Source organism: Calonectris borealis, chromosome 7, assembly GCF_964195595.1.
Source record: "Calonectris borealis chromosome 7, bCalBor7.hap1.2, whole genome shotgun sequence".
NCBI lineage: Eukaryota > Metazoa > Chordata > Aves > Procellariiformes > Procellariidae > Calonectris > Calonectris borealis.
This window is the reverse complement of record NC_134318.1, coordinates 38,073,566-38,145,654: the sequence shown is the minus strand read 5'-3', so window position 1 is coordinate 38,145,654 and position 72,089 is coordinate 38,073,566. Positions and strand designations below refer to the sequence as shown.

The 72,089-nt window shown below is 39.6% G+C and overlaps 2 protein-coding genes across 2 annotated transcripts; one reads left to right on the top strand and one right to left on the bottom strand.

The window, feature by feature from the left end:
• Nucleotides 1-27,539: 27,539 nt before the first annotated feature.
• SEC23IP (SEC23 interacting protein) lies at nt 27,540-53,456 on the bottom strand. Its single transcript, XM_075155186.1, has 19 exons — nt 52,962-53,456; nt 48,746-49,275; nt 47,198-47,393; nt 46,484-46,677; nt 46,050-46,139; nt 44,634-44,754; nt 44,224-44,313; nt 43,436-43,577; nt 41,869-42,077; nt 41,072-41,190; nt 40,301-40,471; nt 39,847-39,942; nt 39,462-39,668; nt 38,652-38,807; nt 37,858-37,960; nt 36,346-36,531; nt 35,294-35,456; nt 32,060-32,160; nt 27,540-28,698 (listed from the first exon to the last, which is right to left on the bottom strand). The coding sequence occupies exons 1-18, from the start codon at nt 53,443-53,445 to the stop codon at nt 32,079-32,081; spliced, it is 3,339 nt and encodes a 1,112-aa protein (XP_075011287.1). The 5' UTR covers nt 53,446-53,456; the 3' UTR covers nt 27,540-28,698; nt 32,060-32,078.
• Nucleotides 53,457-56,166: 2,710 nt separating this feature from the next.
• MCMBP (minichromosome maintenance complex binding protein) lies at nt 56,167-70,821 on the top strand. The gene is made up of 14 exons (XM_075155392.1): nt 56,167-56,241; nt 56,551-56,592; nt 57,060-57,201; nt 58,577-58,729; nt 60,146-60,297; nt 61,048-61,148; nt 62,990-63,159; nt 65,372-65,453; nt 65,828-65,945; nt 66,607-66,772; nt 68,966-69,099; nt 69,748-69,912; nt 70,302-70,390; nt 70,695-70,821. The coding sequence occupies exons 1-14, from the start codon at nt 56,167-56,169 to the stop codon at nt 70,819-70,821; spliced, it is 1,716 nt and encodes a 571-aa protein (XP_075011493.1).
• Nucleotides 70,822-72,089: the final 1,268 nt, after the last annotated feature.

The window sequence follows — 72,089 nt, the reverse complement described above, 5'->3', positions numbered from 1 at the left end:
TGCATGTAAATACATATACACATACACACACGTACACACAGTATCTCCGTGCCTACAAATGTTTCTGGGATGGAAGAAATTCTCCCTTCTCCCGGCAGTCTATTCTCCTGACTGAATTTTCAGACAGCACAATTTTTTCTAAACTCAGTATCAAACTCACTATATTTTACAGAGCAAATAAAACCCCTACCAGATGGCTAGCCAAGGCCATTACAGGCTGTCATTACTTTCCACACCCACCTGTCCCTCCAGATTAGGAAATACGACTGAAGAGTCGGTTTTCCTCGTGCGCTTTTTCGTCGCGGCGTTGCCAGTGAACAGATGATGCCTCGCAGTTATCTTCAGCTCTCCCAGAGCACTCAGCTGCCATTCAGCGGGGTTGCTTTGCTCTCCTTTTGCCTTCCTCAGAGAAGGAAAATATAAGTTACGAAGAAGTATGCCTGCTCAGAGCAAAATGCCATCTGATGGAGAGTGTAATATTTAGTGTGACTAAAATCTGGATGTGACAGAACTTGAAGAAATATCAGCTTTGTGTCCAAAACTAGACATGTGCCATCGGTATCACAGTTCTACAGCCAACTGGAGGCTCCATCATATCTGACTTACGCTGCACAGAATTCATTTACAAAATGGACGCATATGTAGTTGTAACGAGATTATTGATAATTTCTTATAAACCAGGCATTTGCTTCCTCATTTCCAGTTCCTTCCTTCTCCCCCCATTGCCTTGCAGGACATTGAAGCACACCAGCATGTGCACTTCCAACACGTGGAGAAAAGCTCTCAGACTCGATGGGAACAGACGTGACCCTCCAAGCTCTGACCAGCAGCTCTCAACTCTTCATTTTGTCTCCCAGTCTGATCAGCAAGCTGATCGGCTAATCTGTGTTAATGTAGAGTGTATGCCACTACCCTAAGGCAAATGGCAGCTGATTTGAGTTAGCATGTCTTGTCATCAATAAAAGAGATCGATTTCAAATTATGTCATATTTGCTAGGGCTGTGTTCCCAGGCAGTTACTGCAGATGCTGTCACCTTCTAACTCGGCTTTTCATCTGAGAGCTTAGGGACTTGCTTCATCTGGCTTTTTTTCTTTATTCGCACAGATGTATACATAAAACATAATGTAGTCCCTCTTTTGTAAAGTGCTCCAAATGCTCTTCATTAATTTTAGCACACACAGCAGGGCTGTAAGTCCTGGGAATGTTACAACGGCTTCAACTTAAATCCTGCTGCACAGAAAATGCAAACGCTCTTAAGTGCAAACAAACATCAGCTGAGCAGCAAACAGCAATTCAGGAGAGTTTCTAAAGATGAATCTGAAGGAATATTGTGGACGTGAGTGCTAAAGGGAGTTTTAATGCACACGGTGGGTGAATATCTGTTGCTCTTGTCATGAGGGTGCCCAGACCTGGGCAGGACGGGGCTTCTGCCCCGCTCAGGGAGAGACAGAGCAGCTCCTGAACCGCCGAGCCCATGGGCGATGGTGGCCTGGGCTCCTGCCTGCGCACAGGGACGGGCTCCGGAGGGACCCCTTCACCCAGCCTGGGGCAGAGGTGAGGAAATAACCCGTCCTTTCTGGCTGCTAGAGGCTGCTGTCCTTGGAAGCTTTTAATAACTCTACTATGCGTGTGACAAACTAATAAATCCTTTCTTTCCTACCCAAACTTATTGCTTTGCCCAGGGATGCTGAAATTCCCTTTCCTGGCTCTGTGAGGGGGAGCCCCTCTCCGGCGGCGGGAAGCAGTCCGGATTAAAAGAGGTGATTAATCCCTGTCGTCCCCAGTTTGCCTTCTCGCTCCTGCACCGCCACTCGGTAATTTAATGTTTTATTGGTAGCTGCCAAATTGCCCTCAGGTTCTTTCTTCTCTTTGTATTTATCTTTTTTTCATTCAGCTAGTCAGTTTTAAACTGCAAGTTACTGTGTCACTGTGGAGGGACGGTGAATGAGAGGGTCCCTAAATTTTTTAAATGAACGTTTTTACTATGTAATTCCAGCAGCCCTGAAGTGATCCTGAAAAATGTTGTGGTGACATGGGGAGAGTTTCACTGCAGGGAATGGCAAAGGCAGCTGTCAGCAAAAAACTGTGCTCTAGAGGACTCAGATGTGTATATTCAGATGTGTGATGGATAATTAAAATAATTTCAAATATTTGTTATGTCTTTCTGTACATTGCAACAATTTTCCTGCTGTTGAGCTCATATAAATGGAGGATTAACAAGCTTAAATTTGGCCTAAAACTTAGATTTTTGCTTTAAAGAACTGCCTTTGATCCAAAGAAATACAACAGTGTATTTAAGTGCAACTTATTTCACAGTAATTAATCCATTTTTCACTCTTCACTGCCTTCCCAACTTTGCTGTGCATCTGCGGGATGCGGGTGAGAGCAGCGGCGGTGCGGGTTACAGCACAGGCATTCAGCACATACTGCACGTTCATAAACTCCCTGTGGATTCTGGCTACAGACTCTGGTTGAAATTATCCATTGATAATTTTCATTTTCATCATTGCCATCCCTTTGGTAACTCTCCTAGCCGCAATACGACAGCAGAGGTATTGTGTAAATACCTACTTCTGTTCAACCTATGGACCGGTCCCTGATGATTTTGTTTTCATTTTTATTGATTAAAGACCTAATAACTAACCCCTGCAGAACATACTACAAATGCATCCACCTGGTGACATCTCCTTGCTTCTGGTGATGTTTTGCGACCTTTTTGTCAGCCAGATTTTAGCAGGTCTGAGCTCAGACCGTCCGTGCGGGTGCTTGTGCACGCAGCAGCTTCGGGACCCGGGGCAGAAGCTTTCAGCGGGCGAGGTGAAGTCACGCACGCTGTACGGCTGCTTTGGCCACATTTGTGTTCCTCAGCCAGCATGTAAGATTAGCAAATGTCAGCTGGGTAACCAGGTGAAATGTGAGATACATACCATGTCAGAATTTAGAAGGATTTCCCCCCCCACACACACAACATCGGTTCTACAGTTCAAGTTGACAAAATCAGTGGAAAATGAGAGAGTTGGCATAATCAGACTAGATGGGGCTTCCACTTGTTGACAGTGAAATTTTCAGCATGAGGATTAAGTACATGTATAAACACTTTCAGAATTAGCTCCCAAACACCAGATGGAAAGGTAATTGAAGTCAGTGTAGAAAGCTGCATTCCAAATCACAGATATATCTTTAATTCAGGGTTACAACAGGTACTTTGCATTTGCATTTTTGATCTCAGCTATGATCTCTCCGGGCTTTACCATGGTCAGTGACGATGAATCATAAGCAGTGAAGGACATGGCTTAAATTTCATTTCAAATATGCCATTTACGGGGCGAGCGATAAGGCAGAAGAAATGCTTTTTTGCTTATGAACGGAGCAGACTCGTCTGGGAAGAGTAAAGCCATCAGTAAATATGCCATTTCCCAGTGCCACTCTTAGAGTGACTTTCCAGAGCAGAACCATACTTTAACTTAAAAGCAAAAAATATCTCTGCCAAGTAATACATATTAAACAATGTGATTTTAATTATAGCTCCTTAGTTTTTGTTTACTATGTCTAGCTAGCTTAGAAAGCGCCTAGGAGACAACGGCCTGGCCTGACATTCATCAAAGCTGTTGGATGGATTGCCATTGATTTTAATGGGCTAAAAACGGTCCCTTGAAAGACAGGTTTTTAAAAAATTTAAGGTGTGCTTTTTAATTCCTTTGGTATCAAAAGATTTCTTGCATGTTTTTGTGGACCCAAAAATCCTGAGAACAATCATAATGGAGCCACTGCTAGCTGAGTTTAGTGACAGGTACTGCAGAAGCAATTAAAAACTTGAAGTCTTGAGTAGCTGAGAGAAAAGCCTGACTTCCTTTCACGTTCAGAAGGTCACTAAAGTGAATTTGAAGCTGGTGTGACAGAACTGAATGGCTTCTAAGTGAGAACCTGACCTAGAGTTAGTAGAGTTTGACAGGGAGTGTCAAATAATTTCTGTAGAGCTCGAAACACTCACTTCTGATTATTTATGAAGAAAAGTATCATAAGAATATGGAAGTGCCTTTTCAAAGTTAGACAGTGAAATAAGCTTTAATATTTTAAGCTCATCCGTGCAATAAATACCAAGTAACTTCTAATTTGGAATTTCTAGCCCAGAAAAGGAGGCCAACACTAGCTCAGCAGAAGATAAAATGAGTTGAGGAAAATGCTTTTGATAATAGTAGTGACCTTTAAAGCTCTAAGGACACTCAAAAAGATAACATCATCTTTAGAAACTGTTTGAATTCAGAGAAATTGCTGTCACACAAAACTGAGAATTGGTGCTACCATTTCTCTATATCTTACCCAACCAGGTAGTTTAGAGCTGCTATTGCCATAAAGGGATCATCACTCCATAAAATCATAAAGTAATATTCACAGTAATATTTAGAATAAGGAGTTGCGTTTTGATTCTATTTTTCCTTATTAAGTATATACTGCATTGCTGAGCTATACTAATGATCCGGTGGGTTTAATCCCTGTATTATCTAAGAAGTTAGTAGAAAAGTTCTGCTTAAGTTTAATCACTGTTTGTGTTCCCTTAGGTGAAATATTTTACCCCTGGATTTTTTATTGGGCTCTAAATTAAGTGGCACGTAATAACAACCTCTCTTTTCCCTTCAAAATCCTATAGACCTTAATGAAGTTGTTCTTCTCAGTACCAAATAACTTTTCCCCACGCTAATGAGAACTGGATGTGACCTACACTGCAGAGATTCAAAGTCAAAGAATCAAAAATCTCACAACAAATGCTGAAGACAACATTTTTCCTCACTGATGTTAGATTTTTGGCCTGTGAATGATTTATGTCCCTGCAAATTGTGTAATTTCTGTGTGCTTACCTTTTGAAGAGGGGGGTGCACAGTGTACATGATGTCCCACGTGGCCGTGGTGTCCCAAGTCAATATTAACGCATGCACAGAAAGAGTGGTTTGGCACGTTATTGGTATTATGAGCAGCACAACAGAAAATAGATAAACTAATATGAAGATGAAAGAGCAAAAGTCTGTGGGGAATACTATCGTGATACCTCACTGAGGGATTTAAGAGTCAAATTTTATTTCCTATTGGCCTTTATTTTTGTAATTGTTTTCAGTTTCAACAGTAGGATTTTAATTTGGCTTTATTCATTTTACTGTTATTAAATGTACCTAGTTTTGATATTAATGATAAAAGCAGATTGTTTCTTAGTTTTGGTTCATTGTCTTGATAGTGAAAATGGCAGCAAGTTTTGGATGAAGGCTTTGACTTACAAAAACTAATGACTACCCTGTGATCAGATCACTTACCGTTATGTAGTGCCTCCCAACGCCTACAGTAACTTGCATATTCTAATATGTTCATACTCTGGCCTTAAAACGGTATCATATCATAGCAGTGACAGCAAGAAATATTAAAGCTTTTATAGGCAGTTCTCTATGTGTGATTTGAAAATAACAATAGAAGTTGAACTTTTGACTGATCTCCCTGAAAAAAAATCTCTATTGCTTGGAAATATAACAGTATTCAGCTTTAGAACTATGCATTTAGATAACGATACAAAACCAATTTTTTTAATCTTTAGAGGGGAAACAGAACAGAAAATACTATATTTTTCAAGATAAACTCATTAAAGCCAGGATTTAGAACCTGGACATCTAACCTTTTTTGTTATAGTGATGTCATAGTGATATATATAAATATTTCAGTTTGCTCCACTTTCTGTTTTTGTCCTTTTTCTGTAAGCTATGTAGACTGCACCATCTTAGAGACTGTGTTTTATATATGGGTAATACAGGAAAGAGGTTTATACATATTTATATCTTTGGCCCTTAATCATCTGTCCTAGAAAAACAATGACCAGGAATTTCTATGAACAAACATGTATCTTGCATTTAAAAATAAACCAAATTATATTAGCTGCCTTCAGGTATTAACAATTACTCCTTTTAATAGCTAAATATGCCAGATGGGCATTTTCCATTCTGAGAATGGAGACTATTACAGGTAACATGCTAAGCCAAACTCAGTGGCCTGGTAAACACTGATGCTTTAATGAAGTATGCTTTCTGATTTTCTAATGGCTAGTACGGAAATGCTGATGTTTGAAATGAAAAGCTGTCATCAAACAGCTGAACATTGTACCGTATACCCGCTATTCTGCTTAGAAATGTTTAGTTTTGCTGTTGTCTTCCAAGGTCACTTCTTGCCCGAGTACGCTGGGTCCATGGTTAAATGGGGTGCAGATCTCCCCGATGCTCCTGAGCAGTCCTCTGTTCTTGTTTTAGTCACAGCAGGGCTGGACACAGGCTTCTTTGTTTCCTTTTTTCTTTCTTCAGTTGCTCGCTATAGCTGTTTAGATCTTTTGTGCTGTCGGTGGGAGGGTATGAGAAATGAAGCTCAACATTGGTGGTAGGATTGCTATTGGCAGCCGATTTATTATCGTTAGCTAGTAGAAGGAAAACGGTGTTCAAATAAAAAAAATTTAAAAATATAGCAACTGATGGGAGTCTAATTTCTGTACTTGGCATGATTCTTTGTTTAAACGAAGCCTCACAGTAACTATTCATCAAATTCTTGGCTTGAAGAAAATTTTCTCTGTATACATTCAGAGGATAAAATGTGTAGCTCAAAGTTTGCAAAAATTGTACTGATTTGGTATCTATTTAGAACAAAAAGAGAGAGTATGACTCCTTCATTCATTCCAGAGTAAATCAAGAGGAATGCAATGATTCCCACTGACTTACATCAGGCTGAGATTAAAGACATACAATAAACAGTGCTGAAATCAGCCTGGTAGGAATTTTACTGATGTTAACAAAAGATACTGGACCCCTTGGAAATATTATATCACAGGCAAGCCCTAGACCCAAAAAATGCGTATTTAACCAGTCTTCTAGGACAGTTTTTTATATTCTGAGTAAATCAATGTTTGGGTAAAACAGTAAAGGAAAAGCCTAGCTTTAGCTGTCTTACAGATTTGTAAAAAGAATAAAATCTACATAAAGCAATGCATACATAAGCATTATAACAAAATTAAGTAGCTGCTGCCATTGGAGGAAATAGGAATGTTGTATTTTGCCATTTCAGACACTTCAGATTGTATAAAAAGGTATCTTTTACCAACAAAAAACAAAACACACAAAACCCCTAAAAAACATAAGACCCATTAGACAGAATCTTGCCTTTATTTTCCTTCTGTTTTTAAACCTAGTATTTGCAAACAAGCAAATATACTTCACGTTCAAGGAAGACAATGTGAGGCTCATATTTAGCCACATTGAACTCCCAGTAGCGATAATGACATTGAAACGACCTCAGAGGCCTTTGCAAAGTGCGGGGTGAATATATGCCAAGTATACAGGAGGGTAGGAGGGGCACTCTTCTTTGGGCAAATCAAGACGATTTCCTTCTCAGGGGCATTGTGTTCCCTCAAGTCCCTTGGGGAAGGGCAGAGATTTCTTGCCTCCCCCATGGAGCAAGGCTCCATGTCCCTCCAGCAGCTCCCCAGGGGATCAAGCTGCATCCCCCCAGGAGGGAGCCCAGAGCTCGCGGGGGTGGTTCAGCAGAAAGCAGCCCCCGTGCACAGCCCTCACCTTGCCGTAACGGAGTCATTCGCACGCTGCATTTAACGAGTGCAGCCAGAGGTAAACTGTGTGCAGTCTGTGGCCGCTAAGGAATACCAGATCTGCTTTAGATAGCTACTTGTTGTAAATAACGTATGTTGCCTTTGTGATACTGTAAGAAGAAAATGCAGAACCCAGACTGGCACATACATGAGGGACAGCTTATCGATTCACATACACAGGATTGCCTGTAAATAAACCACAGTAACAAGAAGCTGGAGCTAACTGAAGATTAAGAAGCTAGTATGTAGTCATCTTGCTGTACTGACTTCAGAGGGATAAGCTAAAGACTGATTCCTGATGAGACGCCATCCCTGTCTGTTTTAATTGAGTGTTGTTTCTATAATAATCCATGCAATTCCCGTAAAGCGGGCAGTGGAAGAAAGCAACTCAAAATGATTTTGGAAACGAGCCATTACTCTGTAATTCTCCAACTGAATCCCAAACCCTCGATGCCACTATGCAAATTGCCAAAGTCACCTATGAATCCAGGTTGGAGAAGCAGCAGGCTATTAATTCAGTGGTGTTTTTCTTGCTAAGTTCACTGCAGCTGCAAATCCACTACTGAAAACTTCTCCCTGCTCCTGGATTCATTAGTATGCTGCTCTGGTTTAAATGTCAGCAGCAGAACATGTAGTATATGATGAGTTTAGAAAGAATTTCAGAGAGTGAACTAAAATGAGCCATCACAAGTGGCATGTGCATTGCTCTGTCACAAACATTCATTACAGCAATTCACTAGTTCCTTAAATATCTCCCCCCAAGCTTTAATGACACAGGGGTACATCAGCATAATTATCCAGGATATTTTGCTGCAACTGCTTCATTTTAATCTCTTCTTATATCATATTGTCTGGGTTTGGGGGCAGCTTCCCACTTTTTGATGTTTTGGGGCTATAGAATGCTTTCTTTAATATTGAAAATTTGACCAAAAGTCATAGCACCTCATAACTGACCTGCCCAAAATTATTCCTGAATGAGGAATTCTCATACTTCATTCACACTAACCTCATTGACAGCCTTGCCACTGACTTCCCCAGGAGTAGGTATTGGCTGCTGTAGCCTAAAGAATCAACTGGGTACAGTTATTGGGTCAATGTACAACCTTGGAGGCAACCGTGCAACAGACACATAAGCCAAAAAGACCGCCAAAAAGACCACCAAAAAGCTTATTTTGCAGAATATGAGCCTCAAAACATCTGGACCTTCTGTAACGTTACAATGCCCCAATGAAACAAGCATTAAGCATTGGAGTGGGGGTTTTCTTGCAAGGATTTCTTCATATTTTCTTGCAGTGAAGAGAATGAAACACAGCTGACTTTGGAGAACTAAACAAACATTTCTGGGACAGATTCTGGTTGTCATCTGGGCAGCCACCAGGCAAAGCAAAAGAGGTCCCCATACGGACGGATCCATTTTACTATCAACAGATGCCTAAAATTAGGGGGGCTGTTCATGGAATAAATGAGCTGCTTATGACCAGCAAAAGCAGCCTGGCATATGGTGATTGGTGAAGATGCATGATAGTTACGGGAGCTCTGGTTAGCCTTGGGATTTGTGGAGCCACGGACTATAAAGCCAGAAAGGATTATCATCACTGTGGTGCAGGCCACAGGACTCCTCTTGTTTTAACTAAACCTTGCCTTTAAGGGATGACATCTGATCTTTACTTTTAAGCTGCCCTTGGTGGAAAATCTCCACCAATCATAGAATCATTAAGGTCGGAAAAGACCTCCAAGATCATCGAGTCCAACCATCAACCCAACACCACCATACCCACTAACCCATGTCCCTAAGCGCCTCATCTACACGTCTTTTAAATACCTCCAGGGAGGTATTGGTGACTCAATGGTGTCACTAAATGGTGACTCCACCACTTCCCTGGGCAGCCTGTTCGAAGGCTTGAGCACTCTTTCAGTAAAGAAATTTTTCCTAATATCCAGTCTAAACCTCCCTTGGCGCAACTTGAGGCCATTTCCTCTTGTCCTGCCGCTTGTTACTTGGGAGAAGAGACCAACCCCCACCTCGCTCCATCCGGCCCCATAGACTTGTGAGCATCCAGGTGGTGTAGAAGGCCATTAACTGCTTCCTCTTGGATTAAGGGGGGTTTATCCTGCTCGCCATCCCTGCCTTCCAGCTCAGGGGGGTGAGTACCCTGAGGATAACTGCTCTGACTATTAAAGACAAAAGCAAAGAAGGCGTTGAGTACCTCAGCCTTATCCTCATCCTTGGTGGCAATGTTCCCCCCCGCATCCAATAAAGGATGGAGATTCTCCTTGGCTCTCCTTTTGTCATTAATATATTTGTAAAAACATTTTTTGTTGTCTCTTATGACAGTGGCCAGGTTGAGTTCTAGCTGGGCTTTTGCCTTTCTAATTTCCCCTCTGCACGACCTAACGAGATCCCTGTACTCTTCAGGCAGGGTTGCCTGCCCCTTCTTCCACAAGTGATAAACTCTCCCTTTTTTCCTGAGTCCCAGCAAGAGCTCCCCGTTCAGCCAGGCCGGTCGTCTTCCCTGCCCGTTCTTCTTAATACATCATTCCAGTCTTCAGAAATAACCTGGTAACTGTATACCGCTTACTTCAGCCTGGCTTTGGCTCCAACAGGCCAAACACTCTTCAGCAGGTGTCAGCGTTCTCCTCCTCCCTTCACTGTTAAGTTTTGAGATGTAGTATTAGATTCAGCTTACAGGATTTTTCCTGTGCGGGGAGCAGATAGAAACAAACTACTTGTTCAATGGATTTTTGCAACTCAGACACTTCATTCTCCTTAGGAGCAGTGGTGGCAGGTGAGCTTCAAGTGGCTGGATGAGGTTCTTCCTACATAACCAGCAAACTCCTAAACTTCACTCACTGGGAGGAAGAAATGGTGCAAGGAACAGTAATGCAATTTCTTGCCTTTCTTTGTCAATAGGGGAACACCTTGGTGGATTCCAACTAAGAATTAGTTATTATCTATATTGCTCCTCATAAAAGCCAGTTCTCAGTGGTCACGTGGTTCCAATATTTGTGTCTTTAATGACTATTCAGCAACCAAAAAGTCCTTAAGAGATATCTTTCGATCTATCTTACCCAGCTTGTGTCTCGTGTTTAAGCTCTGCTTAATTACAGTAAATTCCTAGCTCTTATGAGAGTCTTTCCACTTAAAGATTTTCCTAAGCTCTAGATGAAGTCAGTAGATACCCCATCTTTTGAAGATGGGGAGAACAAGGCAAGGAGAAAGAAAGTGACCTGTCCAAAGCCTTCTGCACATCAGATCAGAAGCAGACCTGGGAACATAACACCAGCATATAGTGATTGATGGCTGGCTGCTCCCTAAAGGACAAGAGGCCACAGGACATCCCCAAGGCAGGGGCCCCACCAGCCAGGGCCCACCCACAGTACCCAAGCAAAGCAGACCCAGAGACAGTAGCCAGGTCCAACCACAAACCCGTATCACAATGCAATATCACAGTGATGAGGCAGGTCCCAGGTCCAGCTAGGAAGTCAATCCATAGGTCAGGATCAGGTCCAGTGATCTTCAGGCAGGTCCATGGTGATAAGAAAGGGCAGAGGCCAAGGTAGAGAGTAAGCCCAGGAGTTGAGGCCAAGATCAAGGTGGTCCGTGGCCACGCAGAGCACTTAAGTGGCAGAACTGGAGACATTGCCTTCCTGCAGCATCGCTCAGGCTACAGGGCTGGGCTATAGGGCTATTACACCCTTAATAGGCCTAGGCTGAGCTTAAATAGGGTCCTTGAGCCCAGGGGTGGGGGGGTGGATGCCCTAGGTGAGGCTGGTTGGTGCCATTAAGGCTTCTCAGTGCCCTCAGGACCCTGACAGGCACTCTCCATCAAGCTGTGTCTGGTTTTTGCTTAGAGAAGAGGTCCCACGTGCAAGCACAGCCATCTGGGTTACGGCTGTGTAGCGGTGTTGCATCGACCCGTGAGCTGTGTACCGCCCGTTCCTCTGATGTTCAGGGCCAGGGGAGCGTGCTGTAGGAGATCCAGCTCTCTGCAGACGAGCTGTGTCGGGTCCTCAGGTGGTGTAAATTAGTGTAGCTGCAGCATTGTTTTAGGAGTGATGCAGCTTCTGCATTCTGAGCTCTTTCCCATCGCATTAATCTGCTCCTTTGCAGGAGGTGAAAGGCAGAGGGAAGGGGCTGAGGTTCTGCGTGTCCTCGGCTGCTTTACTTCACATGCCGAAGGTTCTGCACGTGTCAGAGAGCACTGGTGGAAATCATAAATGAACTCATTAGTTACATAAAGGACGAGAGCAGTCAAAAGAGAGACATGAAGCTGATTTGGGTTATATTTTTTGATCTTCCTGCTTTGAAGTCAATGAGTCCCAGCTGCACTTTATAAAGGTAGTCATATAAGATGCAATTGCCCCTGAAGCTCCATGGCAGCTTTGCTAATGGTTTGTGTTATGGGAAAAGATTGCTAAAACAGTGCCAGGAAAAGGAAGGTGGAAATTCCTTCCTTACTTCTTAAGATTGGTTGAGAAAAATGTTGTTAGCTCTAAAAATTTGATAGCATAATAAAATATGCTGCATTCCACCATGATTTTTGTGGTGTTAATAGGAAAGAAAAGGAGGGAAAAAAAAAAATGGTTGCTGATAGTAAAGTGATAGTTAACAATTTTGCAAAGATAGTTTTATTTGCTGTCTTGTTTGGCCACTCAGTTTGCAGGAAAAAAAACGATCCTATTCTACACAGTAGTATTGCTCTATTTTTAGCAGAATAAAGTCCAGCACGAGGATGCTGGTTGTTGGCACAACATTTCATATAGACATAATTACTTTTACAGGGAACTTCCTTAGCGGATCGGATCACTAAGTGTAACTGGATTCATCCCGTCTACTGTCCTCGTCTGGGAGTGCCAAGTTGTTGTTTGAAAGTGGAATTGTTGCTCCTATATAACCAGCATGACTGAAAATAAGTTTGGGCTGAACTTCTTTTCAGAGCTTCATTTATAAAGGAACTTTATAAATGTGTAAAATTACCTTATTCTTTCTTATATACAAAGATTGGATTTTAAAAGTTTAGATTGACAGTTCTGTCACAGCCACTTTGCATAGATGAGTTTATAGTTTTATGATTCAGCTGTACTGGAGAGAAAATATGATGTTGTGCTGACTGGTGATAGTAGAAGCTGTACTTTACTCATCGGTGTAAATCTATTTGGGTAACATTTTTCTCCCAAACAGTTTGAGGATTTTATTCTAATTCTTTAGTTATATTTTAATGAAGTATTTTGAATGAAGTTCAATTTTAATGTGTGTTGAGTTTGCTATGTTAATTACACCACTTCCATTTATTTCATATAAATGTTTTGGATGTAATTTTATACTTTCTACAAGAACACATTGCAACTACTACATCTTAAGTCTTATGAGATAATAGAAATGTCATAATTTCATGTTCTGCATCAGATATAAATGGAGCTGTCATGCAATTTTCCATTTCTGACAAGAAACCAATAAACCAAGAGGAAAGAAGGAAAAAAACTCAAAAAAAAACAACCAAAAGAAGCAGTGATTGATGGCACATAACTAAGCTAGGATTCCATGAATAATGTTAGTTACACCACATGCCAAAAGACAGAATTTCCAAAGAGAATGATTTTATGATTAGATGTAAATTGTAATCAGGACCAGAATAGTTCTAGGAATTAAATGCTGCTAAGCATGGAAATGAAGAAAAAGGATAACCGTTCTCATTTTAAACAGGGTTTTGTTTTTCTTGGCATCTTATTTTGTGGCAGCTGTCCTGCCTATAAATTATGGATTTTTTTTTTTTAAATTGACAAGTGAAAAATCTCATTAAAACAAAACCCTACCTGTGCTGCTGATAATATTCCATGTTATTAAATCTGAAATAATTTTTTTAAATCTCATTTACTCTTCAGTAATTTACCACTCACACATTAGATGTCTTGGGCAATAAAAATATCTATAGTTACCTTGCTTTCTGGGATGTCATGTTTTAACAGGGTTTTGTAACATGTGAAGTGCTGAGAGAGGTTTGTAGGCAAACGTTTCATTCACTTCATTTCAACAAAATGAAAATACAATAAAAGCTTTTAATCAATATTAAAGCCTGTAAAATGTATTTTACCTTCTCACAAAACATAAATTTTCTGATAACATTAATAGATACAACTGAAGTGTTGAGAGAGATAAAACTTTTGAAATTTGGTTTTAGAGGCCAACATGACAGAATAATTAACATAGGGCATCCAAGCATAAAATTCTAGTACCCAGCACAAGGCTGTGAATGGAAATGGAAATTCAACTTGTTTAATTCCAAGTCCAAGTCTATGTAACCTCCTAGTAATCCTCCAAGCAGCAAGATGTCTACAGTATGTCTGCAAAGGGGCTGTGACCACCTTACCCTCTTCTTTCTTCTCTCAAGTGGAAGACCAGACCAAGCTATCACCATACTGTGTGAAAATGTGTATGTCTGCAGACACTCGTGTGTACTTGATAACCCGTGTGCACATAAGTACCACGCTTAAGACTCCAGTTATGGAATAAGGATCCAACATGAGCTGAAGGATCTACCCCAGGAGAAGCCAGCTTCAGACTGGGGCTATAGTCAGCAAAACGGCCAGATGCGTTGTAGGAAATGTGCGTGTACATCAGTAGCATTTAGGAGGAAGCATATGCAAGTTGAAATGTATGGATTGCTGTTGTTCAGAAATGTAAACGGGGATTTACAGGCAAGCGATACTGAAGAACTTAAGAGGAAGCCAGCTTTGTGCTCTCGGCAGCTGAGCAGGACGCCCATCTCGGCTGCGGCTTGGGCTTGGGCTGGACAAAGCACTGGGCGATGCTGCTGGCACAGCAGAAGTGCAGGGCAGTAGTCACTTACCCATGGGAGGTTGCCGCCTGACTAGGTAAGATATGTGCAGAAGAGGGGGAGAGTTTTAATACCCGAACCATGAACACTGCAACGGCAGTAAACACGAATCTAGTTTAAATTATGAGGGATGTTACTCTGTGTGCTCAGAGGAGGGACGGCATCGAGCTATTTTTAAGTAGGATTTTCTTTTATCCTTTTTCAGTAGACTTTCAGCTTGTAATTCTTTCCTTACTCCTTAGAGTTAAAACTAAAGGAGGAAAAAAAATGTCAACTTTTGGTTTCACGTCTCGCACACAAATTATCTTACTACAAGGTCAACATTGCATGCATTGTTCTCCCATGGATTGTCTGCACTTGCTGGTAATTCATTCATTTTCTGGCTCATCACCTCTTCCTTCCAAGGGATTAAATGGCCCTCATGTCTCCTCGAGAAATATGAGAGAGCTTGATTGCACAGGGATGACAAGAAGGATGAATGGATTGAATTTCGACATGGCTCTTTCCTTTGCTTCTCTTATTCTTTGCTTCTTGACGGGAACACAAAAAACGATCTTCTGCCAGTGCAAATGTGCATGAGGAAAGTTGGGAAATTTTATTCTCCAAAAAACAACTCAGGGCAGATGCTAACAGGTGAAATTTCCCTGTGGAAGAATCCCTCTGAACAGGAGGGTGCTGCTGTCTGCTGGGGGGCTGACACAAACCACGCACCTTTCACACCCGTTCATTTTTGCCTCTGGAAAAACCTCCTGCAACTGGTCTTTCCTTTTCCTGTGTCAAAGAAGAAATTTTAATTAATTTCCACAGTGGTACTAAAAACTCTATTTCCTTATTCCTGAATAAAAACGTGGATGAAGTGCCCTCTCTGTGACGTATCTTCTCAGGAAAAATCTGCATGACCATACTGGATTTATGCTGCAAAACAAATGATTGTATCAAAGCAAGATACAGGTTTTATTATTTTATTTGACCTCCTTTATTCCTGTATCTGATTATTTAATGCCAATAAACATGTTAGTTCACCTATACATCTTGGATCCTACAAGCTAGGACCTGTTGCTTACAGCTATTTTTGCTTTCAAACAGGATTTTTGGACATCCAGTTCTCTGTACATTTTTGTAACTGCCTGTTCCAAGAGGTGATGGATTGAACTGGCCATGGAGAGAGGGGCAGGAGATTGTCGGTAGGACTGGTTCTCCAAAAGTGTGCCAAGTCAGATCTAAAGTCCTACTGAAGCTCTAGTGAACTCCTCAACCACCTTGTCTGGCAGCAAAAATCATTCTCTTTCAACTGTATTTCCATTTCTGATACAATCAATCATCATTTTATGTAATACTTCCCACATTCAGTACTGGGCATGAAACATAGCTAATTAATTTCTGCTCAAGCACACTCAAAAAGACAGAATTAAAATAGGTTCTGTAGCATATATTTAATGGCCAATATGTTACATTAAAGGGTCAGCAGAGCTCCCAAAAGCCATTATTCTCCTGCAGAGGGAAATACCAGAGTTGTAAAACTGCTCCCAGGCCCTTCTCCCAGGCGTGGATATCCGCTGCGGTTGAAAGAAGGGGATGAGTTGTCGGTGCTGTGGATACGCCGGATGGTACCGTGAGCCGTAGGAGGCCCTTGTACCTTAACTGAACTCCTAAGGACCGCTTGAGTTATGTGGAGGCTAAGGAACAGCTCAAGGTCATGGAGCAACAGAAGCGTTTTAATCCTGTTTTATTTCTCTCTCCGTGTTGTGTTTCTGAGCAGCTCAGCCCACAGCACTTTGTGCTTGTGCTTGTGCATGCCCCCGAGCTAACGCAGGTGTTATCAGCTGGAGCACCTGCTCGCAGCTCCGCGGCATGAAGGAAACGGCCGCTGGAAAAAGCTTGCTGCTAAACTGGAGTTTTGCGAGTGATGTGTCCTGTGAAACCGTGAGAAGCCGAGAACAGTGATCGTGCAGAGCAACAAGCACCCCCAGCCACCTTAGTTATACAAGTCATTGCCATGCAAACGTCAGAGGAACGCGCTGATAGTCATCATACTCCATCCCTTACTCCAGCTGACATGTGTGATTCCGGTCCAACTCCGCGGCTGCTGCTTATCAAAAAGAAAACATGACTTTTTTCCTGTTCAGCATGAAACCCATCAAGCCACCGCTAACTTGGCTGGTGAGTGTTGTCCCAGTGCTCCCTGAGCGAGGATTTCTGCACGTATGGGGGGCATTTCTGCACAGACCTACCCAAAGTAGCATCAGATCATTTCGGAGCCCACTGCACACCGATTTGCTCTGCCAGTAAGTAGACAGCGAGTCCTACTTTTCTGCCAAGTGAGAGGCAGTACATTGTCTGTGCTTGAGTACACGGCTGAATACACAGCTAAGCTGTGTTTAAGCTAATTGGTATTTTTGCAGTCTGCACCATGGACGTATTCACAGTATCAAGGTCTCTTTTTTGGAGGGCAGGGTATCTCATGAATACAATCCTTGCTTGAGTGAAGAGCATTGTCATTATCTTTTACTAAGAATGATACTTAGAATCAGTCTCTTGTGTATATTAATAATGACATGCTAATTGAATTGGGAAACTCATTGCTCAGAAGCAATGGAATCGGGGCTAATATTAGTATTTTATAGCTTTGGATAGCATGCAAGCGAGGGTCTTGCCAAGATAAACACAAGGTTTGCTTTTATTGCTGGCAGGCATTGCTAGAGCTCCATTGTTACAGCTGGGGTTCAGCAATATACACCAGCTTAGCCTGAAGTCTTTAACTCGTTGCTGTGCTGGAGGTGAAGTCCTACATAATCTGCACTGAAATTCCCTTACTAAAGAGAATTTTAAGAAATTCCTACTCCCTTTTCTTTCTGAAGGAGTTCTTTCTTGAGGCTCAGCATGGAAAGGTAAAAGAAGCTGCTTCAAAGCGCACACAAGAGAGTAAGAAATAAGAAATTTATTACCTTTGCATCGCAGGTTGCCACTGGTACGTGAAATTTACCACTGGGTAACGGGGAAGGTTGGACAGGAACAGTCTTTACCAGTGGAAAGCCCTTGTTAAAACCTTGGCAGCATATTTTTGAGCCAGACACGGCCAGACATACCGTTAAAAGTTGCATGGAGCACGAAGGAAATGATACTATTCCTGTTTGTCCTAGGAAGTGCTGTGCATGACTTCTGTGGTTTATCAGGCATCTAGAACAGACTTTTTTCCCCTCTATATTCCAGTGGAATTTTTCAATCACTCCCTTAGGTGCCTCAAAACATGTTCATCCAGAGAGCTGTGCTCTCACATAGACCTTGTCTGTATAGCTCTGGAGGCAGGGAGTTGTGGAGCTCTTTAACAAGTCTTGGCAAGTGGCATATATTCATTGCATTTGAAACTTGGTATATTCCCGAGGGAACGGCTTTCAAAGATGACAAGCTATCTGTCTCTACTTCTGATGTTTTCTCTGCTTCCACATCCATGTGTTAAGGTAGAAATAATGTTTTCAACTCAAAAGCCTGATTTGGTCTGTAAATTGCAGATTTGTAATGATCAAATCTAGTTTAAGCCAGACAGTGAAGATTTTTCCATCGTCATTTGCTGATAGGAATTCCTTCTTCATAGCACTAATGGCTTGCATGTTACTGCCCCAGTATTTGAATTTTGTATGGTGTATTACATCACCACCGAGTCCATGTTCTGGATTCCTGGTTGTTTCACCCAGATCCATGATCATTTACAGTAACCATTCTGCTGCATTGGCTGCTCTCTCCCAGGGAAATTTCCATTATAATAAATGTGGGCACTGTAAACAAAATGTTGCAAAATACTGCTTTGATTAGCAGAGTGCTGCAAGAATGCATTGGAGAGTCTGTGTTACATATGCGGACACCAGGAATGAATAAGCAGTAAAAGGAAAATACTATTTCATTTCTCTGCAGACACAGAGTGCGTGGGCAGAGCTGAGCCCATCCTGCAGACAAGATGCCCGACTCTGCCACCAAGAAGAAATGAGTTTTGACAAGGTGCTGTAGCTCTGCACCAGGCAAGGCAGGCTTTTTGAAATAAGGCATTTTGCATTGGCAGGGTAAGGGGGTCAGAGGCCCAAAGCGTACGGGAAGTGTTGGGCACCCTTGGCAGCGAGAGGGGGAGAGAGCCAAGGACATCATCTCAGGTCTTTGCTTCTGGCAGCCTCTGTGGATAGCACATTTAGCGACAGCAGAAACATCTGTGGAGATGGGCTCCTCCCAGGGGGACCCCTCTGGAGACTCTGTCACCTTTCAGGGTCCAGCAGGCGGAGGGACAACGTGGTGCCGGCCATGGACACCCCAGCTCTCCCACCAAAGGTGTCCTCAAACGGAGGCCCACAGAGGCTCCCATCGGTGGTGTCCCAGCCACTGTGCTGGGTGAAGACCAGGAGCTGCCCGGCCACAGGACAGTGGTGAGGAGGGTCCTGCTGCCTGCAGAGTAGTTTTCTGCAGAGGATTTTGAAATTTTACCCCCAAATCCATTCTTCATATTGTTCTTCTTGACAATTTTCAGAGGTTAAAGTTCTATGAACTTCTCTTGCCCTTTTCTTTTTTTTTTTCCTTCCAATCAGCTTCAATATTTTAAATGAATTTGGTGAACTTCATAATCCTCACGTCCTGGTAGGCAAAAGCACAGGATCTTTCAAGCTTCTCCTGTGGGCTGTGGCTGATACAGCACTGTTGTGGAGCATCTCGAATTTACGCCTGTTTTGAAACTCTTTTGTCCTTCCTACCAACTTTCAAAGTTTCACTGGTGGCCAAGCACAATCCCTGCAATGTTGTTAGCCTCCAGATTATTTTAACTTGTATTTAGTGAGCCCTAATTGCTTTACCCTCAGTGCTTCCAGTACAACATCTGATATGATTAGCTATGCCATTAATTATCTTGTACTTTTTCTATGAACCTCCTGCTGAAACCCGAGGAAATGTCAATGCATATCTAGAGAAAACGGTACCTAACAAATTACATTTATCAGCAAATTAGGCACAATGTGAGTTCAGTCTAAAGGGTTTTTACTAGTGTGCTAATGATACCTGTTATTTTGCTAAGGATATATGCTCGTAGTCAACAGGATACTGTCTGGCTAAAACCTCCCGTGGACTTTAGTGTACAAAAATCCTTTCTACATTACAACAAGTAAATAGGATTAAAGAATGCAAGAGATATTTGGTAAGTAGTTCAGTCGGCACAGATACTGGTCAAATGACACCTGACTAGCTGTTGTTACAGATAATAATTGTTACATGTTTTTACCTAGAAAATAAGAAAAAAAGAAGTCCACTCAGAATGTTCACAGTTATCACAGTTATCAGAGACTCTGTTTCTCTCCTGAACGTTTCTTAGCACAGACAGTAAAAAAGAAAGACTTCTAGACCTGAATTTTTGTTCTAAAATGCTGTGACATTTGGATCTAAACACTGTAAGGGACAGTTTTCATTGCAACATGTTTCCCTGTAGTTAGAGATGCAAACTTTTTGTTTGTCGTGTTTTCTGAAGTGTTTGGTTCCTTTTTACCCTTGCATCAGATGTGCCCTGTTGTCCCTTTCCTTTAAGGATGTTTAACAGTATAATGGTGCAGTTTGTAAGTATTTTTAGGAAGTTTCATTTGGTTCGTTTCAATTTTAATTGTCACCATCAACACATATTTCCCATATATATTTTCTATAGCTTAACGTAACATTTTACCACCCAGCCCTCTTTTCTTGATTTCAAACATTACCAGTATCACGGGAGCATAGTAACGCTTTTTGTTTTGGCTTTTTCCCATGCAGATGCTACTGACTCAGACCATCTCCCACTTACTGGCCACACCTTCAGAAAAGGAGATACAGTTTGCTTTTGGTAGTGTCCTCCATTTCTCTCCACAGCTACTCGCTGACTTCAACTCTTATTTACACTTGCTATTAAGGAAATTTGAATTAAACAGGCACACATTTCCTCCCCTTAAAAAAAATCACCCACTTTCTGTTGCAAAGCCAAAATAACATAAGCGATTTGTACGGGGCTCTGAAAGCCGCCGGGTCCCTTCGCTGGGTTCTCAACGTACCTGGCCTGATCTCACACTGCGAACAAAATTTTCTTAAAGTTTTGATATATGCAGAATCTGAATTGTTCTTCAATTTCATCCACGTTCTAAAAACAACATGATGATGAAGTGAGACTGGAAGCAATGAGAAACCATCCTGGAAGAGTTTAACACACAAAAATTTAGGTCAGCTGTATTGATATAGGTGGAATACGTCTTTGAATTTTACTGTAGACTTCAGGTTGATTTTTTTCAGGAATGGTTTACCTGTGCTTCTGTGCTTACCATCTAAGTACCATGAAGCTCCACTGTATCTGGGGACTAGGTCTTCCAACCCACCAAAGCTCAATAAACACACGTTTAAGTAATTTCAAAGTCATTTAACCTTTTTCCACATCTTGGTTTATTAAGAAGATAGCAATAAAGAACAAACATACTATGATTGCCTGATGTCTGCAGGAGCTAAAGCGCTACAATATCTCTCATTCTCAATACCAAACACGGGGACCTAGGCTAACGAGTTTTTAGGGTTCAATTTAGAACTGTTTATATTTTCTAAATTAATATATGCAGCATATATAGGTCATTTACATATGTACACACACACACATATATGTATCTGTGTGGATATATATACATGTAGTATGTACATGTACATCAATGTATATATGCATTTATACCTAACCGTTAGTCCTATATAGTTACTATCTCAGTTCTGTTACTAGTTTCTGTTAATAGCTCTTTTTATACTATTGCCAGGCATCACTATTTTCTAAGTGGGTTATCTCCTGAGAGGATTTCACAAATCATTCAATATGAGATGTCATTATATTTCAATCAATAAACTTGTACCGTGTTCCTATTAGTGAAGGATCTTCCAGTGGCTAAAACCACATATATTTGTACAAAGGATAGTCTGAAAAACAAATCTAATCTTGTTTATTGACGGAGCTCGGTCCTGAAAAAACACTCTCTTAACAAATCATTTAGCCAAGATATTTTGCAGAAATAGTGCCACCTTCATGAAGGAGCTTTTGAGGTTATTTGTTTCTACTCTACGGCTGCAACTCCCGTTTTTCACTCAGCAGCCCTGTCATTATTTTCTCCACACGTAGCTTCCACCGAGAAGCTAAGGGGAAAAAAAAACAGAGAGAAAGTATTTGTCATGACATAGCTGTGCTCCCCGTTCCCTGCGGCTGACTACTTTATATTGGCAGAAATCTGAGATCCATTTCTCCCTCCATTCCCTTCTATCGCTCCCCTCCCGCCCCACTTCAGAGAGCCTCCCTGGGGGCTGCTGGGGCTAGAGCTTATTGTTTAGAAATTCAGAGCTGTATTTTCTTAGTCCTTTGTGCAGACGGAAAACCTGGGGAAAGGACAATCATATCTGAACATCCTGCGAGGCAAAGAATATAATGAAATCCCCTGAGCTACAAACAGATGAATAACTAAATGTTCCACAATACCCATAACAAGCCTTGGCTTAGGAAAACTTGACTTCTGCCTACACTCAAGAGAGCTCCTTCTAGTGTCTGAATAAACCCTTTTCCCTACAAATGCACTCAGAGCAGTCTCGAGCATTAATTATTGCTTTGGTTGCATTCATGAGGCCATTTTAACAAGATTACATTAAAAGTTATTTGAACATTTTTTTGGCAGAAAGGGAGAAACAAGGTCAACTGCTCGCTTTCGTCTCCTCTCAGACCTTTGTTCTCTATTACCATCTTTTACATAGACACACTTCACTTTTGATTGTCTGAATTTGTATGGATCTGAAGCTATTTTATTGACATATAAAAGACGTTTCTTCTTTTATAGCCTCCGTATGTAAAGAAAGCCTGGAGAGTCCTCGGTTTTGAAGGTCATCGAGCTGAAAGCCCCATTCTTCGTTCATGTTGGAGAGCTGCGTTTTAACTTCAAGAGGGTGCATTACACGGGGTTCTCGTACCCTCCAAGCGGCTCAGCTGAACACTGCTGCTGCAAGCAGCATCTGAACTGACGATCACCTCTGTTCAGGTCACTGAAATTTTTCACTGCAGAAGTAAGAAAAATACTTAAGGTCTTCGGGTTTTGCAACAAAAGAAATAGAAGCTTACGCTTTTCTGTGCACAGGTTGCTTTGGTAGTTAGGAATAAACTCTGAAGGGAAGCGCAGAGGATGGGAGTGCTGGTTGACGGTTGTGCTGCCAGTCAGAGGGACCTCGAGAGGCTGGAGAAATGGGCAAAGAGGAGTCTCGTGAAGTTCAGCAAAGGGAACTACAAAGCCCTGGGGATGAACAACCCCAGGTACCTGCACAGGCCGGGGGCTGACCAGCTGGAAAACAGCTTTGCAGGAAAGGTCCTGGGGTCCTGGTGTGTGTAACATCTACATTCTTGCTTTTTTACCACTGTTCGCATCATGCAGCAAGAGAACATAAGGTTCACGTCCTGATTCTCCAGTCAAAACCTCACGTGCAGGGTCAAGGATGCTCTAAATGACTCCCAGTTAAACTGGAGCGATGCTCCTCTTTTCCTCAGCCTGCTTCCCTGCTCTGGCTGGGAGGCAGCCAGGAGCTGTGTGGTACCCAGAGCCTGTCCTCTGCTTTCCTTCACCTCCTTCCCACCACCACGGGAAAATGGTAATTCTTTAGGAGAGACCACTAGTAATCTGCATCTAAAGCAAATAAAAACCCCTCACTGACTCCGTGGAAATGCTGAGTCCCAGCAGGTCTGTTTGTAATCATATTTACACTGGAGTGGTTCCATTAGCCTCTGGGAAGCTAATCCTGATTTACAATTATGAAAATCAGACAGAAATCTAGAGCCAAGCTCGTATTTTATTTTAACAGTTGCTGTTACAAGAGTCTGAAAACAACCACCAGACTGCTCCTATTAAATCAAAGTAAGCTGTCAATGACTTTCACTATTTCAGTTAAATACAGATACGCCAAGAAGGCTTTTGAGTATTGAAATCGAAACAGGCATTTGAAGTAATATTTCCCATTATTAAGCAGGAATTCATGGGATATTCTGAGTTTTTATTTTAACATCAGGGAACACATCCTAATTCAAAGTGGTGATTTAAAAAAAAAATCCAAGAATACATAGCTCGGTCTGAGAAATGCAGCACTGCGAAGGGCTGCTCTCCACTGCCCGCTCCGGTTACACTGGAACATTCGGTCTCCACCAACTAGCACCCTGGCACTGGCACCAACTGCTGACCATTTTTAAGGAAAAATGAAATGCTAGATTTTATTATTCATCACAAGGAAAAAAAAAAATTACATACAGGGAGGAATCAGGGAGAACATTATTCTGGAAATAGCATTTTAGACAGAGTTTGTAACACATCTGTCATGCTGTAGACACAAAGTTATAAATATTAATATAGCATTCATTGGGAAAGGACCAGGACAACTCTAGAAGCACAATTATGCAAGACGACTCCTAGCATGAGGAGAAATTATTTGACTGTGCTTCTTTTACGAAGAGATGTGCGAGGAGGTGTTCCCGGAGGACAGAAACGTTCACTGCCGGCGGAGGCAAGGGCTGCTGAAATAGCAGGAGACGAGCAGTGGTGAAAAGGTTTTTCAAAAGAAATCAGTTTTCCATGAAAGATTCAATTTTGTTCGAATGAAAATCTTTTTGAAAGGTGCTGGATTTCTTAGAGAGGCTCCGATTTTTTCCTTGGAACTCGCTCGTAAAAAATTGCCACCTGAAAATTAATTTTCCATGAGACTTCAATGGAAAACTGGACTGTACCAGAGTCTGCATTAGCATATGAAAGGGGCATCCAGTGAAACCGTTCAGGGAAAACCAATTAGTTTTTCACTTTTCTGGGTTGGTTTGGTTTTTTTTTTTATTTATTCTGCACACTATGCACTTTCTCTGTCTGTGCCCTTCACTTCTGTGGCTTTGGGGAACTCAGGACAACCCTGGATTCCTGCACACGTTCTCTGTCATGTTATAAGGATGAAGTGCTTGCGGAAAACAAAAGTCAGTCAGAGCACTTTCATCCTTCAATGAACTTGCCTTCAAAAAAATGCCTAAATTAACAGATTTGTAGATATAAAGTAAGATAAACACAATCTTATGTATCTGTACATATGTGCTTATCTGGAAGCATTGCATGCAATTCAGCACAGCAGTTTCCTCACAGGAGAGTAAAGGCATCTCCTTTTCGATGCTTGCACTAAACAAAGCACCGTACCTTGTCAAAAGTCTTCAGATCTTCATAAATCTCTTCAGACACGCATTAGGGCACTCCCATTAGAAGTGTGAAAGTCAGGCTGCCTCAGAGCAGCGCAGGATGTGAGCATCGAGTTCGGAAGATCCTCCGGAGAACGTGCGTGAATTGTAGGAAATACTGATCCAAGTATCAGCCAACCTCAGCTGCTGGGGTGGGGGAGCCGGCTCCCACCGGCAGGCCAGGACACAGGTGGTGGCATTAGTTAGGGCGTCTCACTGATGGCACAGGTGACCTGTTTTCTGTGATGGGAGCATTTCCTAGAGCAGCTTGTTGTTGTTGAAGACTTTAACGATGACTGTCTGTCACCAAATAACACTGCAGGTTTTCAGGAGTAGGAAGGGAGATAAAAATGTCTTTAGGAAAGTCACAGAGCTACACAGGGTGAGATGGATCTTCTACTTTGCACCCTATCGGGTGGCTTCTGTCAGCAAGAATTAATCACACATTTTTACCCTTCTGCTACGAGTGACTTGCAGTCTTTTGTCTTTGCATGAACATGGTGATCTGTCTGAAGGATGTTTTTTAAACACTGAAGAGTACAACTACCCCACGGAGCCATCACTCGAGTTAGGCAGATGGTGCCAGCATCACTTTGCACTTCACACCGTGCTTGTTCCAGTATTTCTGAATTCCTCCGCGAGCCTACTAGCACAACTCCATTCAATACAGGACTGCTCATGACTGCAGTCTGGATTTTCACATTAGGCCCATCACCTGTGGCAGCTGTAGACACATCATCAGGGCTGCAGAACCCAGCCAATATTTACCCATCTCACCTGAAAATCTTAAGGTAAAGCCCACAGCCAAATTGCTAAAAAGACAGTAGGGGTGGGTGACAGCGAAGAGAATGGGTTACCTTTTTCTCCATTTACCCCAGCTTAAGGAAACTCTCTCAGCTTCCACTTTCACACTGAAGAGCTTAAAAAATTAACAGCAGAGAATGGCCTTTTCCAGGGAGATCCTAGAGTCCCTAGCCTAAGAGTACTGATGTGAATGCTGGAAGTACCAACACAGCAGAATCAAGAACTTCCCTCCCAGCACACCATCCCAGTTTCTCCTTCCCCACTTCTGCCTGCTCTTCAGCCTCCATCTGTTTTTCAGTAAGTTGATTTAGACAGTTTCACCTTAAGCTTTCAATCCTCTTTTCTCCTGTAGCGGCCCCAGGGCCAGGATGCAAGTCTGAAGGAGGACAATTTTTTTTTGGAGGACACTTTCATACTGACATGGCAGATGACAAGAAAAGGCAGGGCAGAATCAGAGTGGCAATGGGATGGTTATAATTCCCAACACTATGGAGTAGGTGAACTAATTTCCCCTCCTATTCCTGTACTCCTATGTCCTGCTACAGAGATTTTGATTAAAAGTATCATCTTCTGGACAATTTTTTTTTAAATGTTTATGATCGCTTCAGCAAAGATGAAAATATAGCAAGGAAAACATTAAATTTTTGTATATGGATTACATAATTAAAGTTTAATTAGTCTTGTCTATTTAATTTTGGATTACAATACCTACACTCCCATTTAGAAAAGCCCAAATAAATAAAGAAAACAACAAACCTACAGTAGCATGTATCACAGGCTGTGCTGTCTATGGTCTGCCCAGTAAGTTGTTGCAGCATGCTAGGAAGATTTCTGCTGAGGAAGTAATGCATACATCTGTAGCAGATATAAATTCACTCTTTAAGCTCCATTTGTTTTACAGTTTTTCTTTGTTTTATATAATCATTGATTACACTGTAATTTCTCTTTCCTTAATGTCTGAACTTCCATTTGCTTTTAACATGTAAGAATTGCTAGTTACTTAGTTGCGGTCAAATTTTTATTTATATAACTAGAACTGATTTTAATGCTATATTCGCAAAACAATTTCTCCGCTCCAAATGGTCCTCGTTCACCTGCAACATTCTCCTGTGCATCCTTTCACTGCAAAGTAAGCTCCTTGCCAGCCAGGGTCCCCCATACCACAACACTTTTCACATACCCGTAAAATTTTACTGTTCCTTGGCGCTGCTGTTCCTTCCCAGGGGGCTGCATCACAGCCCATCAGCTTTACAGTAAAAGAAGAAAGTGAACAGGGCACCATCAGAGCTACTTAAGCATGTTCATCAGATTATTCAGTATTGCACAGAGTTGATAAATATAAGTGTATAACCTTCCACTCTATGATACTTAAGATGAAAATGAGGCCAATGGTTGTGTTTTGTGGGTTTTGGGGTTTTTTTTTGTTTTGTTTTTTAAATATATTTCATTTGTATTCTAGCTAACAAAGCAGACTGTAAAGCTTCGAAAACTTGGTCTTCAGCAGTTAATTTACAAAGATACAAATATGTTTGTTTTGGATAAAAAATTTCCTTTGGCAAACTTGCTTCCCAGAAAAAGATGGACTTCGATAAACTAAAGCAAGTCCAATGGAAAGCCCCAAGATGACGACAGGGCCGCAGCACACGGCATGCAAGAAGGTATCAAGGGAAGTGTTCAGTCTTGAGAAGCCTAACATGAAAATCTTATTGTTGTCCTCAACTATCTAACATGAGGGTACAAGAGAAGACAAAGACATTATTCTTCAAGATGCACAGAGAAAGGACAAGAGGCAACAGACACAAGCTCCACCTGGGAAATTCCAATTGTATATTAGAAAAAAACCTGCAATCATAGTAGTCAAACATTAGAACAGGGCCCAGAGAGGTGAAGGATCTCCGTCCTTGAACAAGGCCCTATGCCACTCCTGCTTTGAGCAGGGGAGTTGGACTAAGTAACCTCTCCAGAGGTCCCTTCCAACCTACTTTCTGTGATGAAATACAAAACCTTGCTGTAAAGACCCACTGGAAGTAAGGTATTTTTAATTATAATAACCAAAATATATACACAATAATGTGTATTTTACATATACCAAGAAAAAAAAAACATACTGCATTTCAAAATTCATTTACTGCAATAATAGAGGCAAAGGGTCAGCAGTAAGATTAAGTCACTAACATTAAGAAAAGCCACAATTTGCGTGTGAGTTGAAGCCAGAGGAAAGCTACAGAAGCTCAGTATTCAGAGACATGAATTCAAAGGATTTCATACTACCCAACTCATTTCAACTTCATTACAGGAAAATGGAGTCTGGATTGCAGGTCTGGACCTAGATTATTATCCAGCACCCACAAGCTTCATATTCCTCTATTTACATTAACTGTTTTGAGATATTAAACCGCAAGGTCAAGGTAAGTATTTTAGTTCCCACAACTGCAGCCTAATTTCACTAAAATTACCTTAATTACTAGACCAAAATGTTATTTTAAATTGTTCTTCATTTCAGGAGATGTGAACACTGAACTAGCTGTAACAAACTTCTAACATTTTCAAAGTCAAAGGTTCATTTTTACTTAAAAAAAAACCCCACAATAAAACTCTTAACAGAGGCTTAAAAAGGTCTTTATAAAATAATCTTCATCACACTTACAATAGTAAGAAAATTATTCTGGTTGCTAGTTTTTAGTAAATATGAACTGCTTTGTGTAATCTGTACTAAAGATGGTTATAACTACAGTTCACATTTTGTTTTTAAAAGGTGGACCAACAAATGTGTCAAGAAAAACAGACTATTGCTATTTCTCAACAAGTTCTTTTTCATAAGGACATGCTGCCTTGACAGGCAAAGCATGTTTGACAGCCAGCTGAGACAGGATAGCTGAAGGAGAGAAGTAATGATTTGCATGCCAAAAAAAAAAAACCAACTTCGTCGGCGATCACTTTATACTTGGCAACTGTACAATTAAACACGTTTAAGATCAAAATTGTGTCATTCCATCCATCTCTTGAATGACAGCGCTGATCATCTCAAAATTTAAGTTTGCTTGAAGCGACACAAGAAGGTAGAATCTGAGCAAGTTCTGGATTGGCAGAAAAACAGTCTGACTCTTATCCTGTCATCTGTAACTATAAAAATACTAGATGTTCTTCAAAGCGTTTTTCACCAGGTCTGTCGAAGCAACAGGTATGGCTGTGCAGAGAAAACAGAACATGTACGTATGGGAAATACGAAATATATCAAGTTTTCTATTCCTGCAGTAGTACTAATAAAATTAAATATGCCAACATTCAATTTCAAGAGGACTCAAAAAGATCTAAAAATCCATACACTTTTTTTTTAATCAATTTTTTAATACAATAAGCTCCTGAAATATACTTTTTGTGGACACAAATTGGCAATTACAGTTACAAACAGAAAGAGCTCACAACATTTCTCATAGGATGTCATTCACTATACGTTTTAATTAGCTACTAGATTTCTTAACTTATGGTAATAAATTATCCTATTCTAAATAGAGACAGAAATAAAGATGTGATAGTTTGTACATCTGAGCTTTAATGCTGGTGCATTCTCCTCCCTCACCGGGGCCCTTTAAAAAGAGCTGTAAAAATAAGATTAATATATAGACAGCGTATAGTGACTTAAACAAATCTTCTAACCAACACAGTGAAAGATACTCCTGTGAATCTAACAAAAAGAATAAGATGCTAGTGGTCGCTATGCTTTACTAAAGAAGGACAAAATTCTCATCTGCAAGAGTCATTTAAAAACATCTGAGTGTTTTCAGTTTCCTTTCAACCAAGTTACCAAAATAGATACAGGAAATGAAATTTCCAATTTACGTGTTAAAGTTGTCCCAAGCACTTCTTTACATTGTTTACATGAAACCCTACATTACTGTTTCACAAAGGACAGCTTCAAGATGATCTAGAAGAGCTAAATCAAGTCACTCATACAAAATAAAAGTAGAACTCAAGAGGTTTTAATACCATATGTACTATTTTATCAGTGATTAGAAGCAAACATATTGGTAGCTACTCTCCAATCCTAAGTGGAACGAATTCTTCTCATATGTAATTTTAGCTCAGATCGTTAATGCTACTGACTTGACTTACTTAAGAGTAAGTTACCAGTAGATGTCAAGAAAAACCTCCCAAGACAGAACACTACACAAACATGCTATCCAGCAGAAACTGTGCATCAATGCTCCCCTTTTTTGCTTTCAAAATTCATCCTCCATATGATGAAGCACAGTGGCCACCTTAGTCCCTCTTCTGCTTTTAAGAACACCGTTTGGCCAACTCCCTCCACCTCTCCGAAAGAAAACAATCAGCTAATTCAGACCAGAGATAAAACCGAACATCCAGCTCCTCCCTTAGCTTGCCTCTGCTAAATTTTTATCTGCTCCAAGAAGTTGAAGGGATCTGCACTGGCCAACAGCACCATAAAGATCAACATTCCTGAGAAGAGGCGAGCAGGCTAGTAGATCCTGTCTCCTTCCCTCTGCTGACAGCAGACACCAGGAAAATAAACTGGACAGCAAGAGGTAGCTTTGCACATCAAAGCAAGGAAGTGGTCAGGTCTCAGCATTCAAATCAATTAACATGAAAAGTAAGAAGAGGGAGCCCAGAGCTAGCTTTGGCATTCACTCTTTCCCTTGAGCAGCCCACAAATAGAGAGAGGCTGCTTCTTCAGATGATCTACTTCTAGATAGGTAAATGGATATTGCTGTCACAGGCACTGCTGGATAACCCATTACCTTCACACTGCCACCCTTCACATTGGAAGGTCTCAAAAGAAAAGAAAAAAAGAGAAAGACAAAACCCACATGCCAACCCTACCTGACTACTGTCTAACACTGGGGAGAATTTCCTCTTCCCTACTGCGAGACTTATGCGATAATAAGTCACAGCGTATTTAGAGACATTTCTTCTCATGGAAAAAAGGTCCTGGTCCTGGTAGTGTGCAGCCTTCCTAAGATACCTCTTATCATTAAGTACATCCCAGTGGGCCCTAACTGCCCTCCCATTTAAGCCTCTAGGATCTGAATGCTAGTCTCAAATGCTGTTCAGTCAAGCAATGCTGAGAGAAGTTCTGAGCAATCCCTAATGGTATTACAATCACACAGACTTCCTTGACTGTGCTTTGTTGCATGACATCTTGCTAAATCGTCCTTCCACTGTGTAGTTCTCAATGAAAAATACAATTATCCCAGTGTCTGCTGAAGCTAAGCAACAAACCCATTTTTAGGTTTGTGGTGATAAATTATCACATCCCATCCCCCCTCAATGAGACTAGAAGTTATTTCTGTAGCAATAAGCTTCATATGATTTCACCCTAAGCGGTCATAAAGAAATAAAAGCAGGGAAAAAATTCTGCAAATATGACTTGAGATTCTGGATAAGCCATTGTGATAACTGATACACCACTGTCAGAGCTGTGCAGCCAAACAGTGCCTTTCTCCTATTATTTGGCCATGCTTTAAAAAATACATTTCATCAGCTATGACATTTCGTTTTTAAAAAAGATGCTATCAACTGACCATCAGAATCATTCTGTAATAAAAGACTACTAAAACTGTATGGTAGTAGTTAAAGATATCTAGAACATTCCTCTGAAATGTCAAGTATTTCTCTTCGTACAGGGTATTAATGTACCTTGACATTATCAGTTCTTCTGAAAAATGGAGAAATACATCAGAAACTGCCAGCGGCGACTGCCGACGGACGCCAGCGGCGACAATCAGTACGATTCCAAAAAGGCAAAGTGCATATTTCTTCCTTCTTGCCTCTCAAAAGAGAATATAGCCTTTTCTACAACATCCAGTGATGCAAACTGGTACAATACAGATCCTCAGTTAGGACACACACATCTTAAAATAAAAATACCTGCAAGTATATTTCAGATCTAAGATATTCAATGATATTGTGTATTTAATTTCTTTTCAAAGTGAACCAACTTCCACATTATATTGTTTCTTGTTCTACTAAAATTCTTAAGCTATACAAAGATAATAAAATACTGCCATATATAGAGGTCTCATTCAGTAATTTATTACTATCAACGTTTATCACCTTCTTAGGAAAGCAGCAACTTCTTCACTGGCATACATGTGCACAATTGGTCAACCAATACTACAATATGCACATTACAACACTGGAACACTGTTGGTGTTCTTTAATCCACTGCACTGTAAATGAAGTTTCATCATATCCAACATCACCAAGTTTTCCTACACTTGAACATTCACTGAACAATTGAATTGGGGGAGAAACATGATAAAGAGAGATCATATTTTTTGACATATTTCTACTGGCAATTATTATTCCATATGAAAAACTCCAACATCAGATATTTTTGGGGAACGAAGGGGGGAAGAACTTGAAGACTTCCCCTGCATTTAAGCCTAGAAATTGTTTTTGCAATCAAAATGACACTTTGTGGCTGCCTGCTTCATAATCTGAACTTCAGAGGAAAAAGGGAAAGTAAAGACATCTAAGTTGCAGCTGAATTTAATACGAGTACATAAGCTATACTAGAACAAACTTACAAATTCATGTTTCTATACATCAATGCTGTGGCTGCTCAGGATTGATATTCATAGTCCTGTATATTTCTTTGAGAAAGAGCAAGGCAGTGTCTTCAGATCCCCTATGAAGAATTAAAAAAAAAAAAAAAAAAAAAAAGTGTTATTTTGGTATGGTCCATGTTCTAATTCTTGTAAGCCGCACTTCATCCCACCCCAGCTCTCTAAAAAGTTTGCATAACCTATTGCCCTTATCTTTCAGGGCCTTACCGCTACCAACTTCCTTTGAGCTACAATTCTTCAACAGTTTTGGATTATTTCTGCTATCAGCCCTAGCCTACGCATTTACATTTTCCTACTGCATTTTTCCCCCACTCTGTCCTCCCTAACTTACTATGGCTGCAATGTGTAACCCCTTCTCTATCCACTTCTTTGATGTTACTCATTTGGCTTAAATCTCCTCAAATAATCTATCACTTTTTGTCTGCGATGGGCTCTTTGAATGTATTCCACCAAAAATACATTCTACTTGTCAAGGCTTTCTTCCTTTACTTGCTCCACTGCATCTATCAGCCCAATGTCAAAACTCAGCGCTGCCAGTTCTATCAGCAATATTCTAATTCCTCTCTCCTAACCAGGTGGCACCTCCTTGTAAATAGACTGTATTAAATATCCATAGTCTTCCTCTCTTCCTTACCACTAAAGAGTAAGGAAGTTCTCAAATAATTCAAAGATTAATATAATTCAAGTGCCATGTTTCCAAATTGGTGTTTTCCCTCCCCTTTTCAAAATCAAAACTTCAGGCTATCTGAATTTAAATTTAACACGGACAGACTTAATTTTCTTACTTGTCTATACAGTGTTATTTAAACACACATAAACAATACCAATATAAAAGAGTAACAACCACTGTAAAAAAGAACAAAGTTAAACAGGCAAATTTTAACAAAGTTCCAAAGCTGCAGGAGTTGTTAGGTAAGGGTAGCTTCCCGTGCTTATTAAAAGAAATTACATAGGGAGACAGTAAAGGAGATTTAGACGGCCAGAACTGCAATCCTCCAAATGTGAGGAACATCATTTCCAGAGCACCAGGACAGAGTTAAACATGCAAGCTAAGGGACTACAGATATTTTCCACAATTTAGCATAGAGATATTAACTGCACTTCTTGATGGTCTCCACTATTAAACGAACAAGCAAACAAGCAAGCAGAAAGAATCAACACAGAATCTCCGTTCTCTCTAACATACAGATCATTCCATTTTAAGGCTTTCCCCACCACTCCCCTCCAAAGACAAAAAACAAAAACAAAACAAAAACAAAACCAAAAAACCCTCTCATATTTGGGTCATTAATTATTGTGCTTATCTTCCTCACCTGAATGACAAAAAAAGGCTATGGGTAGCAAGTTTTTAAAAACCTGGCAATGATCGGCTGCCGCCTTGTGGAAAAGAGCTCCCCATCCTTTCAACTCTACCTGCGAAACGCCACTGCCACCACCGGGTCACCGACTGCTCGGGGAGCCCTGCCAGAGCACAATGCTCAGCAGAGCCGGCACACATCAGCACTGCAGCCTTGATAATCCCTTCTCCAGCAGTTTTAACAACATAAGTGATCTCCAGATCCTTAACAATGTAAGTGATACTGACTTCAATAAGATCCTTCAGGTAATGCTTTCAATTCCGTATCTTAACCTCTGGAAAAAATCCTGCTTCTAAAAATTATTAGCTATTGAAAAGCAAAACTTTCAAAAATAGTGTAGAGCACCACTTGTCCAGCACCTGCTAAACTCAGAACAAGAGACTAATATTTTGCTGACTGAAAGACAAAACCAGTCACTCACCAACAGCATTTTGCACAACTCAGCAACTGACATCCCAGCTTGCCTATTACATATAAAGGTGTGTTGTTGTGTTGCCAAATACAGTTTACACATCCTTTGCTCTACCATTCCACATCTTGTGTATTTTCACGTGTGCTTAATTTTATGACAGTAATAAAATGCATACAATGACATACCAAAAAAAAGAAAAAAGAGAGCAACTCATAAGGGCAAATACAACAGGTCAATAGTTACTGCTATTCCTGTAAATGGAATTATATCTTTCTCCATTTGAAACATGGAAGCACTTAAAAAAAAAAGTAAATCCAAATCCAGATAAGACAATGGTATACTGCAGCTCTGACTCCGTGATGACACCAAACTCTGCTTCTTGTTCTATAAATTGTTCTGTATATGAGCAACCATTGTACACAGGTGGTAAATCATAACCATCCAAATTTACAGGAAGCTCCACTGTGCCTTTTTTCTTCCTTTTATTTGTTAATCTGTGGTAGTAGAGCATCAATATCCAGCAATTTCATTCCAACATGAAGAGGTAATAAAGTTTTACTACATATTGTAATCTAATACAATTCCTTCATGAATAGTTTTATTTGAAAAACTACAGTTGTCAGAATGCTCCTGGAGCTCTCCTTGTTCTGAAAATGATTGTAGCTAAAGGTGTGTGTTTGCAGTGTCAAAGTTCAAGAGACCAGTATGCAAACAGGACGATAGGTTTGTCTACTTTGTGCTAACACAGAATTTTACTTTGAAATGAGATTAGCTAATAGTGACATCTAGGTGCGACACCTTGAGACTGACATTCCTGGACAGTCATATATATTGTTTACCTTAATACTCGAATCGTCTCAATTATATAACACTTGAGCATCCAGAATATAACAAATTTATCTTTACAGTATGCTGTGTGGGAAGGCAACATCTTTCGAAAAGAGAGGCCATTTCAGAATTAAGTGATGAGGACCTCGTATCCAACTCGACAGTAGTCTTTTCCAAATATTTCAAAGATTACAAAGACCCAGAAAACTCAGGTCTCCCAAATCATATGCATACACATCGACCACTGGAACAACTCCTATTTTGGTAGCTTTGTAATTGGTTGCTCCTTTTGCAATGTTTAACCCCTCAAATCAGCGGCAGCCTGAAAAATAGATCTGTGTATATAAACCCAGTTATTTTTGTCAAAACGTACTTGAAGTGAAACACTAGGGCATGATTTTTGACAGAGATCGCCTGAGTTTTCATTATAAAATGCTCAAGACAGGAAACATGATTCTAGCTATTATCATAATTGCCACAGGTAAATAATAGACAATAGGAGTAAGATAAATGGTAGGCATGTCGTTACCAACAATTCAAGATATACAGTTATATCAGAAAAGCAGTATTTATAGAATCACACATATTTCCTCTTACCAATAGCACAAATGACTCTGTAAAGCAAAAAGGTATTCATTGAAGCTTTCTATTGGTTTTTCTTGTAGAACATAATCAATACGACGTCCTCCATTTAGCATTCCAACCTTCCCTAAAAAGTCTTCATCTTTTGGAGGGTCTGGACTTTCAGTGATCTTTTCAGCTAAAATTAAAGAGTTTAAGATTTAAACCATTTTCAAGCACAGCCTGCTTGAAATCAAGACATCACCCATTTTCCCTGCTATAATTTCCAAGTGCTTGCAATAAGACAGTAACAGCCTCAACTGACTAGCACACCACTGCATAATTCAGAAAAGTTACTGGAACTATAGGCCTATTTCTTTCATAACAGTTTAAACAGAGTTTGTTTGAAGAATAGCTCACATAACGTCGTAGCTGAGCAATTTTAAAAACAAACCCCACTGTTTATATGTAGACAGATCCAGTCATTCCACAAGCAAATAACCTGAAATAATATTTTTACATCCCCCTTGCATAGAGTCAATCACTATCCTCCGTCTAAACTAGGAGGAATGTTTTGTCTTTGTAAATATAGACAAAGCCAGAATTACTAAACACCAACAGATAATTCACAATTGGGAAGTCTGCCTTTGGTATCTGACTTAAGTTTATTTTCCTCAGCAGCATTTTTTTCTGTTAGAGCACATACTTAAATGCCTCTTAGCTCATCCCAAAAAATCAGCAGAACACTACTGAAGAGAATATATGTCACAAATAAATATTTATTTGGACTAATTTGCCCTGAGAGGAAAGAAAACACAACTGATTTAGAAACCTGCCCTTCTAACAGAAAGTTGAACTGTTATACAATCTCAAGCTTAAAATATCCTCCAATAAAAGTCAACTTCTCCTTTCCTAAAAGACAAAAAAATGCAGCAATAGACCTTACCTTTAAGATTAATACTCCAAAATGCACAGAGACCTCCTTGATAGGGTCAGGAAAATCAATAGCAAGCAGTCCCTAGGATGCACAAGTTTCTACTAATTCGAGATCGGTAAGTTATAAGAAAACCAACAATGTGTTCACATACCTTCTACCACTTGCTTTTCTTCTTCCTCTTTAATTTGGTTAGCTACTTTCTCCAGTTCTGCTTGTAGCTGAGTTGAAGATGTATGAGCACGTGCAAATTCGTTAAGGGTCTGCCATGCACTCTTCAAAGAGCTAATAAAACCCTGTTTCAGATCAGATCCCATACGAGAGAGAGAGTCTTTCAACTCTAAAAATAAATAAATAAAGAAAGAAATCACCATGGTAGAAGGATTTAAAATTATAAACCAAAAACAGAATGATTAAATCCTGTTCAAAAAACATCCCAATTATTAGGAGAAACAGGCCTGCTATGTCATGCTTCTCTACTTCATTTAAAATTAGGTGAAATGTAATTAATACACAACTAATTTCTCACTGTATGGGCCAATGAATTAACACCTACTAGCACAGGAAACAGTCCAGAAGGGTCCACAAAAATAGCTACACCAGCCAATCCCTCAACACCACCACCACCCATAATCACTCCTAACATCCTACACTAAAGGGAGATTATAGAGGCTTGTTTCAAACTCCAGCACAGCAGAAGAGACCAGAAGAGCTGCCAATGTCTCTCGCAGCAGCAGTGAATTTGGAGAAGCACTTCCAGACAACTCTAGCCTGTAATTCTGCTACAGCTCAGTAACTGTGGCACCAGTAACCAAGCTGCCATCCAGTACTGGTGGGAAACGGAATGAAGGAGAGCTCTTCACAATAACTGGTTAGAACCACATGAGTCTGCTAGATCAGGGCTCACGACTATACCATGGAACATTCAACTACATCAAAGAAAAACCAGTAAAGAGCAACAGACCATATTTTTCTCCTTTACTATACACACTTCTTGAGAGCTGTAACCTAAAACATTCCTTAACAGGTACCTTGTGTAGTCTAGGAAAGCAGACTCATTTCTAATGTACCATTCTAAAGTATGAATGCTGCAGAGTATCTCCGTCCAAGTGCCTGAAGACAGGCTTTCAGGAGGGCTCTGTGAACTTGTACAACAGTAATATTGCCAACTGTACAGCAAAACAGACTTTCTTTATTAGGTATGCAAAATTTAAGTATAGCACCTTGATCTGATGTGTACTCATAAGCAACAAAATCCAGTCCCTGCCCACCACTGGCTAGGGAACCACCTTTTTCCTCAACGTTTCCAATACTGAACAGACACTGGTTAAACACTTCATGGTGGTCATTAGGGACAAGGTAAAAGAAACCAGTAAATTTAGTTTCTGTTTCACATCATCTTAGAAATTAAGGTGAACAAGCAATTTTAAAATGGAACTTTGTTAATTAGAAGCTCAAATCTGGAGGAATTACAATTATTACATCTGAATGCAATTGTGAATGCCCAACTTACGGGGCTGGGAGGAATCCCCTCTGATGTTTAGGAAAAACATGGACTTAGATATCCAGCAACACTGTTTACTCTCTTGAAATTTTACCATGTTCTAATGCATCAAATGAGTAAATTAGGAATGAGATCCATATATGAAGTAAGTTTTCTTTTTACCCAGATGAAGTCTTTTTCTGCCTTTATGGTGTGGAATAAGAACTGGTTTTAAATCCATGTCTTCAATGATCATTGGTTCTAACCTGTAAGCTACCGGATCAAGCTGTTAAGAAACAACACATTGACATTTAGTTATCTCAGAAATTATTCCAATTATTACATTTCAGTGAAGGAAAAAAAAAACTATTTATGATTAATAGAGAACCATTTTTTAATTCTGTTCAGTTTACAGAAACTCAGTTTATGACTATTTAGTTTAATTGTAAGATTAAGCAGGTCTCGTTCTCCTACAGACAGATTCTAAGAGAGGAAACAAAACAGTGAAAGAGCAGCAAAATTTTCTTGCATTCTGATGATCTCTACCAACATGTCACTGTTTAATTGTAAACGAGATGGAACAGAAGAGGACAGATGTACTGCATGCACTGCAAAACCTCTAAGAATTTCTAAATTTCCCAAAATCTAAACTGGAAAGTTAGAGAAGTCCTGTAAACGGCTCAAATACAAAGAAAGTTCTTTAAGCTCTAAAAATGAACAGGACAAATATTATCAAGTCAACCCACACCTAGAATGCTAGGTATGGAACCTATAGATAGCTCTACTTCACTTTTGCAGTAAAAGACCACAAATATTTGGAATATAAATTTCAGTTGTGTCATTTTTTTTAAAAGGGTGTTTTGGGAAATGTACATAGGGGAACAGGAGGTGTAATGCTCAGAGGTTAAAACTTAGTATTCTGCATTGTTGTCATCTGCATCAACTAAAATCAAATCTCAAAAGTACTGCTTACTCACTGGATGATAGATATTGAAGAATCCCTTGCAGGTAGGAAGCCTGTAGTTTTCATCAATCTTCTCCACACCTCTCACAGTAAGGAACACACCAATAGGAGAACCAAGAGCAAAGAAAATATCTGGTTCAAAGTCCAATGCACTGTAAACCACAGAAACCTAGCAGACAGAAATCAGATACATAATCTCTCAGAACTGCCACCTAGTTAACATAATGCTTAGCTAGGAAGGAAAAACAAGCTGTGTATTAAATCAACAACATGCTCACAGTACTTACAGGAAGCTTCAGCTGCATTGCCCTCTTCCACACTAATACTATAGTACTAATACATTTTAATACTATAATATTAAAATGTTTTTCTTAAAAAAAATTCAAAAATATGAAAAAAAAATATATTTAAAACAGGAAGTCTTTGAGGTTTGGTTTTTAAGTTAAGTTTGAGGTAAAACTTAAATATAACAGCATAAATGGATCAATTTAGGCCACTATGTTAAATGTAAAGCCACAGAACCATTCAATATTACGTCATTCACCCAGTCCTGCTTCTGGAACAGAACCGTGTTTACAGCTCGCTCACTGCTGAAAGAAAAAATGAATTGTAGTGGCCTCCTTGTTACAATAAGTTTTGCTTTTCAGTAATCTAACCCACTCTCCCAGCCCTCCCTCCCACCAAAGGGTAAATTTCTACATAAACATAACTTTTGTACAACAATCAAGGGAAGTAGCACAAAGTCATCAACATAAAAAAAACCAAAACAAAGCAAAAGGACAGCATTGTTCCAAATGAATCATTTAAATCCATGTAGTCTCACCTGGCCAGTTCCCACTTCAAAATACTCATAGTCAATGTTCACAGAAGAAACAGATGCACCAACTGGAAGTTTCCTCTTTGACTGCAGCTGACCAGATTCTGAAGGGGAGACAGAACTAACTGTGTCTTTTGCTTTCTGGGCATCTTCTTGAGTTTGGAGTGTGGCAGCCAGCACTGCTTTCTTTTCTGCTATTGCCTTCTTTTGTTCCTTTTGAGACAAGTTTCAAAACCAGGAAAAAACAGTTTATTTCACAGTTCCCAAAATTCCTTTAATATATCCATGATGTTAACAAGCGTGTTAAAGAATAGAAGTTACTCCACAGCAAGGAAGTCAGTTACATTTGCTTAACAGCTTCTTATTTAACATTCCTGAAAAATGTACTTACCTGCTTGGCTGCTCTGTCTTTTACAAAATTAGCTATTTTCTTTCTTGGTCCAAGAGGTATCCCCATTTCCTTCAGGTCATCGACTGTACACATCAGCTAAAAAACCCCACACACATCAAAGCATACTTTATAACTTTTCTAGTAACATATATCATTTCTTATTCACAATGACTTACGAATTAGATAAGACATTTCATAAAGCTTCAGAAATTGCAAAAAAATTAAAAAGACGTGATACAAAGTGCCCTATAATAATTGGGAAAAAGAACACAAGGAACAAAAAAAGTTACTTAGTCTTCATGTCAGACATTAATTATCTTACCCCTTTGCAATGCTTTCATGCCTCATGGTACACCAAACTCATAAAAAAACCAAACAACCCAAACCACATAAAACCCAAACATAAACCTCCGCACCCTGGCAATCCCCATAAGTCAAGTGAACATTATTGTACCAGAGACTCCATGTCAATTCGCTCCTTTTCAAATGTGCTCGCATACTCCGACAGACTAAGCATTTCCAGAGTCTTCTGCAAAGTAGGAACATCATCATCTACTTCAGGCTCACAAAGGTCATCACCAGAAGTAGTAATTGAGGAGCCCAAGGAACTGGTATCTTCAGTCATCTTAAAAAAACAGCACAGACACAGAATCACCATCTAACAGTGAAAAGCCAATACGCACCAAGTAAATACAAGCTTAATTACTTTCTCTTTAAAACATTATTATGTAAGCTTTGTAAATTTATGCCCATTTTTAGTAAAGCACGATACAGATTTTCCACTAATAATGGATCAGCAAAATATATATTCAAAAATTACTAAAAGAGGCAAAAGGTTTCTTGAGCCTTCCGACACTCAAAAATACTTCCTTTTAATGATCAAAGAATTGGTCACCGTTTCTAGCCTGAACACAGATAGATTCTTTCCCTCTTAAGCATCTCTCCCACCATTCAGATACTGTTAAGACCAAGTTACGTGTCCACAAAGGTCAAAGGTGATGTTCATGATCAAATCCCATTACTGGCCTACTTGGAATTTGAGAGAGATGCAAATAGCTTGTCCTGAGAAATAGTAATATTTACAAAACTGCACATTTCCATTAACATGTTAAAATGTACTATCAGAACCCACAACTGTGTTTCAGCTAATAAATTCTGAAAACTTAAGAAAAAGTTGCTGAAAATACCAGATCTATTTGTCTGGAAAGATTAGCATGCAAATTACCTGTTTATCATGAACAGCCATGTCCTTTACAGTCCCATTAACACCAGAGAAAGGTCCAGTATTTACTGATGAAGCCAAGTCCTTCTGGTTAGACAATATGTCAAACAGAATTAAGGAACCTGGAAAGAGGAATTAAAGTTGCCTTCGGAAAAATGTCAGATTTTCCTGTCCCTAAATCCTAAGCAACATTTATATGCAATAGTAATAGCAATGTATAGATTGATAAAAAAAGATGGTTGAATTAAAACTAAAATACCCACGTATTAACTTGAACATGATCATTCTCAGCAAAAAGGAAACTTTTTTTCCCCCACTCATGTGAAATAGCTTTATGTAGTTGCCACGATTAAACTATCTTTCCTTAACCATCCTAGACTGCTTGCCAAACTGGAGGAAAAGTACCAGCCCAAACCAGTATGTCGTATGTTTGCATAACACTTATTCTATGTTCCAAAAAATTATCTTACTTTTACTAAGTGGGGGTTCTGAGACACAGAAGTTACCCACCTAACAAGACACCAGATAACCTGTCAAATTTTAAATGTAAATTAGACACTAAATCTTCATGAAGGAAACTAAGGGGGGGGAAGGGGGAAATACACGCATCCACGAAGTACTAACCTTCTCTCAAAGCCTTATAAACTTAGCTATTAAGAGGTGTTTGACTTACAGTCAGCAGTATTCTGAAAGACAGCCATGCCCTATCAGCTATTTTTAGCCTTATACTTCATGAAGGTTTCATTTCCCTTAGTGTAGGAATGCTGGTTTTATCCCAAATCAGTTCCTTAGATAATTACCTAAGCTGTGCCCAGCCACAGAGACTCCTCCTTTGAAGTCTGGGTTGCGACTCATGAAAAGTGCATACAAACGATTCATTTCCATCCCCACTTTATCCACAATCGTCTGACAGTAGGTGGGGCTGTTGTAAAACAGTATGTCAAGGAGCGTTTCATTGGTGAAGTGGCGCAGGCGTCCAATGCTCGGCAAAGTGATTTTTTTTATGTTCCTAGTAACACAAAATCATTAGAAGCATGAATGCCGTTGAGGAAATGCAGCTAAGAATTTTGTTAACTTTTGAAATGACAGATAGTAGAACTGCAGTGTAAATACTACAGATGTGATCTCTACAGACATTAAAAAAAACATACAGCCTTCTGGCCTTGTTGCATATTCATACATTAGTGCTATCTGCTGATTACACATATTTGAGAAAGACACAGCTCCCTTTTTTCTCTCCAGGCTGAAGAGATGCCTGAAATAATCTCTTCTCTGTTCCAACACTGCTCTCATATAGTAACAGGGAAGTTTTGTGAGCAGATTGGTAGAAGTGGAAGAGAAAAAGAACTCGCATATAAAAATTGAAGGTGAAATTGAAGTAACAGGCAACATAATACTCTCTCTTTGGAGAAAAGGCTTGGCATCACCATCTGCCTGCCTGGAGTTAAGACGGCTGCAATGGAATTGCTAGAGAACTGAGACTGCCTTAGTTAGTTAGCATTGCCTGGTTTGATTAACAGAATGAGGATCTTCATTCCTCAAGATAATGCAGTGTTCAAATGAGAATAAGAGACTAAGACTCTAGGAAAGCAGTATGACTTGACTGAGCTAGAACAGTCTGGAGAACACCAGTGCGCGCTCTAAGTGGTACAGGTTGCTACCCTCGCAATTTCTACTTCCCCATCTCTGAGCAAGAGGAAACAGCTTGAAATGTCAAGCGACAGCAAAGGGATAGGCACCAAGAAGTGATTTTAAAATAGATTTTAAAATGCTGTAACACTCCTACCCAAATATAGATACTTTGTTTCCAAAAAAAAAAAAGAAAAATCTTAGCTCAACTGCCTAATCATAATTCGGGTACTACTCTAGGACTGGACAGAGGGGTCAATGCCTTCCTGAGAAAGAGGACACTGACATCTCCTAGGGTCAGACTCAATGAGACTGCAGGAAGGTACAGGAGAGAAAACTCTCCACTCTAAATTGTACATACCTGTTGCTGGACAATACATCTCCATGCTCACCACCTCACACTTACGATCACCATCTTTACACACTCACTCATCATCATGTATCAACGCATTAGCCACTTTCATGAAAATGCAGTACTGAAAAAGTGTGTGTGTGTATGTATCCTGTCACTCAGTGTCATGAAAATAAATGAGAGAAAATATTCCACATGCCTTTCCAGCTTTCCCTATACTCCTCATCAAAATGTTAATTAAAAAAAATTAGGATTCCCTTTTGTAACCCAATCATACATTTATTCATCTAGCCTGAAGAACATATTAACTTCTCTTTTTATCCACTTTACGAAAGCTGTTAAGATGCAGCTTGTATGAAGTTCACAACATTAAACAATACACTCACCTGTCTACACCTGTTGCATCTCCATGCAGAGAACTGTGCCAGTGAACTGGGAGGAATTCCACCCTGCTCATTTTATGTTCCTCTAAAGATTTCTTAAAGTGAGTCTGCAACAACTTCAGAGAAACAGTCCTAAAATCATCAACTGTAGAGAAGAAGAGTAATGAAAATCTGATCTTAGCAGTACTCGAGTAACACACAATTACAAATACTCTTTTCCCCCACCCCTTTCCAATTTCAGACATAGTCAAAATACAAATGAAGAAAACTGCGAAGTGGAAAAATCTTTGCAAGTATTACTCCTCTAACTACAAGAAAATGTATTTTTTTTAAAAGTGGATTTTCCAGCAAGCTTCTATTTATCTCACAATGAATGCATTATTACTCCATGACCAGACACTGCCTTCTTAATTTACTCAGTTGTGCTGGAGTGTATTTAAAAAAAGCGAACAAAAAACCACCCCACACAAACACCATCACACACACAAACCACACAAAGCAAACACATACACCCACACCACAAAAAACCACACCCCACACACCTCAAAACCCAAACCACTCCGCAAGTCTAATATTGAGGACTAATAATAACAGTTAAAGCTGTAACTCTGACAAAACATAGATTCTGCTTTTGGAAAATAATCAGGAAAAAGTCCTACCAGAAATTGAACTTCTTAACATTGGAAACTTTTTTTTTTTAAAAAAAGACATGCTTATCTGAATACAAGATACAGAGACCCACATTTAAACAATTAAGAATACGACTGCTCATTAAACAAGCAAAAACTTACCACATTCAACAATGCTTCTAAATCTCAAGTCGCATACAGGACCTATGCCATGAACCATAAATACTAGATGGTCAATTTGGGACATTTCTCCTGTAGAAAAAGAAAATAAAAAATTCAGAGTACCAATATGTACTGCAGTGGTGAAGTTTTGAGTTAAGCCATGTTAAGATATACTTGCTTTATAAAGCCTATTACATAACATGATTCAGGATATAACACAGCCCACAGGACTCCTTTGATTACAAAAACCAAAACCAGACAACCTCTTTCAAGCAGCTTACACTAAGGAACAACTTTAATCTTTAGACTCTAGGCACAAACAGTGCATTGCCGCTCCAGTCACTGTCCAACTTTTGCACAGAACTGAACGGACTGTTCAAGCTGCAGACTCAAGTACAGTAATCACATACCATCAGGAATTTCATCGTGGTCATCATCAATTCCACGTTTTACTATCCTTGGTCTTGCCTGACCATCTTGAGTGGTGCCCCATTCATCTGGTGTGGCAGAAGGTTGGAACTGAACTATGACCTGGAAAAAATACATTGTCCAATTATAAACACAAAAAACCATATTGTTAGTCTGAAAGCATTGCATGGTTTAACACACTTTTTGTTTGATTGCTTTACCTTGCATCTGAGACAACTGTTTTCTTTAATTAACACATATGCAAAAAAAAGCCTTAGAAAACCCTAGGGCTATTTCTTGTGGCAGTGACAGCTTCACTAAAACTAGATTCCGAAACAACGCAGATAATTCTCATTAGCTTGAATAGCAACCAGATGACTTAAACAAAAGTAACCACTAGTTGAACAAGCTGGCCTGCTCAGTGATTCTTAACAATTTTAGCTTCTCAAACAAGCATTATTCAAGCTTGTCTTTCCTAGACCGCAGTATCCACTCTTCCTTAGCAGATTACTGGTTATGTGAGGAAACTGAACACTACCCCTATTTACAATTACTCTATCATGAGGGAAAGAAAAAAAAAAGAAAAAAAAAAAAAGAGCAGTGCTTTTCAGGGAAGGACAGCAACATTCAAAGTAGCCCAGAAATCCTAGGAAGTGGGGAATTCAATAGCATGGCTGTTTATAAAACTTACACTGACTCAGTATAATCTGAACTCATATTTATGACACCAAGTGGTTTAAGTGCTCCTTCTCTAGGTTTTTACTGGACAGAACTCCTTAACCAGCATTAATAAGTGCTTAAAGTAGGAGCAACTGGGATCCTTTCTCGGCCCTTGGCTTATTTTATTTATTTATTAATTACTGCATCTGTGAAAGTGAATAGTTTATTACAATAAGGCTGAAGTCCATGTTTTGATCACATGAGACTGTTAGCAGAGTATTTAGAACAACTTCTAAAGCTTTTTTGCTATACTTTCTCATGGCCTAAAAACAGTTGCAGTGGAAGACTCCTCATGGCCTAGATACACAAACTAATTACCTTATAGTTAGATTAATGCTCTTTTCCAAGTGAAAGCTGTTAGTTTAAATTACCTTCCATTTGGTACAGGCTGTCTGAGGCTAAACTAATTCAAATTGCCTCCTGTTCGCTGCCAGTTACGCTTAGTCGAAATATTTACTATGCAAACCCTTGTTCTTCTTAGGTTTCAGAAAGCATTGTCTCTTAATCATGTGACAGCACACTGAAGCAAGCAGGAGTTCAGTGTTCTATAAACCTTATCATCTTTAATACACACATATCCAAAATAATCAACAAGTACGTTTCAAGCAAGACTAAGACTGCACTCAATTTATGCTTCCATCCATCTGCTCATTCACCCCTAATGAGTTCTGTGAGAACCAATCGCCAAAATCTATTACCTTGGGATTATGCATAACAATCGTCTCCCCATTTGGGAATTCAAGTCGCCGATGCCATTGATTTGTAGTTACAGCCCTTTTATATTCTGCCTGAAACAGTAAACAAGTTACACAAAATCAGTATGCCTTCTCAGACAAACTATTTTTTGGCCTTGTGCATCATCTGTAATGTCAAGGTTATAATCTACATAACTTTATTATACAAAAGTGTCATGTGAAGCACTACACAAGTTGATTTTAGGTTATAGCGGTGCAGGATCTATGCATGAGCAACGTGGCCTTCTAGCCACTCCCCTTTCCAGGATTTGCTTACTTATGTTCCAGAAAGTGCATTCTGGAAATCATTTTAATGAAACACAAAGGAGTATTTCTAAGGTCATAAATACAAAGAACTATCAAGTTCTTTGTGACGTTTATGTAAAGGTAATACTAACCTCCAGCTTATCACTAAAATCCTCAGTGTAAGGAATAAACCGGCTATCCTTGTCTCCCTTATAAAACCACATGCATCGTCTCACTTCAGAAGGCTCTTCTTCCCAGTAAACAGCTTTCCTCATTCTGTCATACAGGTATACATCATAGCGTCCCCCATCAGTGCTCAGAACCACACTCTCAGGATCAGGCTGGACTATGACACAAAAGTCACACTCGGTTACAATACTAACAGACACAATCTTTCTTCTCTCTTGCCCCAGCCCCAATCACTTCTGTGATGACTATTAAGCTATTAAGACATATATTTATACTACGGAAAAGAAGCTTCATAATATCAGGCAACTATTGCATTGCTCTTAAACGCTTCTATATGCTCTGTACACAACAAAAAAAGCTTTGAACAACTCCCAAATATGAATACTTATTCCAGAGCTGACAGAGTTTAACAAGAAGCAAAGCAAGACGCAGAGAACTAGGAGTTCTACATGAAAATGCAATATCCACTAGGGATGTACATCTTAATACTGACAGCATCAAGCAACAGATAAGGTAAGTGAATAAATTAAGTGGCACAAAATACATCTTTGAGATATGTATTAATATTACTTATTACTGCCATATCACTCTTTCATACATGAGTGGCATTAATATCTTCCTTCTAGTCCTTCTGTTCACCTCTGAATAAGATAATGATTAAGATTTTCATAACTTACCGGAATTATAGACTTCCTCTAGTTTCGCAGAATCCAGAATGCTGAACGGCATCCATATTTGCTTGTCCTCCACCTCTTTACAGTAGAACCAGTGTGGCTGAACTGGCTCATATTGGTTCTGCAGCAAAACAGGAGGTGCCTGGACCAGCGGACCTGCAGGCCTGGGAGCTCGGAGCTGTGACTGAGACTGTGGAAACTGAAAATACATACGGGTTCATCATCCCAATCTCACATAGCTTTACAGAACTGATCTATACTTTGCTATAGAGAATGCTCTGAGCCTTTATTTCTAAGATTTTTTCCCCCAAGAACATTATCTTTAATTCTTAAAATGTTATAGACAAGTTGTCCACTTTATCATGTTTTTGAAAACTTACACTTCAAATTGAGAAAGGATGTGAATTTCGTTCCCACAAATACTGTTAAAAACTGTTACGGTCTAGCACCTTGATTACCTAAAACCAGTAAGATTTAAAATATTCTCTTACATTTTCAAAACTCAGACTGAGCTTATTTCTTACAGCTACGAAATTTGACATGAAAACAAAAATGTATTCTTCTCATTATTCATTTATACATAATTACATTTTTGTATAAAGATTGTCAATTTTAACAAGTGATAGCTATAACAGCAATAGTGATCAGGACAGGCAGATTTCAAACTCTAACGCAGCCTCAGTGACGCAAGAAAAATAACTGATTTTGAAAGGGACTATAGCCTACATAAAGCTGATTTCATACAAATTGTACAAAGATCCCAGTTAGTACAACTAAAAGCAAGTGATGTCAGCAATAACAACTGCTTTGGTCAATACATTTTTAAAAATAAACTAGTATACTGTACAAATAGAAAATCAAGCAATCAGAAGTTCTGACATTCTTTAATCTAAAACTCCAGACTGTTACGGTTCTACTGCCTTTGCTATGTTTTTTGTCATTATATAATCCTTCTATTCTTTATTCACAATAGTAACAATATAGCAATAGCTCAGGCAAAATAAAAACAATTTTTCTTGTTTTCAAGGAAAACTTGTCAGGTTATTACTAATCCATTTACATTATTTTAATAATGCCTTTTGAAGGTAAAAAAGAATGGAGATTAATGCTTTACATCACACAAAATCCTCAACCTCAAGCAAAACCAGCTTGAAAAGAGATTTTTTAGCCCATCGCTTGCAAATGGCTGAATGACCTCATTTACAGCAGAGAGACAAACAATGCAGCAGCACAGCTGAAATGGCAGCAAACTCAGTAACAGACAGAAAAGAGCAACAGAACTTCACAACCTGGCTTTGTTTCCAACGCCAGAGGCTCACGTAGATACAGCCTCAGGGTACGCTCACTTCAAAGATCAGGAAGTTTTCCTAAAGCAACAGTTCCAGGCTAGTTCTAGTGAAAAGATTTTGCTATCAGAAATGGTTCAAGACTTTCTCGGGGGGTTTTGGGGGGAAAAGAAAAATCTTCAGAAGATAAAATACGCAATTCGAAGAGGAAAGCGACTCAAATTGTTTTGTTCCGGTACCAGGACATCAGGAATGATTTAAATACCTGTGTCAATGACCCTGGAGGTGTCTGATACATCTGGACAGGTGGTACAGAGGATGGTGGGTGAGCAGGTGCGTGACTCTGTTGCAGCTGTGGCGGAGTAAGGTAGGGGTTAGCTCTGCTGCTCAGGGTGGTGTGCCGGTAAGGGTTATACCCCTGCTGAGATGTTCCTTGGGGAAGAGTAGATGCATTTGCAGGCGGGGGACAGCTCTGCTGAGGAGTCTGATAAGCCGTGACTCCCACCTGTGAAGTAGGTGGTGCACTGTAAGAGGACTGTGACTTGGGAATATGCGGTGAAAAGGCATTTTGCCCATCCTGTGGCCCAGACACAAGTGGAAGTGAAGTTGGAGGCCTGGAGAAGGCTGGTGCTCCAACAGGTGGTGCAGCAGTTGTTAAGGGTGGCTGCCCAATACTTCCAAATGGATCACTGCTACTAGGGACTTGAGAGAAATAGTTGAAAGTCTGTGGTGGATTGGGGCTGGCAGAAGTCTGACCCAAGAAGCTGTCCTCTTCACCAACATCTGCAGAATCATCTGCAAAAACAAAAAGATCACCAGAGATATTGTGAGAGGTTCAAACCAGTTAGTGCACGTAGTCAAAATGTTCTGTAACATTATCAGCTGTTTCCAAAACTCTTCCATAAACCTAAAAGCATTACAAAGCTCACACATCCTTGATGATTAAACACATCATAAAACAAAAGATACCAAGTCTTCAAGAACATTTAAAATGGACCATAAAAGTCACTCAGTGTACACAGATAAAGAGACAAAGATTAAAAATCTAAAATAAAAGACCAAAGTATGACTGAAGTCAGGGCCCTCCCAAGCCAACGTGGCAAAGATCCCTGCTTCCAGGGCCCTAAAATCCCTTCCAATTTCCCTTATGCCTACCAAATGCAAGAGCAGCCTTGGTTCATTTCCTTTCACCATGAAAAAAGTTACCAAGCATAGGAATTTATGCTCTAGTTTTTAGAATTCCAAGATCAAATTCAAAAGCAGAGCTTAAGGACATTCCCAAAGAGACCAAACCTATTGGTTAAGCAATCCATTCTCACCCGCTCCTTCAGCAGTGCCCTCGCAAGGTTTCCCATTTGACTTGCAAGGTGGCCACAACTCATCACTCCAAGTCACTTGATAAGCAAGACTTACTCCAGTTCTCTCTAAAAATCCTACTCTAGACTGGCACAAGAGCTAAATCTCTGGTGCAGAAAAATAAGTTCTCATCTCCATAACTGCAGAAGTGGGCTTAAAAAGGTGTAAGGCCATGACTGCCCTTTCGCATTGAGAAAATACATAAACTAGGTCCTGGTCAGTCACAGTTTTCTGCTTTGCAGTGATCTAGTAACAAGTGGGGAGAAAAGTGGTTTGACATTATCATAGGTCTTGCAGTAAACTCAGTTAAACGTGGGATGGTCTGAGCATCACTGCCTGCTGAGGGAAGAGCATCTTGCAAACAGCCAATGCAATCTGCAGAAGTCATAAGAGTGTTGTCATCTGCTCTGGCAATCAAATAATCCCCAGGCTGTGGGGAAGAAACCACAGAGCTATCATCGCTTCTCTGCTACTCAGTCCCCAGTCAAAGAGAGGGGAGACCAAGCATCTCTGCAGCTACAAACAGCCAATAACAAACGTCTTTATCCACCGCCAACATAACTATAATACAGAGTATTAAGGGAGCACAGGGGAATCCACAGAGAAGTCTCCCTAGGAAGCTGTTGTTCTAATTAATTAATCATAAAAGAAGCAGCTGCCATGACTAAAAAGGACTATTTTAACCATCTTTTATTTATGCATCACCTGCATTTATCAATTTCTCTTACTTTCACCTATAGCATTTTATTCCACTTTGATGAACAAAACCCAAAACCTATGTATGTGAACCATCATGTGAAGAACACCAAAACCATTTATAAGCAATGACCACTATGAAATCAGGCCTATGGATTACTTCCCAACTACAAGCAGAACCGCCATTTATACCAAATAAAAGGTCTCAACTTCTAAACAATAAAATTCTTCTTCCTTTCATATTTCATAAACATTGTGGAATAGAGAGAAGCATACTGCATACCACACTGTCAATTCTCTGCTTTCCAAAGTAACCGGTAGCAGAGCAGGCAATTCACCTCACCATGTCAGATCACGATAAACAGGTAGCAGTGCGCTGAAGAGTCTTCAAGGCCTTTACCAAATGCCTGTTCACAAAACACCTACTATTCTCCAATTTCAACTAGGTTTCAGAGATTTAGTCTAACTGTATCTTTCCTTGCAAAATGAGGTTGACAAAAGTTCTGCCAAAACAAAAATTATACATACACACACACACAGTTTTCCAACACAATACCTTACTTTCTACTTTGCCTTTTTCTAATTTTGCAAAAAATACCTTGGAACGTAAGGCCAGACTGACAGAAAAAGAAGCACTTCATAGAAATTTAAAAATTTCCTATGACTGTCCAGCTTTGACACACAAGGGCAGTATTCTTCCCATATACCAAACAGTCCTTCTTCAACGGTGACTGTGTGACAACCTCCTGTATATGCTTCCATATATAACATGGTACACTGTCATTCACAGATTGTCATCTGACAACCACAAGTGACATTAGTCCACTTCCTCATTGGGAACACTCCTCTCTATCTGCAGTAAGTATATTGGTTACTTCACCCACACCTGAGCCAGAAAATGTATCTTCTATCGTCAAACTGCAAAGCACAAAACACTTATTACTCACTCTTGGAGATACAACAAATTTATGACTGCACAGAGCTTCCTAATGTTGGCTGTCAGATATCAAACAATTCCTGAGATCAATTCCTATGACATTTTACACAATTTAAAACTCAAACTCAAGACCTTCTTCTTTTCTGCTTCAAACTATGATTCAAGATGCAAACGCTCTACACAGCCAGATCCCTATGACACCTGGCTGGACAAATGGTGAGCGCAATGGACCACAGAAATAGAACATTTAACCCGCGGGGGTCTCACTTGGACAGCCGTGGAATGTGGCACAACCTCTGGCACTGTAATTCACTCCAGTTGCAAAACTATGAATCTGCATCTGATCAAACTTTAAGTGACGTGGAGAGTATACGATTCATCACATTAATGACATCCCATCAGATTTTCTCCCTGGCTAGCTTCAAAGTCTTCAGGAAATTGCCACATGACAGTCACTGTGCAAAACTACTGGCCAGACTAGCACTTAAAAATTACTTTTTTTTTTTTAAATGAAAACGAATGTATATTTGCAAGAAATAAAAACTGTAAGGATTGCACAATGGAAGTAGTAAGTATATCAGCTACCTAGATACCTCAGGTAAGTAGGAATAATATTCTAATCCCTCCCACCCAAAAAAATGTAGTTGATCTAAAAAAATGTTTCAAAGCCATTCTTAGCAAACATTGTATTAAATCTAGAGAGATGTACTCCACTGATTTCCAGCTATATTAATACTTATTTTAGCTAAGATATAACAGCATTGAAATCAAGTCTTGTATTCTGGACTCAACATATACCAATGCAGTAAAATTTAAAATATCTGATTTCTAGATGCATTTCTACTGTTTAGGGCTTTAATCTCAGACTGAACGCATTTCCAGAAAAATCCATTCCTTTATCTGAAACTGTTTGAGCATCAGATTTTAAGTTGCACATGCATGCCTTTGGAACAACATTAAGGCTTTAGAAGGAAAGGATATTAAAATCACTGTTAAATTAACAAGGAAATTTAAGGTGCCTGCTTAACATGCTATTTTCACACAGGGAAAATAGAAGATAACATGGAAGAGGAGCTTAAAAGAAGCGAAAACACGAAGCACACCCCCGAACGGAAGTACTGACCACTTCCAATTGCCGAAACAAATATGCTAATCAATGAACTGAAAACATAATCATCCCCTCTCCCTAGACACAGAACACCAAGCATTAAGCGCACGCAAGAAAGCGGAACGTATAGCTCTCAAGCCGCTTGTCTTTCCTGAAGCATTAACGCCCGACAGCTGGCAGCGACAACCAGATCAGAGAGCCCCACGGAGAGAAGATTAGGGTCTAACCGACAGGCAGCGGGCCCAGACGCTGAGCAGGCCCGCAGCACCCCTTGGCAGGCCCCGGCTCCCCCGGCTCTGCCCCGCCGGGCTCCCGCGCAACCCCTCCGCGCCCTCCCGCTTTCCTTACAGCAACCCCTCAGCACCCCCCAGCCGCCCTCCCTACCGGCTGCCAGGAGAGCGGGGCCCAGCGGTACAGCCGGAGCCTGGCTAACCGGGATGAAGGGCACGGTGAAGTTGAACTCGGTAGCGGAGGAAGAGAAGAGCAAGTTGGTGCCGCCACCGGTAGCCCCAGGCTTCGCCGCCGCCATGGCTGCACCCCGGCCACGTCCCTTCCCCCGCGGCGGCCTGGCCCTTTCCGCCCTCACCGCTTTGCCCGCTTCAAAGATGGCGGCGGCGACGACGCGCCCTGACGGCCTCTCCGCGTACGGGTGGGGTGGAGAAGGCGGGCCCGGCCCTGGCAGTGCCGCCATTGCCGCAGGAAGAGGAGGAGGAGGAGGGCGGAAGCGGGGAGCCCCCGTGCTGGGCTTGCGAGCGGGAGTTGGCGGCTGCAGGGCGCCGGCAGCCCCCTGCCTGCCCTCGTCCCCCGCGGCGAGGCTCGCCCCCGCCATGCCGTGCGTGGCCGACTGGCTCAACAACCCCTTCAGCATCGTGCAGGGCATCTTCGGTGAGCGCGGGCCGGGCGGGGCCGGGATCCTCTCAGCAGCTACCCGGCCGCCGTGAGGGCGCCCGTAACCGCGCGGCGGCCGGACGGGGCTTTCCCTCACGGGGAGACGGGGCGGCGGGAGAGCGGCGGGCCCGGCCGGGGCGGGCGAGGCCGGGGGAAGTGGGGACAGAGAAGCGCCCGGGTGAACTGGGAACAGCAGCGCGGGCGGGTGGCCGCTTCCTCCTTCCCCGCCGGGAGCGGGCGGGAGCCTCGTTCCCGAGGCCTCCGAGGGGGTGCGCGGCCGTCCCTGGCGGCTGGGGGTCCTGTCCTGGTGCCTCACGCCTGGGCAGCAAGGTCTGCCGCCGCTTGGCAGGCCGGTTAGGGGAAAAAAAAGGAAACCAAAGCATATTTTGGGTTTTAGGAGCAATATGTGCGGGCTACATGGATTACCGATCAGTGATAATGTTACCAGTGCCATCAGCTGAAGCCGTTTTAGTGCCAGGCTTGATCTTAACTAGAGGCATGCTGAAATACAAATTTCTGCAGTGAACATAAAGCAGAAAGTGGTACTTCACCTCCTCCACTCTCTAGCTGGGTTTCAGGGCTTTTCCTCACTTCCAAGGGTGGCTGTGTTCATCTTAGTTTGCCTGAAAGGGTATAAGATGGGTAGTCAGTGCAATTACAAGAGGCATAAAGTAGTCTAAAATGCAGTCATTTGCCCAGAATAGAAGTAAATGTTTAAATTGTTTACTACGTTAGGAGAATGCTGAATAGAAGTCTGTTATGTGATGCTAATATGCACGTAAATGTGTTTTGTTTGTAGCCCAAAATGTTCCAAACTCTGATTGGGAAAAGAAGGTAACTGAATACTTCAAGGAGAAGTTAAAAGAAAATAATGCTACTAACTGGGTAAGATTGTTTTATTCTTTTAGAGTTATACCATTCTTGAGTTTCATTCTTTTTACCTCTTACATGTTTTTGAGAAGTTCTTCCTTTTTGTGATAAGTACACTTCAGAATTTTAGGCCTAGGCTTTGTGATACATTACTTGCATCTCAGTTGCTTTAATCTTTGTGTCAAGCAAAGATGTAAAATCCTGACTGAAACCGGAGAAGCCAATCCACTTGACTTCAGTGTTCTGTTTTGCCCTGGGCCATAACTGCTGAATGCTGCCTATTTGTAGTGCAATCCAGTAGATGGCAGGAGCTGACAAATCCTGTCATTTTTGAAAGTGTTAATGCCTGCTCTGTCTGCTGTGAGTCTGCAGTAAGTGTTTGTACACCACAAGTGTCTGAACTGTTTATAAACCGCTTCCCTCATGATCTTTTATCGTGATGCTGCAGACTTTGTGTGGGTTGAAGAAATAGCTTCTTGGGCTTTCAGGTTTTAGGAAAAAATACTTTCTGCTAAAACCGTGCCTTATTGGGCTGGATCAGGCCTGTTTTTCGCAGAAGCAAGGAAGCTATGCTTTAGGTTTAAAAATAAAGCATGCGCACTTGAGTTCAAAAGCTGATATTTTTGTAAAAGACTGTGGTGAAAACAGCATCGTGGAACACTGCTAAGTGGATTAAAAACTTTCATATCAAATCTGTTCTACTTACGGTTAAAAAAACAAATGAAAATGATTGGGGTGGGGTTTTTTCTTTCTTCTGTCAGTGAGAGTATTCTGTAATTAATATTTCAATGACAGTTTAAATCGAAGTATAGATGGCAAAATTGTGTTAAATTTACAGCATTAGAAGGAATTGAAAGCGCATTTTCTTACTCAAGATAAACATTAGGAATATATGTTTATTTGTTAAAATGCCATTTCCTTTAGGATCACTTCTGGGTTTTGTTGCATTTTAATGTTGGATGTGGGTTTTTTTCAACACAGTTTATCTGCAAAATCAGAAAACTCTATTCTTACTGCAAGTCTTATTATCTCAAGTTATACCACGTGCTTAGGCATTGATTTTTTTTTCCTTCTGTTTTTCCATTGTCGTGTAAACATAACTGAAAAAGACTCCCCCAATGTGGACTTGGAAATTAACATACAGGTTTTCCACGGGCTTTTGTTATAAGAAATTGTGCATGCGATTGCTGTGGTACCACTGGTACATAATACATGGCAGAAGTGCTCTTAAATGGGAATAAAATAAGTAATAAATTCTATTTAATACTGCAGCTGCAATAATTCCCAGTTTAAGAGTTAGTTTTAAATGTTGTTGTGGAGTTTCCATACAGTTTCAGTGACTGAAACACATTTCTTTATAGTCCATTATTGGGATTGAGAAATGAATGGGACTGGTGGCTCTGGAACTGGAAGAACTTGAGAACCGTTAAGTGTCTGATAATCGTCACTATTACCTGTAACAGCTACTGCAGAAACTTCCCGTGTTGAGATGTACACACTTTGTTACTACTTGGATTAGGGCAGTAGATGTGGGGGAAAAGTACTCAGGGTACTCGCTATGTTATCTGATGAGGCACTGAATTGTCAGAGACAATTGATCATATCAACAATAACAATACAGGGTTTGAGGCAAATAAGTGAACAGTGGGATGTACTGGACGACCAGAGCATAAGTTGGTGACAGATTTTGTGCTGATTTTGACTTCCTTCAGGGCATTTCTTAATATTTATATACCAGTTGTTTAGAATAAGCTCTTTTTTATAGGTTCCGTCACTGAATGATGTTCCTGTACATTACCTAAAGCCCAACAGTTTAGTGAAATTTCGCTGCATGGTTCAAGATATGTTTGATCCTGAGTTTTACATGGGAGTATATGAAACAGTTGACCCAAACACAAATGCACGTGTAAGTGAAATACTGATTTATTAATTTAGTAAATGTTTACCATTTTCCCCATTCTAGTCTTCGTATTTCCTCTAGTTTCTGAATTAAATCTATGGAGTCTGGGCACTATCTAATAGAACTCTGTTTATATGGCTCAAATGGCATCAGCAATACATCAATTCTTACATTTCTGTTGAGGAATAAAAATTACTAAAATAATGAAAGTATGTCTTTGAAGGACTTTAGACCGCAATGATTTTGGTATAAGTAATTCATATGCAGGATGCTGTCAGAAACATAATGATTGCATTGCCTTTTCCTTCTTGACAGGTTTTGCATTTTGGTAAATACAGAGATGTGGCAGAATGTGGGGTAAGTTATACAAGCTATACAAATTTTGAGATGACGTATTAGACAGAAAGATGCAGTTTATAAGTGCAGTATAGCTTATTTGGTACTCGCCAGTGGATTCCTGGAGATACTGCTCTTAAAATGCAAAATTAATCTCAGGTTTGGAAAGCAGAGTGTTCTTAACTGCTCATGGGCATTCCAAGTTCAGCAGGTTTCAAGCCATTTCTGTTGTATTTAAAATTTGTTTTGTTTCCTGTGCAAGGGCTCTTGATCTTGAAACTTTCTGCTATGGAAAACAATTTACTTTTGGTAGCGCAGTGCTATTAGAATCAAAGCATTATAGATACAGACTGTTTGGATTCACTGTTTCATGAGTATGTAGTCTTGCATGTTTGTTGTAACTTCTGGCTAAGTAACTGAATCTGTGGGATTAGTTGATAAAAAGAAAACTAACCAGATTTTTAACAAAATATCTGTTGGTATTGTAGCCTCAGCAGGAAATTGATTTGAACTCCTCACAAACAGTCACCTCGGAGAGACAGACTTTCTACTGTGTTCCAGTGCCTGGCGAATCAGCATGGGTGAAAGAAATATCTTTTTTGACTGAGCTAGAGCTCTGTTATACAAACAGTGAAAGCCAACGAATTAATTAGATTTAAGGAGATAAGTTTATATAAAGGTTTTTTTGAGTGAATCATGATAGGTGAGGAGAAGGTGGTAGGTGTAGAAAAAGTAAAAATTGGTGTTGTGCTCTATGCGCAAAGAGGATGCAAATGAATTTAGGAGCATTGCTTTTTGATTTAGTGGGGATTTAGGCTAGATTTTCATGTCTGCTTGGGAGTGTCTAGAAAATTTCTGTTAATTTCTATTTGCAAATGTTTAGAAAATGAGAAACTTCAATTGAGCCATGGGCATTCTATTCTATTCATTTTCTGATTAAATTGTGACACTGTTACATAGTGAAACTCTCCTACAAGAACCTTTAAAAACACCTGTAGCTGAGCATGTTAAGACAATAATTCCTGGAAAATTTAAGTGTTGTGTTTGTAATAGTTTGACCACAGTATGTCATTTTCTCAGTGAGTACAGGAAAGGTCTTGGAGAAACAAATAGTCTTTAGTTTCTTCTAGTAAATGGAAGTTGAATTGTCTGAGTGGAATGGATACGGGATGCTTCTTTTGACACCTTTTAGGAGTTTTATATTCTCTTCTCCTCCGAGGGAGTGGGGGAGAGGTCTAGAAAAGTTAAGATATGTTGCATTTTGTAAAAAGATATGAATTTGATGGTAAAACTAATATGATTTGATATTTCATACTTTGAGTTCAGAATTTGAGAAAACTACTACTTGTCATTGGCACAGAATGCCAATGCAATTTTAAAATTAAGCTAATGCAATTTTTGTAATAAAATGGGATTGATAAGAATGAAGCTTACAGCAAAATACTGCAGCAATGGAAATTTAAAGTGAGCCAGACTATTATGAAAATGGTGAACATGATTTCAATATTTGCCCATCACGCTAAGAAACGGAAAAGTGTATTAGCTTTTTCAAAATTCATTTACAAATGTGGTATTGCTAGTATCTTAGAAGTATGTAAACATTTTCTGTGTTTCTTTTTAAAGTAATAATAATAATTATATCAGATAGCAAGTCTTGAAATATTATTATAATGTCTGTTCTTTACGGTTGAGATGTGGGAGAGAAAAAATTCTTAAGATTTTGAGTTATACCTGACCACAAGCATGTTCTCTGGGCATAAAAAAAAAAACAAACCCTTTTTTAGAGATTGATAGTGGAATAGCCCTCAGTGTTTTTTAGTTTCTGTTTTCAAAAAAGCCAATGATTGCTGTACACTTCTTCAGCAGGTTATTTATGGATCTAAAGAGATGACGTCTAGATAAGAATTTGAATCATTATTTTAATGTCTTGCTCAAAATAGGATAATAGCATTTTGTTTTTAAAAAAAAAACAACTTTGCCTGAATTTTCTCAACTGTGTCTGTAGTTGTCCTTAATCCTCAATTTTACGCATATATTAGTGCAAGCCAAGCTCGAGTTAGTCCTTCAACATCCTACACACCGAGTCGCCACAAGAGGAGCTATGAGGAAGATGAGGATATGGATCTACATCCGTCTAAACAGAAAGAGCAACATATGGGTAATAATCATTATTGATCAATAGTTATTGTGATGTCTTTCCAGAATTTGCAGACATTTCGTTCTCAAAAACTGAAATATTTGCAGTTGTTTGAATCAGTAGTGTTAATGCTGCTTTCATAAGTAATTTGGTGGCTTTGTTGAAGTCATCAGTGTGGGAGAGCCTACGGTGTTGCACGTTGTATGTATATAGTATGACTTGTTGGTACTACTTTCTAATGTTAATTCCTAAAATAATATTTTGTGCAGCAGCACTTGTGTATTGCCTTTTGTATGTATGAACACACACAATTTATAGTAGCAGGCTGAAATTTAGGAGTTCTTGTTTAACTTCCCACTTTATTGCAGATTTCATGGTAATCTGGGGAAAATCATGTAATCTTGTCTCACACCCTTGGTGTGGATGTTATTGTGTAAATTGAAGCCGAACTGCATCTCAGTTAGGTGCTGCTTTGTTACGAGCAGTAGTATATATGTAAAAAATATCTTCCAGCCTTACTGTTTTTTCTAACATGAGACTTATTGATCCAATTTCATAAAGGAACCAGGTTAATACCACACACTTGAAGCATCCTGAAGAAAGCTATTAAACCTTTTAAGAGGATGGTATTTCAAACAGTAGCAGTGTTCAGAGAGTGTGCAATTCTTATTTATGGTGTCATCAGTTTGTGAAGTATTTGTCTCGTTGCTTTTCTGTGGAGATGCCACTTACGCTGGCATGGGGGTTTTTGTGGAGATTTTGGCATGTTTTCTTTTGAACAAGAGAAAGTGGTTAGTTCAAAATTGTCGGTCCTGTTAAAGAAAAAAAAATTGTAGAAGCTATTGCTTGCTTTTGTTCAGTGTTACATGTCTATCGAGTTCGTTAGCTGAATTTTCTTTTTGTATTCTTACCTGTTTGCAAATGTTTTAGTAGATAGTTTAGACTGTTTTGTCTTCATACTCAGACTGATCAGCTGTAGAATAGATTTTTATAGCTTTATTATTGCCGAAAATCTGCAGAGATTTTTAATGTAAATTGTTATGTTGATGCATACGCTTACCTTTAAGAACTATCTAGTTTTTTGACCATGAGGTGTAGAAAAATACTACCTTTGCCATCCTACCAAATTTAGAAAAAATTCATTCACACAGTTTAAGCATTACATTTTGAAAATCAGATTGTTGGCCATGTTTGGATTTCTCAGACACACAGATCTTTACCAGTACTCACACTCACGTTTATCTTGATGATATAAAATACGCATTTGTGACACTTTTCTATTCTGAGTAAGAATATCTTCTGTCAAATATATTGCTTTTTTAAATATTTTTGTCTCAGACATCTTGTTAAATTAGTTTAATTCTGGGTTGTTCACTGAAGAATGTTGTTCACTTTTGCGTTTCTGTTTAACGAGCCTATGAATCCTTTATTTTTCAGGCAGTGGAGGTGATATCCATGGATGTGTGGAGCCAAAAAGATTAGAAACGGAGGCTTCTGCAGGTTATCATCTCATTTCTCCCAACTGCTCTCCTCCACTTGACTTAAATTTTCCATTGCCAGGAGAGAAGGGACCAGCATGTCTTGTCAAGGTAATAAAAGTGGAGAGATGATGAGCGTGGCTGTGGCCTCAGTGAGGCAGACAGAATCTGAAGTTACAGTGTAAGTAGTAAGTCTTGCATTAGTTTATAGGCTCAGAAATTGTCTTTCAAGTCCACAGTTTTGTTTCTACAGATAATTACATTGGTTCTCTTCACGACCCCTGTATGTGAATTGCTGAACTCCTTCAACAGCATTTATTAGAGCTTGTGCCTTCTCACTACACTTAGCAAAATGAAAAAATCTGTTACTAGATGCTCAAGATGTAGCTGATACTGACTCCTGGTATTTTGCTTTCAGGATTTGTCCTCTTAAAGAAAAAAGGTTGTGGTGGAACAAGCAAAACACTACACTACACATTTTTGTGTTATATTTGAAATAATCTTTAATTTGCTAGTGTGCTATATTGACCATGAAACTTCCAACACAATATTTCTATGCTGTTACTGTGTTGAATGCTCTCTAATGCTCTCTTATTCAGCAAATCTTGATACATCAGATTAGAATACAATGGTTTACATTTGTGTAGCAAAAGAATGCCAATAGGAAAAAGCATGCAATCATAGAAACTCATTTTTCCAATGTAAGCTTACTGACACTGAGGACTAGAAGACACCTCTTCACACAGACTGTTCTCAGTCTACAGTTGAGTCTTCTGAGACTTTTCCTTTTGTCTGTATTTGTGTGCAGTCCTACGTCTGGCCCATCTGCCTCTGTGTTTTATTATTTTCTCTTTGTGGCAGGTCTATGAGAGTTGGGATAGCTTCAAAGTCAATGATGTTCTGGAGGTATATGGCATTTTGTCTGTGGATCCGGTGCTGAGCATAGTAAACAATGAAGACAGGTAAGGCTCCCCTGATGCGTGATCCTGAAATGAAGGAATTTTTTATTTCAATGAGCCAAATATTTTTGCTGTCCCCTTGATACAGACAGGGAAATGTGTATATACATAACACTTATGCTGAAGAGGTGAATTTTGTTGCTTAAAAAAAGCTTGATGTGGAAAGTGTTAGATTCACTGTCCTGTAAACTGAAGTCCATTGTATTCTGGTACATCCATACCCCTGGATACACGATGCGTCTTTTTTTTAGGTTGTTGTACAGTCTGTAAAGCAGAAAGTACTTCTATAGCTAAATGTTTTGTACTCTTTCATGCTTATTAAACTTCCGATGAATGAGTGAATAGTGAACAAACCTTTCAAATAAGCTTTAAAATTACAAAATGTCCTTTTGAAATAATTTCTAAGTCCATGAATGTTGTTACCATAAACAGTTCTGAAGAGTATTAAAAAAAAAAGTTTGCATGTCTGCATGGAGAGTGAAAGTGACCAAAATGAGTAAAAATTGGGTTGATTTTTTTCATTAATTAAGCTATATCATCACATTATACCGCTGATAGAAACTTCCCATTTCACCTGCTGTTCTGCAATTACTTGCTTGACAAAATACAAACTAATCGAGAAGGAGGCAAGAAGTCGATTTTTAAAATAAAACTGTTGACCAATCTCACGTATGTACTTGATGTCTTGAACCATTGCACTTTAAATTATTTCTGTTGGTGATTTCGTTTATCTTTCTGATCAGTACAATATGGAGAGTGCAGTGTGAATCCTTTATAGTGCCAACTTCTTAAAAGTTAACTCAGCCTGGTCAGCTGCTTTTGGTTATCATCTGTCTGACAGCTAACCCCAGACTGACAGCTCACTTGGTCTGTCACAGGTTGTTTTTTATTCCTGCATGTCATTCTATCACAAATAGACAAAATGGTGGCATTTAGCAATGTTTTGAATGCAAGCAAAAGAAGTTTCTTTTAACAGAAAGAGTATATAGTCTGTTGGTGGACTGCTGAAGCAGCTTTGAAGTTATAAAGCCTTTCAGCTTTTAAAACTGGTACAAGTTGATTAAATTTGTACTAAACTTTACTATCATCTGATGTAGTCATTTTAGGGGTTTTAGTTTCTATATAAAAAATGAAAGGAATTTTGTAAGGCATCATCAGGGAGAGCAAAGCTTGCGTATCTGAACTCTTAAATTAAGAGATAATACCTTCAAGTTTGAGCTGAGGAACATTAGAATTTATTTACTCATTGTTTTTTTTACTCAGCCAGTGATATAGCTGTTATGTGACTGTCTAGAAGATCTTAGTTGTCAGGCTCCGGAACCCAGAGGAATATGAAAATCCCATGTGTGCATACACAGACAAATGTAGTAAATCATTACCTTAATTTCTTAAAAGTTACTGTTTAGACTTCATTCAGTACATGCTGGACAGAACAGTGTGTAACGTTTTATTTGAAGCTACATCTTATTAAATGGTGCAGCAGATAATAAATGTGGTTTTGTTCAGGGGGTTTGGGTTTTGGTTTGGGGTTTTTTTTTTGTTTGTTCTGTCCCCTCTCCCCCCAGAAAAGTAAGGTTTGATTATTTTCTGAAAACACTAGAATCCAAATTTTTTGGTCAAGTATGCTTTGGCATTTCTATATCATGATATAATTGTGACTCAGTATGGTGTTTATAAAAATCATAGAGAACGTAGTTTGAATATGGGAGGAGTTACCAGGAGCTGGGGGCGGATGTTTGTTCCGACATGCTCTGTTCTAGGCCTGGTTCCAGCTGCTCTTAGTCAGATGGAGAGAAATTTGTGTGGAATGTTTTTAAGTCCAGTTGTGCTGTGCCCTTTCCTAGGGACAACTCAGCCCTCGATCCTATGGAGTGTATGGACACGGCAGAAGAACAGAGAGTACACAGTCCTCCAGCCTCATTAGTCCCCAGAATCCATGTGATTTTGGCACAGAAATTGCAACACATTAACCCATTACTGCCTGCCTGCCTTAATGAAGAGGAGAGTAAAACCTGTGAGTATCTGAACTTGACCTCTCTCTGTGTACATGTAAATGTGCAGTTTCCTAGTACACGTGAACAAGTACTTCTTTGCTCAGAGACAAATGCATCAATGGTAGGGTTTGAATTTAAATCTTGTTAAATGGAGGAACTATTCAACACTACAAAACTGGACAAGATGTGAGTGTTTGTGTTTATATGATGCTTATGTGTTTATTTTTCTGAAATAAATGTGATTTATATAGAACTTGTTTTGCATTCTACGTGCCCCAGGATTTTAACAAGTTGTTCAGCCGTAAGATTTTATTTGTTTTCAAATTAAGTAGTGAATTGCTGAAGAATTAGATTTTCAGTTTAGTATAACAGTGAAAATAAGAAACACACCAACAACATAAAGAATCATAATACTGTGAAGAAGATAAGGCAATTCTGTTTTTAAGCAACTGTGCTATTCCTCATGGCCTATTTGACTGTTATTTTTTTGTCATTTAATTATTGCATGCAAGCCTCTGAATGATATTTATAATTTTCTTCCTTGCGTGCCTTGTATTGGTTGTCCTGAGCTGTGCTACACGTAAGGGGTTTTTTTTCTGCCTTTAATATATTATGGATAGGCTATCAATTTTAAAAATTTGGCTCCAAACTTTACAGCCTCCTGCAAATGCATTACACAATATCTAATGAAAAAAAAGAAAGCATTGCCAAGAAAATGTTGAGTGACTGAAGTTATCCAAAGCCAGTAATTACTCACTTGGAAAACCAATGAAAGTTTGTTTATTTTTCCTGGACTGCTTTGGAGTAACCACTTTTCTTCATCAAACTGTAATGGAAAGTAAGATTCCTATAGAGGGAAGAGGGTGAGGAACAGCACATTTTCTGACATTTGTTGTCTTCTGCTCTTTTATCAGTTGTTTCTAATTTCATGTCTGAGCTGTCACCAGTGAGAGCAGAGTTGCTTGGGTTCCTTACCCACGCCCTGTTGGGAGACAGTTTGGCCGCTGAATACCTTATATTGCATCTCATCTCTACAGTGTAAGTATTTAGATGTTTGCTGAGAATTTATATATTCATATTTTAAAAGAAATCTCCTTTTATGGGATTCTTCACCACTCTGCAAATAAATGGCAGAAATAGCTTAAATAGTACTTATTCCAGTAGTACTTTGTCCGACTAGAGTTGTCCTGTCATAACAGACACAGTAAACAGATTTCATTGTCTGAAATAACAGTAAGTTTTGTTAAAAGGTCAGTTTTGTGGCAGTATGTCCTTTCAGTGTTCCTTTGAGAGTTGGACAAAATCTCCAGGATACACTTTTAAACAGAGGTATGAAAACATCTTTTTATCTCTAGCTTCTTTTATTGAATAGGACATGCAACGGACTTCTCAAAGTCGGCATTTACTCACTGCAGTAATTATAGTTTAGGTATTAAAAGATACTGAAAGGTACCTTCTGGGAATTTGTTTAATTAAATGTAGACATACGTTTAATGGTAAGTTCAAGTGACCCCCATTTAGCATGTGATAGAAACTCACCACCTGAGGCTGATGCTGTAGCTGAATGTGCATGCATTGTGATCTATCTTCCTGGCTGATTAAAGCGGATTTGCTTAACATTTTTTTATGTTGGTTTAAACTGACACTGGATGAAAGAGCAGCATCCTTTGACTCATTAAAATTTCAGATGTGAAACTTCAGACAATATATTTTGATTAGATTAAGTATAGTTGTCAGGCTCAAATTTAATTTTAGTTTTTCCTCAAAATAAAAATGATTCCTTTTTCTAAAAAAAAAAAAAGGTAATTTCTTGACAAATAAACCGCTTATTTTATGGTTTTCAAAAATTCCTTTTTGCTACGAAGTGAATAGTACAGCATATATTTGTTTAACAGAAGTGTTTACAGAGCTGTAATTCGACTCAGCATCTTACCTTTCTCATACCCGCAACTGATGTGTAAAAAACCATAAGATATTTCTCAGCCCCAGTGAGGCAGGTGATGTCAAGATAGATCCAACCATGCTGCATACCATGGCAGCATAATTAAGAGCTGACGAGGTTTATGGTGGGTTTGTGTTTGCAGTCTGCCCTGAACCCTTGTCCCCATGTAAATATAAGTACTTCAATATCAGTATGCGTGGTTTTTTCTTTTTATTCTGTGCACACTTCTTTCTTTCTAGTGGGACTGTGAATGCTCTAACACTTAGACTAGAATGTGTTTTCTCTCTTAGCTGATATCACAAAAAAGTTGAAATTTGTCAAGAATGGGGAGAAGATATACAGTAAGAAGAGGGAGAGGAAAGCTGAGGGCAGGTAAAGGAAATGAACAAGCATGATAAGCAGGGAAATTGAGATTGGGCAATGAGAAAGGAAAAGGATGAGAGAGTGTTTACTGAGTAACAGTCGAGCGCAAGGAGAACAGAACGTCTAGAAGGCACGTTGCAGGATCTCAAGCACTATGAGTGTACTGCTTTTGTGCAATGCTGCAAAGCCTTCCACAGCAGCCTTCAGCCTAACTTAGCTCCTTGGACACTGGAGAAGGAAGAAAATGTGCCTGCTATTTATGTACATATTAGTATTGAAATCCTGCTAGCTGTCAAAGATACTGCACGACACTCAAACTGATTGATACCTGTATTCACCATGTTAATCAGATGCTTGCCTAACCTGTGTTATTTTTCTTTTAGTTATGCAAGACGAGATGTGCTTCCTCTGGGAAAATTCACAGTCAACTTGAGCGGCTGTCCAAGAAATAGCATCTTCACGGAGCACATATACCGCATTATCCAGCAGCTTGTTCCAGCAGTAAGAATAATGGCATTATAGTGCTTTAATATTTCTGATGGTAGATGTTGGTCTAATTGTTCCAACCAATAAACAATATTTTAGTTAAAGGCAGGCTTCTTAAATGGAGGCTCCTGCTGTCCACGTAGATGGCAGATAAAAATGGAGATACGGCTTGCCTGTCATGAAGTCTCTATTTACCTAGTCCTCTAGGATGAATATGGAATAAAATCATATCCTCATAGTTATTAAACTGACAGATGCTGCATACTTTGTCTTTCTGGATTGATATGTTTAGACATTTAGGTTATTTCATTATCGTGTCGTTACTGTTTATCCCCAAGTTTGTGGATACTGTTCTGTAGAAAATTCATAGTAATTCAGTTTGGGTTCATAGTAATTGTATTGCTGCCATAAATAACTTCTTGTTGTTTTGCTTATCCTAGATGTGCAATACAGGTGATATGAGTTCTTAACAGCATTATTTTCCTTTGGGAAATTTTTTTTTTTTAAGAATTTAGTATTTGGCCATTTGGGGTAAAGTGTATTCTATATTGTGGTAATAAGTCTTGTTTTACTTACTCTGGAGGTTCACAGTTATAGCTCTTGTTAAAGGAAGCAGTATTTACTAGGGAAGCTGGAGGAGAGGAAAAGTGCTGATTAGTTTCTTTTCTCGTTGCAGTCCTATCGCCTACAAATGACCATTGAAAACATGAACCATTCACGATTTATCCCACACAAAGACTACGCAGCTAATCGCTTAGTCAGTGGAGTACTGCAGCTTGCCAGCAACACTTCCCTTGTAGTAGATGAGACTCAGCTTGAGCAAGGACAGCTTGACACAACAGGTAGACATTTTTTGTTTACAAAAACCAAAATATCTCATCTGGAAGGTTAAAAATTGATATATTTTAAGACAATGATGCTAATTGTGTCCCAGTGATAACTTTCTATTACAAAACTGTTTGTGGTTTCCTTACACTCTTTCATTGCTTGAAGTAGCTTTCTGCTAGTCTACAACCTTCTCAGACAACTTACAGCTTGATCTCCTGGGGTTTTTTTTCCTATTTTACTTTCTGGAATTTTCTGGTATTTTGCTCAGAAATGCTTGTATTGAGTCAAAATCTCTATCCCAGACCACAAATTACCAGTAGTGAAACAAGATGGTTCCTTGTTTAGTATAGCTTTGTTTGCGTTGTAGAGAACTCTGGACAGTGTCTTTGACACTTGGTGGAAAAGGCCACTGATTTGAATAACTCTTTAGACCAAAATACCTCCGATTTGTTAGAATGGCCTTTCAGTTTCCTGTAATCATGAATGAAGAAGTGGGGGAAGAATACGCTCCTGCCTTATGCTTTATACTTTCACTGTTTACATGGAAACCGTCCCTGAAAACCCAACTAAAAACTGGAGATAAAAAAACCTAGCTATTACTGTGTGGAACAGAATGATGATTCTATCTTGTAAGCTGATGTAGTGCTGTGTCCTATGGTTTCTACAGAGCTTTAGACAATTTAATTATAACCTGCATAAAAGAAGTAAGTTGCAGTATCTATTAAAAGTTCAGTAACTGGAGAATGCATAGTACGGATATCTCTGGTGATTTCAAGGAAAGATGAATAGGAAATCCCTGGAAGTGACTTTATATTAAAATAGAAATGCTATCTTGAGAAACCTGCTAGACCGTGTGATGCTATAAGCCTGTTGGGTCTCCCTAGTGAGTATCAGTACTCTGTCCCATTCAAGCACTTAGTCTGGCAGAACTAGTGAGGTGCAGATTTCAGGTTGATTCTATGTAGAAACACAATCCTTTTTTTTAATTACTGCTATTAAAAGTTGTTCATTGAAATTATTCACTTGGTTTTGAGTCTTCAGTATTTTTTTTGTTACTCTGCTTCAGTGAAGTTACAAAATTTCACTGAAGAAAATAGTAAAACTAGTAGAAATCCTTGCATTATCTGTTCCAAAAAAAAGTCAAAACATGAAAAACTCCCATTTACAGAAAAATCTTGCTGTGCTGGTGTATAGGTTTTCTAAAATGTTTGTCCTTAATGTCTAAAAACCTCAACATTTAATGAAAAGTAATATTTTAAGTATTAAAAGTTGCAGATGAAAAAGGCTTGTTAAGTTTATTTCACTTCTGTTGGTGTGATGTTGTTCTCTACTGAATTTAGAGTAAAAAAAGTAAGAATTTTTAATTTCTTGTAGCAATGTCGGGAACTAAATTTAATCCTAGAGAAGAATAAGTATCTTTAGATCTAGTACTTGGTTTGGAACTCTTGGAAGTTACAGCTTAGAGACTTCAAAGGGGAAGATGTCCCAGAAGTAAACCATAATATTAAATTTGCCTTTATTTACTAACTTTGCCTTTATTTACAGTATAGTAAATTAATACTAATTCATTAAAGGCAAAAACATAACAGTAGATGGGTCATTTGATGCAGTAACACTGCTGAAGAGAAATTTGAATTGTCGGGTACATGTCGGTATTTCAGAGGGAGAATTTCAAGAATTAACCAGTTAATTTGTCAATCTTAACTTTCTAGATTTTACATAACTTAGTTCCAGGTAAGGCAAGTGACTTCTGTAACCATTTGGCAAAATGATGAGTATGTTTTTCAGCTGTTCTGCTCTTGCTAGTCGATCTATCTGATGTGTTCTTTATCCAGCAAGACTTCCCCCCCCCCAAATTACACTTTCTGTCAGATAATTGGTAGTGTTTTGTGCTCTTTTGAGGAGATTTTTTTTTTTCCTCTGTAAATAGTTATCTGGCTTTGTAGGACCGATGAAAACATTAGCTATTAACACATATACTAGGCCAGATGAAAGTTAGGCTTGAAATCCTTCAAGAATTCTTAATTTTGGTCTTAAGAAAGGGTTGTCTGTGTATGGAAGACACCACAGACACAAAAAGAAACAAAAAGAAGGATGCTTGCAAGAATTTTTCTACCAGCTGCTCATTAAAAACAGATTGGGAAAAAAAATCAGGTCTGACATTTGTTTAGGTGCAGTTGTCAGAGGATTTGTTCTTGCTTTTCTAGGTGTACATAATGTGACAGCACTGGGTAATCTGATAACTTGGCAGAAGGTGGATTATGACTTCAATTACCACCAGATGGAATTCCCATGCAATATTAACGTTCTTATCACTTCAGAGGGCCGATCACTCCTACCGGTATGGCAAGGTCTTGAATTTGGGGAATAACTACAGTTGGTAGCTACTTACTTAGAGCATGCCATTCCAGAGACACGTGAAGACAGGAAAACTGTCTTGTGACCGGGGGGGGGTATGACACTGGCATTAGTTCTCGCTCGTGGCTGCAGCCAGGCCAAGAACCTGTTCAAAGGAGAACCAAGAGATTGACCTTCCCTCCTCCTTGGCTGAAAGTGCAGCATTGGCAAGGCAGTGACTGAAGTTATTGACGGAGGTCCCAGTAACGGGTACAGCCTGCAGCCACGCTGCTACTCTCAAAGCCGTATTCTAGTACAGTAGTTTCTGAGGTGGCGGGCGCATGAATAAAGAGCAACGGATCTGGCGTCGACCCTAGAAAAACTGAGTAGCCTAAGCTTAGAGACACCTGATCTCTTCCATTCCAGCTTTATGAACTGAGTGTTTGCTCTCTTGCCTCTAAGTGAAACCAACTCCTGCTTGAGTAAGGACTCATGCTGGTTTTCAAAAAGGGAACCATTAAATATTTAAAGAATGAATTGTCTTACCTTAGTTCTGGGAAATAGTGACTTCTGTTGCTTTAGAGATTAAATTAGTCTTGGAATAGAAAAAAATAGGACGTGGAAAGAGATGATGTGTAATTTTATTTTTCAGTCAGATTGCCAAGTCCACTTACAACCACAGATAATTCCACCAAACATGGAAGAGTATATGAACAGCCTCCTAACAGCAGTCCTCCCTTCTGTGTTGAACAAATTTCGAATTTATCTAAGTTTATTGAGGCTGCTGGACTACAGTATATCTGATGAAGTGACCAAGGTATGGAAGACTTCATGAATATGTTTTCAACTGTATATTCAGATAGAAAGCACCTTAATAGAGAGTTATTGTACTTTCCCATTGCTCTCCCTGTCAGTGATAACCAAACAAAAGCATTTTCTTATCCTGAATGTGCCTTCAAGGATTTGTCTCTTGAGTCTTTCAGTATATACTGCACACGTACCCTGCTTTCTAAAGCTCATTTTGAAAAGTAATTCTTTTCAAGGATGAGAACTAGCCTGTTTTTACTCAGGCTCGCTTCCCGACAATAATGAGTTGAAATGTTTCTCCTGTAATTTAAGGGTCGTTATGGTGTTTAGCTCCTTAAAAGCTTATCTCGTAGTGAAGATTCTTTTTGGCCGCTTAATTACGTGCTGTATTGTTTATAGGCAGTAGAAGAAGACTTTGTAGAAATGCGCAAGAATGACCCCGAGAGCATAACAGCCGATGATCTGCACAGAACTCTGCTTGTGGCAAGGTGGGTAGCGCTGTTTGTCGTAACTGAAGACTTTCTAGCAAGCTGGTAACGAATAAAGTCAGTGCTCAGTCTGCAGTTTGGTTGCGGTTGCATGAGGCTGGCAGGCAAATCAAAAGATGGAATAGCCTCTTCCTTTGTTCCTCTTGTCACAGATTCTTACTTAGGCAAAGTATTTCCTCCCCCCTTTCTTCCCATGCCTTCTAGTTCATAGGATACTGAAAGAAAACTGGTTTGGTACTGAATTAGCTGATCAAACCTGACACACGAACAAGCTCTTATTTAATTGCTGTTTCTGCTCATCTAGGTTCCTGTCTCTGAGCGCGGGGCAGACCACGCTGTCACGAGAGAGGTGGCTGAGAGCAAAGCAACTGGAGGCATTACGTAAAGCCAGACTTCAGCAGCAAAAATGTGTTAACGGGAATGAACTTTAATATTTTGTGGATGTCGCTATGAGAATTTGTCTAATCCTAGATGGAACCCATACTAAGATTGGAATATTGTTTATACCAGTTTTTGTAGATAATTTATACCAAAAAGTTATGGATATTTACCCTTGCAGTCTGAACACACTTAACTCTGTTCAGCCAGTTAAACATATTTTATGAAATTTTTTTGGAGCCTGTTTTGTAATTGAAAATTGGTAACAATGAGCAAATTGTTTGATATTAAACTTTAATACTGAAGTTGTGTAAACTTATTTCCTTTAATAATAAGAAAATTCAACCCCGAGGCCTTCATACACAGCAGTGGTAGGCTCTATTCTGGAATAAGTTTGTGATGTAATTCTTGAATGGTTGAATTTTGGGGATCAGAGGTTTCAGCCAACCAGCAGCTGCAGCTGAAAGAAACATTGACTTCAGTATCTAGAACTGTGTACTCTTGTTCCCATGAGCAAAGGCCCATGCACTCAGAGCGGCAGCATAATCGTGGTTACATTGTGGTATAAAGAAGTGATTTGATCTTATCCGTGACAGGGCTCCAATATGAAATACATCTTTATTGTACTTAGAGAAGACCACGACTAACTTTTCAAATCTCTCTAATGAGCTTTAGTCTGGCACAACTTTCTTAAGGGAAAAAAAAAAATCATTAGCTGGAGAATTGGTGATATTCATGTACTCATACAAAATGTATCTTACTTTCTACATTACTGATAATGCAGTGTGTTTAAATTGTTTGACTAATATCAATTAAGAATGGTCTCTACACATCTTATTCATGCTGTACCTTTTGAGTTGGTTTTCAGAGGACATGCTGCCCCTAATATGACTGGTAGAACTAGTTTAACAAGAAAAAAGGCTCCTGCCAAGTTTACATTAAGCTGATACCACCTTTACTTAGTGCTTTCTCATGATTGAGATTGTGTGAACAGGCACCCCTTTTTTTTACTGCATTCTTCCTATTTTAAACATGATGTTGTTTTTTGCTGCGCAGCCAATCTGAAACTGTCCTTTTCATCTCTGCACACTAACAATAATTGGAGTATTTATGATGATAAACAATTTTTGTGTATCTTAAACTTGAGCCAGGTTTGATGCCCTTTCAAATCACTTACAGCTTATTTCTTTTTTTGAACACTAAAATGAACATTCATGGTTTTGTCTGACTTGTGCTACATTAATGTGAAGTTAAGCAACTGAACAAATGGAGGAAGAAAATGAAGCCTCTCTTCAAAAGGCAGCCTGGCTGGAAAGCATAG

Bases quoted from the DNA above. Each gene is read 5' to 3' on its own strand.
- SEC23IP (XM_075155186.1), bottom strand. From the start codon at position 53,445: ATGCTGAAGGGGTTGTTGAGCCAGTCGGCCACGCACGGCATGGCGGGG. The intron at 42,078-43,435 runs GTGAGTGTATTG...TTGTGTTACTAG, and splicing joins GATGCAACAGGTGTAGACAG to GAACATAAAAAAAATCACTT. The intron at 32,161-35,293 runs GTAAGAGGAAAT...AATTCTTCATAG, and splicing joins CAGAGTCATTTGTGCTATTG to GGGATCTGAAGACACTGCCT.
- MCMBP (XM_075155392.1), top strand. From the start codon at position 56,167: ATGGTTCAAGATATGTTTGATCCTGAGTTTTACATGGGAGTATATGAA. The intron at 60,298-61,047 runs GTAATAAAAGTG...TCTTTGTGGCAG, and splicing joins GACCAGCATGTCTTGTCAAG to GTCTATGAGAGTTGGGATAG. The intron at 70,391-70,694 runs GTGGGTAGCGCT...CTGCTCATCTAG, and splicing joins AGAACTCTGCTTGTGGCAAG to GTTCCTGTCTCTGAGCGCGG.